This window comes from Ceratotherium simum, chromosome 34 (genome assembly GCF_057802395.1).
Source record: "Ceratotherium simum simum isolate JZ-2026a chromosome 34, ASM5780239v1, whole genome shotgun sequence".
Lineage (NCBI taxonomy): Eukaryota > Metazoa > Chordata > Mammalia > Perissodactyla > Rhinocerotidae > Ceratotherium > Ceratotherium simum.
Genome location: NC_141933.1, coordinates 10,055,304 through 10,127,392, shown reverse-complemented (window position 1 = coordinate 10,127,392; position 72,089 = coordinate 10,055,304). Strand labels below are relative to the sequence as shown.

Sequence of the window (72,089 nt, the reverse complement as noted above, 5' to 3'; positions counted from 1 at the left end):
ATTTCGTCGTTTCTTATGGCTGAGTAGTATTCCATTGTGTATATATACCACAGCTTCTTTATCCATTCGTCCCTTGATGGGCACTTAGGTTGCTTCCAAGTCTTGGCGATCGTGAATAAGGCTGCAATGAACACAGAGGTGCATGTACCATTGCAAATTGGTGTTTTCAAGTTCTTTGGATAAATACCCAACAGTGGAATAGCTGGATCATATGGTAGTTCTATCGTTGATTTTTTGAGGAATCTCCATACTGTTTTCCATAGTGGCTGCACCAGTTTGCACTCCCACCAGCAGTGTATGAGAGTTCCCTTCTCTCCACATCCTCTCCAACACATGTTGTTTCCTGAAGACTTAAGTAATTTCTAACATTTGCTTAGCTGGATTTCAGAATATCCCTGGACTAGTTTGTGTCACACATTTCCCCTATTTTTGAAGAAGGTATACAGTAGTTATCCCATGCTTGTATCATCATTGTATGTGTTGGGGACAGGTGTCTTGTCTCTTTAGTTTCACAGATCTATAAATAAAAGGTGCTATAGTTAAAGAGCTACGTATAAAGAGTCTCCTGCACACTTGGACCACAATTAAATGTTAAAATTCTGGACTTAGAGCATATGCTATAATGCAATAAGACTTTTGGGGACATCAGGCAGGTGTCGATTTATTTTGCATATGAGAAATGGAATCATTTGGAGCCAGAAGGTAGAAACTTTTGGTTTGTCTTTACTAACATTTTCTTCCAAAGGCCACTGTCTCTCCTGCTGGGCTGATATGGGCTTCTGTCAGTTGTACCTCTACCAACCAGTTCATGTGATGCCTGAAAAATGCCTTTCCTCCTTTTTACCAGCTAGCTCCTAATCCTTTCCTGGCCCACTAAAGCTAGAGTAGATACTTTTTCTATCTTCTCTCAACAACACTGTGCATACAACTTTGTCAGAGCACCTATTGTATATTATGATTTCTTAATTTTTGTGTCTCACAGTAAAATGTAAGTTTCGTGAGGGCAGAGTCTCTGATTTATTTCCTTGTTGATACCTAGCACCATGTTGGTACACTGTAGGTACATAAGTATTTTTAAATGAGTAAGAAAGTGCTTGAATGAGCCGTGTCAGAAGCTGGCTTCCAGCATGAGGAGAGAAACTTCAAAAAAATAAAGACTTCTCAGAAGCTTTCCTACTCAGGCACAATCTTGGTACTCTCTAATGAAGAGATTGTAAATACCAAAAGCAAAAGGACTTTTATCTATTTCACTGCCATATCCACACTGTGTAGAACAGTATTTGGCTTATATTTGTTGCTCAATAAATATTTATTGAATTATTGAATAAAGGCATGAAAGTTAAAATATTATGCTTTAATGCTATCTTCTGCATGGTGAATTAACTTCCTTTTATTGACTTTCTTTTTTTTTTTTTTTAGTGTGTATTGATGTGAGTTTTACTTTTTTTATTATTATTTTTTTAATTTTTTGTTTATTGCAGTAACATTGGTTTATAACATTGTATAAATTTCAGGTGTACATCATTATACTTCTATTTCTGCACAGATTACATCATGTTCACCACCCAAATACTAGTTACAACCCATCACCACACACATGTGCCAAATTATCCCTTTTGCCCTTCTCCCTCCCCCATTCTTATTTCCCCTAAAGGAGACCATGAGTTAGTGAAATAGTGAGAAATGAATTATGTTTGATTGCTTTCCCTTACATGAATAGGGTAAGAGCAACTGCCTGTTATTTACCAATAAGTGCACTTCTGCTGCCAGGGACTTGCAATATCTGTGTCCAAATCCATGAGAAAGGTGAGATAAGTTTTTTTTCAATGCCCCTCCCTCTGCAATGGTGAATCCATAGGGAACCAGGAGAGAGTTTAAGACCCATTCACAGCATTCTAGTTCTGGCTTGGTAGTCACCACAGGAACCCAGACTAGCGTGATTGTCAGATCGTATCTTCATTTCACCCCAATAACCAGATCCCTTTCCAGGTTACCTCAATGGTCAGGGCCTCTCCAGCATCCTTTTTTCCATTTATATCTGCAACTCTTCTAAGCTCCTTTAAGCCCTCATCTAGCTGATGGGTAACAATCAGCCACTGTGCAGACTCCACCAGCCACCTGATGAAAAAAGACAACATAAGTGCAGTAATTATTCAATTGCTTATCTTTCACATGACCTTTAACCTGAGATTCCTTTCCCCTTCCATTTAATACAGACCAATGCTTGAGTTTTACTCTTCAATGGAAACTCATGTTTTCATTAGGAAAAGCAAATAATCACAGGACAACATCAGGAGACATCCTCAGGCAGTGTACGGGGCGTGATTAGGAATGTGGCTGTGGAGTCAGGGTCAGAGCAGCTCCACCACTTACCCCATTTAGATTTATCAAAAAGCACATGAAGGTGGATTTGGAACATCTCTCATGTTTGTAGGCCCCTTTCAAGGGGAGAGGAGCCATAGTAAATTTGTATTCATAATTTGTATTATTTTTCTTAAAGAAGGGCCTCCAAGTTATGTAAGTGTCTGTCCTACAAACTTTGAACTTCTGTTTCTGCCGTGTATTTTGGAAACTCCCTACATGAGCAAGTTACTTATCCTGTGTCTGCCTCAGATTTATCAGCTGGAAAACAGAGACAGAAGTGTCATATACCTTTAGAATTCTTATGAGGACAAAATGAGATAATGGATAAACCTGACATGGAATATACTCTCCTCTTTAACTCATCTTACTGTATTAAATCTTTAGCCATTTCCCTGTTGTAGAGTCATGTCTAACCAAATATGCCTCCTCCACTGGGCTGGTCATCCTAAGGAGAAGGATGTATTTGGCCATCAATAAGTGTTTGTTAAAGGAATTATAGAGAACATTGAGTAATGAACAAATGGTATAAATCATCCATTTGCATTCCAGTTTTTGATTATTGATATAAAATTCACATACCATAAATTAATCATTTTAAAGTGCACAATTCAGTAGTTTTTAGTATAATTACAAAGTTCTGCAACCATCAGCAGTGCCTAATTCTAGAACATTTTTATCATCCCCTCAAAAACCCCTCTATACTTGTTAGCATTCACTCCTCATTCCTTCTTTCCCCCAGCCCATGGCAACCATTTATCTACTTTCTTTCTCTATGAATTTTCCTATTATGAATACTTCATAAAAGTGGAATCATTCAATATATGATCTTTTGTAGCTGTATTCTTTCACTGAAAATAATGTTTTCAAGGTTCATCCATGTGGTTGTATGTATTAGTATTTCATTACTTTTTATAGTTGAGTAACATTCCAACATTTTGCTTACCCATTTGTCAGTTGATTGACATTTTTGGGTTGTTTCCACTTTTTGGTAATTATGAATAATGCTGTTATAAACATTCAATAATTTTTTGTGTTTGAACACCGTTTTTAACTCTTTGGCTGTAAGAGTAGAATTGTTGGGTCTTATGGTAACTATGTTTCAGTTTCTGAGGCACTGTGAAACTATTTCCCAATCATTTTGTATTCTTAACAGAAAAGTATGAGGTTCCAATTTCTTCACATCTTCACCAACGCGTGTTATTTTCTAATAGCCAGTCAAGCGGATATGAAGTGATATCTCATTGTAGCTTTGATTTACATTTCCCTAATGACTGTTGATGTTGATCAACTTTTCATGTGATTATTAGCCTTTTATATATCTTCTTTGGAGAAATGTCATTCATATCATTTGCACATTTTTAATCTGGTTATTTGATTTTTAGTGTTGGCTTGTAAGTTTTCATAATGTATTCCAAATACAAGTCCCTTATCTGATATCTGCTGATGGGAATGCAAACCGGTGCAGCCACTATGGAAAACAGTATGGAGAGTTTTCAAAAAAACTAAAAATAGAAATGCTGGGCCGGCACGTGGCCTAGCGGTTAAGTGCGCACGCTCCGCTGCTGGCAGCCTGGGTTCAGATCCCAGGCGCGCACTGACGCACCACTTCTCCGGCCATGCTGAGGCCGTGTCCCACATACAGCAACTAGAAGGATGTGCAGCTATGATGTACAACAATCTACTGGGGCTTTGGGGGGAAAAAATAAAATCTTAAAAAAAAAAGAAATGCTGTATGATCCAGCTATTCCACTACTCGGTATTTATCCAAAGAACATGAAATCAATAATTCAAAAAGATATATGCACCCCTATGTACAATCACAGCATCACTCACAATAGCCAAGATGTGGAAGCAACTCAAGTGCCTATCAATGGATGAATGGATAAAGAAGATGTGGCATATATATATATACACATATATACAGACACACACAATGGAATACTACTCAGCCATAAAAAAGACAAAATTGCACCATTTGTGACAACATGGTTGGACTGTTAGGATATTATGCTAAGAAAAATAAGTCAGATAGAGAAAGAGAAATGCTGTATGATTTCCCTCATGTGTGGAAGATAAACAAACACATAGGTAAGGAGAACAGATTAGTGGTTACCAGAGGAGAAGGGAGAAGGGGAAGGGTGAAAGGGGTAAAGAGGCACATATGTATGGCGACAGACGAAAACTAGACTATTGGTGGTGAACATGATGCAATCTATACAGAAATATAGAAATTAAATATAATAATGCACACCTGAAATTTATACAATGGTATAAGCCAATATGACCTCAACAAAACAATTAAAAAACTGTTTTCAGGGCTTTCAAACTTTAAAACAAACAAACAAAAATTTTCTCTTTTTACTTTTAAATGAAAATTAAATGTAATTTACACACCAAAATTATTGTATTAAAGTTCTGTATTTTTTATTGTATTTACCTTTCCAGTGAGTTTTATACTTTCCAATGCTTCTGTGTTGCTGTTTAGTGCTGTTTTATTTCAAGTAGTAGAAGGTATCTTTAGCCTTTCTTTTAAGGCAGGTGTAGTGGTGATGAACTCCTTCAGCTTTTGCTGGTCTGGGAGAGTTTCTATTTTTCTGATTCTTGAAGGACAGTTTTGCTGGGTATGTTACTTTTGGTTGGCAGTTTTTTTCGCTTCAGCATTTTGATTATATCATTCCACTCCCTTCTGGCCTCCAAGATTTCTGCTGAGATATCTGTGTATAGGCTTATTGAGGCTTCTTTGTATGTGATGAGACACTTTTTTCTTGCTGTTTTCAAAATTGCCTCTTTGTGTTTGACTTTTGATAATTTGATTACAATGTGTCTCTGTGTAGACTTGTTTGGATTTTTAATATTTGGGATCCTTTTGGCCTCATGATCTGGATGTCCATTTCCCTCCCTGATTTGTGAAATTTTCAGTTATTATTTCTTTAAATAAGTTTTCTGTTTTTTTCTCTCTCTTCTCCTTCTGAGGTTCCCACAATCCATATATTGGTTCATTTGATGATGTCCCATAGTCCACTAGGCATTTTTCACTCTTTTTCATTCCTTTTTCTTTTTGATCCTCTCACTGGATAGTTTCAAGTAGCTTGTGTTTGAGTTTGCCAATTTTTTCTTCCAATTTGTCATGTTTGCTCTTGAAGCTCTTCGAATTTTTCATTTCAGTTATTGTACTTTTCAGCACCAGAATTTCTGTTTGGTTCTTTTGTTTTGTTTTGTATTTCTTTGTTGATAGTCTGGTTTTGTTCATGTATTGTTTGCCTGATTTCATTTAGTTGTCTATATGTAACAGGAAATCTTTACTCATTAAGCTCCATTAGGAGGATTATTTTGAACTGTTATATAGGAAATTCATAGATTTAAACTTCTTTAGGTTCAGTTACTGTAGTTTTTTTTTATTCCTTTGATTGTGTCTTATTTCCATTATTCTTTGTATTCCTTGGAGTTTTGCATTGAAGAAAGAGCCGTCTATCTCAGTCTGTATGGACTGACTTTGACAAGGAAATATCTTTACTAATCAGCCTGGCTAGAAATTCTGGGAGACTCTTAAACATTTTCTATGGATGTGCATGCTCCATCTTTTACCTTCCCCCCATGGGAAATGCCTCAGGATTATGCGCCTTCTCTCAATATCTCAGTGCTGTGGCAGCAGCAATAATCCACCACTTTTCTTTGTTCTTATCTGCCCCTAGGTGTCTGAACTATGCTGTTTCTGTCAGTGCCCATGTGAGGTTAGCCAGTTCCCTGAAAGGTGCAGGGTGTTGGATGCACACTCCCATTTCTCTTTCCCCTGAGGGAGAAATCACAGGCTGAGGTGTTCTCTCTCAGTGCTGAGCCATGTTGGCTTTGGGTGAGTGTGGATGCCAGTAAAGTGAAATTGTCCTTCTTACCTGTTTCATTGTGGCTGTTCTCAGTTTTGTGCTCATCTGGGGTACTAAAAACTCTCAACTGGATTCTGGACCTCTCATAAAGGTCTTTTGGCCCATATATTGCTGTTAAATTGGAATTTCTCTTGGGGAGATCAAGGGCTGGGTCTTCCTATCCCGCCACCTTACTGAAATCTCTCAGTCGTTATTTCTTCAAATATATTTCTAACCTTTTCTCTGCCCTCTCCTTCTGGGACTTCCATTATGCATACGTCAGTACACCTGATTGAGTCCCACAGGTATCTGAGGTTCTGTTCATTTTCTTCCTTTTTCTTAGTTCTTTGAACTGGATTATCTCAACTGACCTCTCTTTAAATTTATTGCTTATTTTCTGCTTGCTCATATCTGCTGATGAGACCCTCTAGTGAATTTTATACTTCAGTTATTGTACATCTCAACTCCAGAATTTCAATTGTTCCTTTTTATAATTTCCAACTTCCCTCATATTGTGTTTGATGAGACATACTTCTCATACTTCCCTTTAGTTCTTTAAGTTTTGTTAATATTTTATTTTAAGTCTTCAGATTATTTAATATAGCAGATTTAAGCCTTTGTCTAATAAGCCAACATCTAGGTTTTCTCCTGTACAGTTTATGTTGATTGCTTTTCTTTTTCCTGTGAAAGAATTACACTTTCTTGTTTCTTTGCATGGCTCAGAACTTTTGTTGAAAACTGGATCTTTTAAAGAATATGATGTGGCAACTCTGGAAATCAGATTCTTCCCCCTTTTTCAGTGTTTGTTATTGTTGCCGCTGCTTGTTGTAGTTTGTTTAATGACCTTTTGTGAAAAATTGTGTAAAATCTGTATCCTTTTTCATGTATGGCCACCGAAGTCAGCACTTGGTTAGCTTAGTGGTCAGCTAATGAATTAGTGACCTGCAACCAATAAAGGTCTCAGACTTTCCTGAGAGGCTCTGAACACATGTTGGGGCATGCCTTCAACACTCAGCCAGGCATCTGGTCCCTGACTTTGCCTTCACTTACTGCTTGTACAGAGCCTCCAGGTCATCCAGAGGAGAGAGCTTAGGGCATTCCCTAGACTTTCATGCTCACAGCCCTACACATGCACATGACCTTCTAGACTCCAAGGAATAGTTGGAGTTTTCAAAGCCACTATAGATATTTTGTTCCTCTTCTCATTTTAACTTTTTTGTTAGTTTGTTGTTTCCCTAATTGTATCCATCAACTCAGCTGTCCTGTGACCTCAAAGCACTTGCCAGTACATATTCACAGCAAATGCCCCGTGGAGAGAGGCCTTTCCTGTTGGTCAAATACAGACTGCTTTCCAAATAGGATCTTAGAGAAACCAGCAGGCAGGTCAAATAGTGACAGTTCTTTGTGAATGAAGCTTTGAAATAACTCAAGCTTTGTTCTTCTCTCTCTTTTACTAAGAATGTAAGTCATCATTTTTCAAGGTTGCAGCGTAGCTGGGGAGTAGGAAATGGGACTAGGATATGTTAAAACATTTTAACACTCGCAATTCTTACTGGAATTTATCCACTTTTCTTGAACAAAAGATTCCATGATTTCCTACAAATCTTTAGTTCATTTCCACAGTTCTGACAATGTTTATTCTGACAAATTTTGCCAGTTGTTTTTCCCTATTATGGAGCAACTGATTTTTGGAGGTCCTTATTCTGTCATTTTTGCAGAAATTACCCCCATGCCAATTCTTAGTGCTAGAGAAAATATGCTCTTCTAATTTCAAATATTTATGAAGATAAATTTGTTGTCTTTTACTTTTCTCCAGTATTCCTTACAACGACAAAAGCCCTCAAATCATTTCAATTGCACAATGCTTTCCAAAGTTAAGAAAATAGTATATTTGCTTCATAAATAAGTATGTTATTTTCTATTAATAAAAATGATTTCATGATAATTCTGTGTCTACTATGTAACAATGATGACCAAAAAATGCCAACCGCCTAGGTAGCATGTCATTACATTCCTTTTTTTCCCCCTCAAGTGTCACAGTGGGTACTAATGAAGACCATAGCTCAGGACCGGGCCTGGGAACAAACAGATCCCAAGTGTCAGAATTCTCCTCTCTGTTCTAACCACAGCATCCATTACAGGCAATTAATATGGAGATCGTCCATACCTGGTGAACAAGAAGATGACGAAAAAGGGTATAGACATTGTCAGTTGCAGTGTGCGCCAGTCTCGAATGGCAAAAGCCAGTCCTCCCAGGAGTGTCTGTCCAACACTGCAGAAATTTATTATTATCCCTGCCATCAAAGCTATTGATTTGGGCCCTGTCCACTCTGACACTGGAAGAAAACACGGACAATAATTCTAATTTCAGACAAAGGGCAATTTCAAGGTCAACTAAAGGCATGGAGAGAACAAAAGCTCAAAATTCTGACTTACTGATAATGAAACAGTTTGCCACAATAGTGATGATACACATCCCTCCCAAGAAGCGTAATGAGCAGTAAACGAGGAAGGTGGGAGCAAAGGTTGCACAGGTGTTAACAACGGCGAACTTGAGCAAACACCATCTGAACACCATTTTCCGTCCAAACCTAAGAAATAGTGAACCAGATGGATTATTCAGGAACAAAGATAATATGTGGAAAACTTGACAAAAGTTGACACATCTTGAAATCTAGAGTAAATGTTTAACAAGTGAAACATTGCACTTGAGACCTGGAAGAGTAATTATATTAGTCAACAGCAGAAATCAGATGTAACCCTCCCTATTTGTCAAAATGAACCGTTGTCAAAGCTCTCTCACCAACCTATCACCAGGAGGCCTCTTGGGCCACGTGACACATATAAAAGAAGAAAAATGGAAAGTTGTCACAAATGTTTATCATAAAATACATGCATTGAGGTTAGTGGATTTGTGTGCTGTGTTTAGAGCACTGAGGAGTGAAATCAAGAGATCTCTACTTGGGTCCACATTATCAAGGTAAAGGCTAAATGTATTTGAGAGGAAGAGTGGGATTACAACACATCAAAATTGCAGAGAGATTGCATAAGAGCCACTCTCAGCTGTGTCTGGGTTTAAAGGCCTTGAGAAATATGTTTCAGCTCAAACAGAAGATAACCCAGCAACCATTGCATTCAGTGCAGGAACTGATAGAAAGTTCATAGGGGAGAGGATGAGATGAGACAGAGAATAAGGAATAAAGAAAGGAAAATAAACAAAAGGAAGGGAATTTTATGTGTCAGAGACTGGAAGGAAGGGGCTCCTTCTGGAGTCAGCTTGAACAAAACTATATGTGCTAATGCTAAATTCCTGGTAGTATTAACATATGGACAAATCTTGGTTTTGGACACCTGCTCTGAAGCATTTGTTACTTTAGTAATAGTATATTTAAGTCATAAGTCTTGTAAAAGATGTTACTTTTGGAGTATTTCTACAACATATATTTCATTACTATATTTGTGTCAGAGAACTCATGATAGAATCAATTGTCTTTTTAAAAGGACAATCAGAACATGGGGACATGAGGACATGATGGAAAGGGAACAATTAGGAAACTGAGAAATGAAAATACAATAAGTATAATGAGAGTCTATATATCCTAAATAAATCCTTACGGTACTGGTGCCAGAGGTTCAGAGGGAGAGATGAATAGTTGGAGCACAGGGCACTTTTAGGGAGATACTCTTCTAATGGTGGACACATGATGTTAGCCACTTGCCCTGAAGATGGTACAACACAAAAGGCGTGCCTTAATGCAAACAATGGATTTATTCAATAAAGTATCAATATTGGTCCATCAATTGAAACAAATGTACCACACAAATGGAAGGCATTAATCACATGGAAAACTGTGTGTGTGAGGGGGTATATGAGAACTGTCTGTACTTTCTACTCAATATTTCTGTAAACCTAAAATTGCTCTAAAAATTAAAGGCTACTAGTAAAAAAAATTGTCATGGTAACGGGAAAACCACTCTGTTTTTCATTTTCAGTACAGTATTCAATAGATTACATGAGAGATATACATGAGGCTTTGCGTTAGATGATTTTGTCCTCCTGTAGGCTGATGTAAGTGTTCTGAGCACATTTAAGGTAGGCTAGGCTAAGCTATGATGTTTGGTAGGTTAGGTGTATTAAATGCATTTTTGACTTAACAATATTTTCAACTTAAGATGGGTTCATTAGGAAGTAACCTCACCATAAGTTGAGGAAGATCTGTACCTGCATACCCAATGATAGTCCATGTTTTATAATAGCATATACAAATAAGAGATAAATAGTAAACACATTAGAATGGTCTCTGGTGAAGCATGGGAATGGAGACAAGTGGAAATACATACAAACAGATGTACATATAAGAAAGAAGCCTTGCCCAAACTAGTGAGGTTACTACATCATGAATGATGAGGATGATTAAATGAACTTTTTTGATTCATTAAAAATACAGTTGGTACAGTCTTACCACCCCTTTCCTTCCTTCAGGGCACACAAACACAATGCTTCCTAAAGCTGATTGTAGTTACCACAGGCCCTATACCTGGGTCAATTGGATGTGGCGAAGAGTGTAATGCCAGTTCCAGGCCTGACCATAAGATGTCCATTGTGGTCTTACACACTCTCACAGATTTTAGAGTCCTACAATGGATAGAGCTGGTTCTGTGAGCCACTGCCTGAAAGATGAATACCCAGGGGGTTCAGTCTACCTTATCTGACTGAAACATCAGTGAGCACTATCCTTTTATGATGGCAACTGATTGACATTTGGGGTAGCATATGGCAGTGCTGTGATGAAAATGCTGTTTGATAAATATAAGTAGAAAAGCTTCATGTGCATTTTTGATTGGAGGAGGAGGAAGTATAGGAGGCAAGGAGAACATCTATGATGAAAAGATGTGTCAGTCTTGATATGATTTAATGATGAGACTTTAGGTTAGGGCAAAAGTGGATGCTACTGAAAAAGAAATGAAGGCACAGACCGATACAGAGTGCATAATGAACAGCTTTGGGTGGATTTTCAATCTGACAAAGAAAGAAGTCAAGCCTGGAAAACTTGAGCAACCAGGGAAGAGAAGGACAGCTCCAGTCGTGGTATGTAAAATGGTGATCACCTGGTGAGTTATTGCTTTAGGTGGGGTTGAATCTACTTGATGTGACTGGTATCTAGCTGCATGTCTTTCCTGAGTTACCTTTTCCAACCTCATAACTATAAAAATATTTATACACTAATAAATCCTAAGTTAATATCCAGCCTTGACCTCTTCTGTGACCTTAACATCCATAAGTACACCTGTCTACCTGCATCTCCACATGTACTTTTAGTAGGCAACTCCACGTCAGGAAGTCCAGAGAGATGTGTTGATTTTCTCCCCCAATTTTCTTCCACCCTAGTCCTCTCCCACCTTGTATAATGGTATCAGAATTTACTCATTCATTCAGTCCAAAAGCCTATATTCCCCTTGAAGACATCTATTTCTCTCAGTAGACATCCCCCAATAGTAAAACATAATCTAAACCACCAGCAAGTCTTATTGCCTCTATCTCTAAAACATTTCCCAAATCCAGTTACATCTTATCATCTCTACGGATACCTCTTCAATTTCTACTCCTATCACCTCTCCTCTGGACTATTTCAAAAGCCTCCTAGCTGGACCCTGCTACTCCTCAATGTAGAAGTGTGACCTTTAAAAAGCCATGTTATAAATTTTCCCTTAAAAAATAAAGGCTGGGAGGGCCAGCTCCGTGGCTTAGCGGTCAAGTGTGCGTGCTCCGTTGCTGGCGGCCCTGGTTCGGATCCCGGGCGCGCACCGACGCACTGCTTCTCCAGCCATGCTGAGGCTGCGTCCCACATACAGCAACTAGAAGGATGTGCAGCTATGACATACAACTATCTACTGGGGCTTTGGGGGGGGAAATAAAGGCTTGGAAATGGAATGAGAATAACTTGGGTGAGGTATCACTAGATAGAAAGTCAGGGAAGAGCTCTTTGAGGAGGTGATATTGGAACTTGAGAAACTGAAGGTATAGGCTGAGCCATGTGCAGGGAAAGGACTATTTGGAGTAGAAGGAAGAGCAAGTGTAAGGGCTGTGTGGTGGAACCAGCTTGATGTTTTGAAGACTAGAGGGAATGGCAGACAGTGGTAGGAGAAGAAGTAAGAAGGGATGCAAGGGCCAGATCTCATCTGCGCAGGACTTAGATTTTATTCTAAGTACATACAAATATCATTGGAGTGTCACTTGGGTCCTGGGGTAAGAGAGACAGAAAAAAATTCAAGTTTGAGAGTGCACAGATAAGCTCGGTATGTGGATGAAATGTGTCACATTAACAAGAATCAAATATGAGCAGGTGGTGCCTTTTAAAGGAGTGAGCTACCCTTTCTCAAAAGTTTTCCAACAGAAACTAGGTGGTTGTCAAAATTCCAGAGCTGTCTTCATTTGATAGAGAGAAGAACTTGATAATTTCTAAAGTTCTTTTAATATCTTCTAAAGTATCCTTTACTAGTTAAGATCTGATAGGATCATTTGACAAATCTGAGCCCTGGGCATTGAAATCAATCCTCTTACAACTCATCTTCTGGCTGCCACTATTATCTCCTACGTAACTGTCTTCCCAACCCAACTGTCACATCCCCATCATTCTCACACTTCTTATTAAACTTTTCACTGAAGTTTAAGATACATAAAAAAAGTGCATGTATCCAGTGCATACAAGTTTGTTAATTCTCACAAAATAAATATACCCATTTAGGCAGTTTTAGGTCAAAATAGAACATTGCTATCACACAAGAAGCACATCTTGTGCCTCCTCCTAATCACCACTCCCACCAAAGTTATCCAATATCATGACTTTTAATACCACAGATTAGTTTGCCTCCTTTTGACCTTTGTAAAAATTGGAATCATACAGTACGTGACATACAGTATATGACATGCAGTGTATGACATAATCATACAGCATAAGACATAATCCTTATGTCGTATAATGGTTTTTCCATGTTGTTGCATGAGGCTATTGTTTGTTCTTTCTCATCACTGAATATAAATTTACATGAATCTACCACAATTTACTTTTTCATTCTACTGTGGATATTAACCTGCACCTTTGCTCCAAGAAAGCTTGTTTATACACATTTTTTTCATTAGATTGCTTCATTCATTAATTCGTTATACATTCATTCATTGTGCTATTTGAATTAATGGTATAGAAGCCTGAGTCTGAACACTGAGAGAAACGAACTCTCTGATCCAAAGACCTATATAGATAATATGTAATTGTGACAAACTCAAAGGTCATAATTTTCAGTTGGACTGGGAGTGTCTGGTGACATACAAATCCCCTCAGTACCCTCATGGGAAACCTGCTTGGGTGACAACAACGGTTGACTGCCTCCTTCAGAAGGAGGCCTGCCAGGACACAGGAAGTCCCAAACCTCTCATTCCCCAAGCCAGGTCATCTTAGGTTCTTAGTATGATTTACTTTACATGGTTACAAATGTTACCTATTAAAGCCATTTCGCAAGGATCAGCATCCAGGTTGCAGGTGCAATGTTTTACCATATCATCCTTGCCACATTGCTACGCAAACCACAGATTTGGTAATGATGATTACCCACTGCACATGTGCACGTACATTGCAGGTATGCAATGTTGACCAGTCTAGAAATGTCCATAATCATTTATGTTACAGGGACTAAGTGGTTCTGAGCATTGCCAAGGCCAATAATACTGTTTCCCAAATTTGTACTTTTGAACCTGTAGGTACTTTCTGCCTCAAAACCCCCTCCTTTCCCTGCGTTGAACTAACTCCTAGTTGTAAACCTCAAATCCTGGCATCTGCTCTAAAAATCCCTCCCTGAAATTTCTTTGCATCTGATTTAGATGTTCTTTTCTGCCCTCCTTCAAGCAATACAAGAGCAGGTTTAACACACCAGACTATAACTTCTGTTCATGTATCAAGCACTCTTATTATGTTGTAGCTCCCTAGAGTCAGAGACAGACATCAGCACATAACACAATGCAAAACACACAGTTAGAGCTCAGCAAAGATTTCTAAAATAAAGGATTGAATACAGCAGTTGATAAATAGCCCAGAAGAAAGTGAGACGACACTCACCTGTCTGAAAGATGGCCAAATATCAGAGCTCCCAGCAGCTGGGCAGCCATAAACAGGGATTGAGCCACCGATATTAGTGACTGAGATTCACATACCAGGTCCCACTGGAAGGGAAAGAAAGCAGCACAGCACTTTTAGAAGAGTATAAACCCTTTAGCGGAAACTGACTCCAGACTCCTACACATGATGTGCAGGATCCTCTGCTGTGTGGGTCCTGCCTCCCTCTCCAACCACTCGCCCCTAGCATCTCGCACACTAAAAATACCGAACTTGTGTCAATACTGCAAATGCAGCTGGCTCACTCTCTCTTTGCTTAGATCCTTGGTATCTGTATCTGTACACCTCCGTATCCAAGTGTCTATATATCTTTATTCATTTTCCTCTTAGACCACCAATTGTCTTTATTGCATTAACTTGCACACTTTCTTCAGATATTATCTCAAGCATCATTTTTCCAAGAAATCTTCCTTCATCCGACAGGTAACACAAGGGCTCTGCCTTTGAGTTCACTTAGCAGTCTATATTCAAATTCTACAGTAGCCTTCATGTCTGGTCACACATCAAACCACTCGAAAATCTTCAAAAATACTGATGCCTGGATCCTTTGCTCAGAGGTTCTAATTTTTCAATGAGTGTTGAGAATCACTGACCTAGCATATCAATACTTTTTAAATCATAGGTCTTTCTCACTAGATTAAATGATGTAATAACAGGTTCATGATTAGTTTGTTCAATTCATTAAACTCAATACTAATACTCTTGACTGTCAGAGTATAGACAAGCAATTACTATCTGCTGAAGAAATGAAGAAAAGCCTGATTACAGTATCCACTTGCGAACTAAAAGTATAAAGCAGTTCTATCTGTTGTGTTAGCTCTAAACACTTTGATCATATAAGTAGAAGGCTTAAATGAGACCTCTTACCTCAGTCGCAATGGTGGAGGGAAAGGAGCTTCGGTCATACACCCAGCCATCCACACAGGGCTCCGTGTCTGGCTCACTCATGGTAGGGAAGGTCCCATTCATGTGAAGGAACTCCCACTGGGGATGGAGGAAGCGACGACATTTCTCTGGCTTTGAGTTTGAGTCCAGTGGGATGGAGATCCTCAGGAGGGCATCTTGGCTGAGGATTTCAGTGCCATTAGCTGAGACAGTGTCATTGTCAAGGATGTGGACCCAGCAGCGGTGACCAGGGATGGCTGCAGTGAAGTTCTCCAATAGCATATGAGGGTATACTATAAGGATGCAGACACCAAAGAAAGCAGTCTGAAGGACTTGGAATCTCCCCAGGCTTCCAACTTGATCCAGGAGGTCCTGAAAGGCCATCAAGGCTGCACAAGTGATCCCCAAGAGGAGGCACAATGACTTCACAGAGATAAGTTCAAAGGGAGAAACTATTTCCTTTTACTATGTCAACTAAGTTCATGTTGGTCCAGACATCACTTTCTCCTCAGGGGCCCCACCTCACCACTACAGAAGAGTGGTGGGAAGAGTTTCCCCCAAGTCTTTTGAGGTTAGGAAACTAGATAGTTTCAATAACGTCACAGATATAATTATTTGGCAAAGATACTTTCAGTTGTTGACAACTAAACCTGCTTAAAAGACTACTCAGTGCATGATCCTGACCTTAAAGGCACCTGAGAAGTCAACAGTACTTTAGGCAGAAATATACCCGTTCTCCACACAACCTAAAATACACCTGTTCGATGATCTGCTAGTATTTTCAGAAAAGGAATGTTTGGAGACTCAAAAGTAAACTGCTTTGTTATGTTCTGGTGCAAAGAGCAGAGAACAGGGGTTTATCTTGGTTAGGATTGGTTTTTGATTAAAAGTAAAAGAAAACTATCATTCGTTAAATTAAAGCAAAGTAGAATGCTGTGCATAAACACTAACTTTTGGTAACTGAAGTTCTGCTTCAGTTCAAATCATACCGGTGAGAGTGACATTAAGATTTTTGAAATGAGGAAATTTCGAAGGGAGGAAGGAAATAGTACTTTTCTGTAACGGTTTTTTTTTTCTTTCTTTTTACTATTTTTATTTATTTATTTGTTTATTTATTTAAATTTTTTGTTTATTGCAGGAACATTGGTTTATAACATTGTAAAAATTTCCGGTGTACATCATTATACTTCTATTTCTGCATAGATTACATCATGTTCACCACAAAAATACTAGTTACAACCCATCACCACACACATGTACCGAATTATCCCTTTCACCCTCCTCCCTCCCCCCTTCCCCTCTGGTAACCACCAATCCAATCTCTGTCCCAATGTGTTTGTTTATTGTTATTATCTACTACTTAATGAAGGAAACATACGGTATTTGACCTTCTCCCTCTGACTTGTTTCACATTGCATTATACCCTCAATGTCCATCCATGTTGTCACAAATGCCTGGATTTCATCGTTTCTTATGGCTGAGTAGTATTCCATTGTGTGTATATACCACATCTTCTTTATCCATTTGTCCCTTGATGGGCACTTAGGTTGCTTTCAAGTCTTGGCTATTGTGAATAATGCTGCGATGAACACAGGGGTGCATGTATCTTTATGCATTGATGTTTTCAAGTTCTTTGGATAAATACCCAGCAGTGGAATAGCTGGATCATATGGTAGTTCTATCCTTGACGTTTTGAGGAATCTCCATACTGTTTTCCATAGTGGCTGCACCAGTTTGCACTCCCACCAGCAGTGTATGAGAGTTCTCTTCTCTACACATCCTCTCCAACATATGTTGTTTCCTGTCTTGTTAATTATACCCATTCTGATGGGTGTGAGGTGATATTTCATTGTAGTTTTGATTTGCATTTCCCTGATAGTTAATGATTTTGAACATCTTTTCATGTGTGTGTTGGCCATCTGTATATCTTCTTTGGAGAAATATCTGTTCAGGTCTTTTGCCCATTTTTTAATTGGGTTGGTAGTTTTTTTGTCGTTGAGATGCACGAGTTCTTTATATATTTTGGAGATTAAGCCCTTAGCAGATGTATGGTTTGCAAATATCTTCTCCCAATTGTTAGGTTGTCTTTTTGTTTCGTTGATGGTTTCCTTTGCTGTGAAGAAGCTTTTTAGTTTGATGTAGTCCCATTTGTTTATTTTTTCTATTGTTTCTCTTGCCCGGTCAGACATGAAGCTTGAAAATATGTTGTTAAGACTGATGTCGAAGAGCGAACTGCCTATGTTTTCTTCTAGAAGTTTCATTGTTTCAGGTCTTACATTCAAGTCTTTAATCCATTTGGAGTTAATTTTTGTGTATGGTGTAAGGTAAGGGTCTACTTTCATTTTTTTGCATGTGGCTATCCAGTTTTCCCAACAGCATTTGTTGAAGAGACTTTCTTTTCTCCATTGTAGGTTCTTGGCTCCTTTGTCAAAGATTAGCTGTCCATAGATGTGTGGGTTTATTTCTGGGCTTTCGATTCTATTCCATTGATCTGTGTGTCTGTTTTTGTGCCAGTACCACGCTGTTCTGGTTACTATAGCTTTGTAGCATATTATGAAATCAGGGAGTGTGATACCTCCAGCTTTGTTCTTTTTTCTCAGGATTCCTTTAGCTATTCGGGGTCTTTTGTTGTTCCATATAAATTTTAGGATTCTTTGTTCTATTTCCGTGAAAAATGTTGTTGGAACTTTGATAGGGATTGCATTGAATATATAGATTGCTTTAGGAAGTATGGGTATCCTAAGTATGTTAATTTTTCCAATCCAAGAGCACGGAATATCTTTCCATTTCTTTGTGTCTTCTTCAATTTCTTTCAGCAATGTTTTATAGTTTTCGGTGTACAGCTCTTTCACCTCTTTGGTTAAGTTTATTCCTAGGTATTTTATTCTTTTTGTTGCAATTGTAAATGGGATGGTATTCTTGTCTTTCTGCGACTTCGTTGTTAGTGTATAAAAATGCAACTGATTTTTGTATGTTGATTTTGCATCCTGCAACTTTATCATATTCGTTTATTACTTCTAAAAGTTTTCTGGTGGATTCTTTAGGGTTTTCTATATAAAATCATGTCATCTGCAAATAGTGGGAGTTTCACTTCTTCCTTTCCAATTTGGATCCCTTTTATTTCTTTCTCTTGCCTGATTGCTCTGGCTAGGACTTCCAGTACTATGTTAAATAGGAGTGGTGACAGTGGGCCTCCTTGTCTGGTTCCTGTTCTTAGAGGGATAGCTTTCGGTTTTTCACCATTGAGGATGATATTAGCTGTGGGTTTGCATATATGGCCTTTATTATGTTGAGGTACTTTCCTTCTATCCCCATTTTATTCAGAGTTTTTATCATAAATGGATGCTGTATCTTGTCAAATGCTTTCTCTGCATCTATTGAGATGATCATGTGATTTTTATTCTTCATTTTATTAATGTGGTATATTACCTTGATTGATGTGGGAATGTGGAACCATCCCTGCAACCTGGAATAAATCCCACTTGATCATGGTGTATAATCTTTTTAACGTATTGTTGTATGCGATTTGCTAGTATTTTGTTGAGGAATTTTGCATTGATGTTCATCAGTAATATTGGCCTATAATTTTCTTTTTTTGTGTTGTTCCTGTCTGGTTTTGGTATCAGGGTAATGTCAGCTTCGTAGAATGAGTTAGGGAGCTTCCCCCAACCCTCAATTTTTTGGAAGAGTTTGAGAAGGATAGGTATTAAGTCTTCTTTGAATGTTTGGGAGAATTCACCAGGGAAGCTGTTTGGTCCTGGACTTTTATTTTTGGGGAGGTTTTTGATTACTGTTTCGATCTCCTTACTGGTGATTGGTCTATTCAAATTCTCTACTTCTTCTTGATCCAGTTTTGGAAGGTTGTATGATTCTAAGAATTTATCCATTTCTTCCAGATTGTCGAATTGGTTGGCATATAGCTTTTCCAAGTGTTCTCTTATAATCTTTTGTTTTTCTGAGGTGTCTGTTGTAATTTCTCCTCTTTCATTTCTGATTTTACTTATTTGTGCATTCTCTATTTTTTGCTTGGTGAGTCTAGCTAAAGGTGTGTCAATTTGGTTTATCTTTTCAAAGAATTAGCTCTTGGTTTTATTAATTTTTTCTATTTTTTTTGGTCTCTATTTCATTTATTTCTGCTCTGATTTTTATTATTTCTCTTCTTCTACTGATTTTGGGGTTTGTTTGTTCTTCTTTTTCCAGTTCCTCTGGTGTATTGTTAGTTCTTTATTTGAGGTTTTTCTTGTTTGTTGAGATAGGCCTGTATCGCTATAAACTTCCGTCTTAGAACCGCTTTTGCTGTATCCCATATATGCTGGCATGTCATATTTTCATTTTCATTTGTCTCCAGGTATTTTTGGATTTCTTCTTTGATTTCTTCCTTGACCCAGTCCTTGTTCAGTAGCATTTTGTTTAATCTCCAAGTATTTGTGGCTTATCTGATTTTCTTCCTATAGTTGATTTCTAGTTTCACACCGTTGTGGTCAGAAAAGATGCTTGGTATTATTTCAATCTTCTTAAATTTATGGAGACTTGTTTTGTGGCCTAATATGTGATCATTCCTGGAGAACGTTCCATGTGCATTTGAAAAGAACGCGTATTCTTCGGTTTTTGAATGGAATGCTCTGTATATATCTACCAGGTCCATCTGTTCTAGTGTGTCATTTAAGGCTAATGTTTCCTTATTGATCTTTTGTTTGGATGATCTATCCGTTGGTGTAAGTGGAGAGTTAAAGTACCCTACTAGTATTGTGTTACTGTCTCTTTCTCTTTTTTTGTCTGTTAATAATTGCTTTATATATTTAGTTGCACCTACATTGGGTGCATAGATATTTACAAGTATTATATCCTCTTGTTGGATTGTTCCCTTGATCATTATGTAATGCCCTTCTTGGTCTCTTTTTACAGTTTTTGTTTTAAAGTCTATTTTGTCTGATATGAGTACTGCTACCCCAGCTTTCTTTTCATTGCCATTTGCATGGAGTATCTTTTTGCATCCCTTCACTTTCCGTTTGTGAGTGTCTTTAGGTCTGAAGTGTGTCTCTTGTATGCAGCATATATATGGGTCTTGTTTTTTTTATCCAATCAGCCGCCCTATACCTTGTAATTGGAGCATTTAGTCCATTGACGTTTAAAGTAGCTATTGATAAGTATGTACTTACTGCCATTTTTTAACTTTGTTTTTTTCTCAGTGTTTTAGTAGTCCTTCTCTGTTCCTTTCTTCTTCTATACAGAATTGATGGTCTCTTTAGTTTGACCTCTGTCTGAAAGCTCTACTCTTTAACTCACCTCCTCCCTCCTTTTATGTTTTTGATATCATATCTAACCTGTTTTTTGTGCATTTGTATCCATTACCCTCTTATCATGGAAATAGATAATTTTTCCTATTTGTGGTCTTCTCTTTTCCCCTTAAATCAGTCCCATTAACATTTCTTGTAGCACTGGTTTCTTGGTGACAATGTCCTTTAATTTTTGCTTGTCTGGGAAATTTTTGATCTCTTCTTCCATTTTGAATGATAACCTTGCTGGGTAGAGTATTCTTGGCTGTAAGTTTTTTCCTTTTAGCACTTTATATATACCGTGCCACTCTCTTCTAGCCTGTAAGGTTCTTGCTGAGAAGCCAGCTGATAGTCTTATGGGGTTTCCTTTGTATGTAACTTGACTTTCTCTTGTGGCTTTTAGGATTCTCTCTTTATCTTTAATTCTGGACATTTTGATTATGATGTGTCTTGGTGTGGGCCTCTTTGGGTTTATAGATTCTCTGCCCCTTTGTCTCGCTCTTCTCCTTCCGGGACACCTATAACACGGATGTTAGTGCGCTTGATGTTGTCCCAGAGGTCCCTTAGACTGTCCTCACTCTTTTTAATTCTTTTCTCTTTTACCTGTTCAGCTTGAGTAATTTCCTCTAGGCTTTGTCCACCTCGCAGATCCATTCTTCTGTATCCTCTACTCTGCATTTGAGTCCCTCTAGTGAATTTCTCATTTCCAGTATTGTATTCTTCATTCCTGATTGGTTGTTTTTTATATCTTCCATTTCTTTGTTGACATTCTCACTGAATTCATCTATTCTTCTCCCCAGATCAGTGAGCATCCTTAACACTTTTTTTTGAACTCTCTGTCGGGTAGGTTGCTCATTTCTGTTTTACTTAGTTCCTTTTCAGGGGTTTTGTCCTGTTCCCTTACTTGGAATGTATTCCTTTGCCTCCTCATTTTGCCTCTTTCTCTCTGCTTGTGTCTATGTATTAGGTAGGTAAGCTATGTCTCCTGCTCTTGGATAGGTGACCTTATGTAAGTGATGGCTTAGGGGGCCTGCCGTGTGCTTCCCTCAGTTCTCAATGTTCCAGGGGTGACCCCTATGTGGGCTACATGTGTCCTTCTGTTGTGGCCTGTTTGCTCTCCCTGTACGCGCCCAGGGAGGCCGAGTTATGCTCCTGGCCAGCTGTTGTAACGCTCAGTTGCTTATAGTTGTTGTGTGCCCTTCAATCTCTTTACCAGGTGTGGGGAGCCCCAGCATAATTGGCTGCAAGTTCTAATACCACATTTGTGTTGCAGTATTTCTTTTAAGTGAGTAGGCCCCCAGTGTGGCAGGTTGTTAGGCTCAGGTCCTTACAATTGCTGTAAGCCTCTAGCCTATTAGGTCTCTTGTCAGCTCTCTGAGGATTGCAGCTGTGTGGGGCTGGCCTCAGGTATGGGAGCACCCAATTGTTTCAGGCTTTGGAAGGCAGAGCAAACCCCCTATGTGGGTCTTTGAGAAGCACAAGTCTTCTGCTGCTGACAAGCCCCGCCGCCCACAGGTCCACAGGTACACAGTCAACACAGTCCTACCCCTTGCCCCGACCCCCCGAAGCGGACCCAGTCTCTCCACTGCCGGAGCCCCACACACTCCACCACTGCCCTACACTATCCACCTGCTCCTTGTGCATGCCCTGCCCCACCGAAGTCGGCTCAGTTGCCAGGCTGCAGAGAATCCAGTCACCAATGTATGCAGGCCCACAAGTTGCCTGAGGGCCCTCTGTTGGGTGGGGCCAGTCTCCAGGGTGGGCTGCTGTCCCTGGCCAAGCTGGACCAAATTGGTGCTCTAGTGGGTGGGGCAGACCCCAGGCCAGCAGGCCCCAGGGAGAACTCCAATAGTGTCTGTATCAGCACTCCCTCACCAGGCCACAACAATGGCTGCTGCCAGTGTCCCAGTTCCTGGAGAGGTCTCACCTCTCACCGATATGCACTCAGGGCCCATTAGGTGAGTCTCTTTACACTAAAGCACTCTGCACCTTTCTTTCTGCTGATTTAAGTTGCTTTCTGAAATGGGTGAGTTTGCATGTGGGCCCTTTAAGAGCCGGTTTTAATTTCTTTGTGAACCAGCTTTTCTGGGGGTAGTCCCCATTGTTTTAGTAGCAGGCAAAGTCAGATGTTATGCCACTCATCTCGATTGTTCCGGGACCACAAAATGCCCACAGCGGGGGTGCTCCTCGGCTCATGGCCCTGCGCCTCCAGGGAGGGCTGCGTACCTTTGGGCTGCTCCTGGGCAGCCGTGAGGTGCTGCGGCTTGTGAAGGTGGCATTTTTCCTCTCCAGAAGGGAGTTTCTGCCTCTTTTACCTCAATTAGGATTGTCCTTTGCTGCAGGAGTTCCTCTTATCCAGTTTTCAGTTCTGTCTCAGGGTTAATTTTTCCACGAGTAGTTGTAAATTTGCTGTGTCCGCTCGAGGAGGTGAGTTCAGAGCTGCCTACACCGCCATCTTGACCTCCTCTCTCTTGCTGAGTTATTTTTATCATAAGAGATTGTTGAATTCTGAGAGGTGCTTTTTTCTATGTTTATTGTATTGTCGACAAGCTCTACACCTAGATCTGTCATAATCACTCTTTTAAAAGCCAAAGCCAAAGATAGAAATCTTGGAAGCAGAAAGAGAAAAGTGAATTGTCACATACAAAAAAATTGTTAATAAGATCTACAATCTATTTCTCATCAGAAACCATGAGTTCAGAAAACAGTGGGGTGACATATTTAAAGTGCTGACAGAAAACAACTGTTATCCAAGAATTCTATCTATGGCAAAACTGTCCTTCAAAAATGAGAGAGAAATTAAGATATTCTCTGATAAACAAAAGTTGAGGACATTTGTTACTACCGAATTTGCCCTGCAAAGAATACAACAGAAACTTCTTAAAGTGGACATAAAAGAACACCAGATAGTAACTCAAAGCTATACTAAGAAATAAAGATAATCTGGGGGCTGGCCCGGTGGTGTAGGGGTTAAGCTCATGCACTCCTCTTTGGCAGCCCAAGGTTTGCAGGTTCGGATCCCAGGTGTGGACCAACGCACCACTTGTCAAGCCATGCTGTGGCTGCATCCCATATAAAGTAGAGGAAGATGGGCATGGATATTAGCCCAGGGCTAATCTTCCTCAGCAAAAAACAAGAGGATTGGCAATGGATGTTAGCTCAGGGCTAATCTTCCTCACACACACAAAAAGAAATAAAGATAATCCGTATAGGTAAATATGTGAGCAAACATAAAAGCCAGTATTACTCTGTTTTTGATTTGTAACTCCATTTTTAGTTTCCTACAGGCTTTAAAAGAGACATTCATTAAAAATAATTATAAATGTATATTAGTGGGCACAGAATATATAAAGATGTAATTTTTGACAACAACAACGTAAGGGGGGTAGCTGCTTAGGGGCGGAGTTTCGTATGCTATTTAAGTTGGCATCAATTCAAGCTAGACTGTTGAAAATTTAGGATGTTAAATGTCATCACCATGGTAACCACAAAGAACATATCTCATAATATACAAAAAAGGAAGCAATAAAAGATTCAAAAGGATTCACAACAAAAAAATCAACTAAACATAAAAGAAGGCAGTAATGGAAGAAGTGAATGACAAAAATGTATGACATACAGAAAACAGATAGCAAAATGGCAGAAGTAAGTAATTCCTTATGAAAAACTGATTTAAATATGAATGGATTAAATCCTCCTAACAAAAGCCAGAGATCTGCAGAATGGAAAAATAACGCATGATCCAACCATAACAAAACATGGTTCAAACATATGCTGTCTACAAGAGACTTATTTAGATCAACAGAAAGTAGATTGAAAGTGAAAAGATGCAGAAAGATATTCCATTCAAATAGTAATCAAAAGGGAGTTGGGATGGCTATACTAAAATTAGACAAAATAGACAGTAAGTCAAAAACTGTTACAAGAAATAAGTACATTATATGTTGATAAAAGGGTCAATTCATCAAGAAGATATAACAATTATAAGCATATATGCCTCATAGAATAGAGCCTCCAAATCTATGAAGCTATCATTGACATCATTGAAGGGCAAAATAGTTCTCTAATAATAGGTGAAAACTTCAATACCTCAATTTTTAAAAAAATTTTTTGCTTATTGCAGTAACATTAGTTTATAACATTGTATAAATTTCAGGTGTACATCATTATACTTCTATATCTGCATAGATTACATCATGTTCACCACCCAAATACTAATTACAACCCATCACCACACACATGTGCTGAATTATCCCTTTCGCTCTCCTCTCTCCCCCCTTCCCCTCTGGTAACCACCAATCCAATCTCTGTCTCTGTGTGTTCAATACCTCAATTTTAATAATGGATTTAACATCCAGACAGAAGAACAATAAGGAAATAGAGGACTTGTGGGACACTACAAACTACTAGAACTAACAGATGTGTACAGAACTCTCCACCTGGTGACAGCAGAATATGCATTCTTTTCAAGCGCACATGGAAAATTCTCCAGACTTAGATCATATACAAGACTCTAAAGCAAGAATCAAATTTCAAAACATCAAAATCATATGAAGTATTTTCTCTGGTTACAACAGAATGAAAACAGAAATCAATAGCAGAAGGAAAACTGAAAAGTTTACACATATGTGAAAATAAAACAGAACACTTTTAAACAACCAATGGGTCAAAGAAGAAATCACAAAGGAAATTAGAAAACATTCAGAGATTAATTAAAGCAAACACTCAACATACCAAAACTTATGGGCTGTGGTGAAGACAATGCTCAGTGGGAAATCTATAGCTGTAAACATCTACATTAAAATAGAAGAGGGGCCACCCCTGTGGCCTAGTGGTTAAGTTCGTTATGCTCTGCTTCGGCGGCCCAGGTTCGGTTCCTGGGTGAAGACCTACACAACTCCTCCGTGGGCATGCTGTGGTGGTGATCCACATACAAAATAGAGGAAGATTGGCACAGATGTTAGCTCAGGGCAAATCTTCCTCAGAAAAAGAAAGAAGAAGAAAATGGGGTAGTGACGTCAGCAAGATGGTAGAACAGGAAGACCCCGGCCCTCATCCCCACGTACAAACAATGATTTGGCAGTCATCCATAGACAAAAATGCCTTTGTGGGAGTCTTGGAATTCCAGTTAAAGATTGCAAAAGGTCAGTGGAACCCAAGATCAAGAAAGGCAGAGATGAGGAGGCAGGCTGCAAGTCAGTAGCAGGCCCAATGACCATGGTCCTGGCTGCAGACCCAGAAGCAGCCCATCCCCCAGTAGACTCAGTTCCAGCCTCACTTGTTTGCAATCCTATGACAAGCTCCATCCACCTACGGGCCTGGGAGGTGCCACACCCATTGAAGCCCTGGATAATAGACCCACTGTTCTTAGACCTTACTGTAGACCTTGACATAACCCTGTGACCATGCTCAAACTGTGGTGACCAGGGTTCAAGGCAGTCCTGTCATTCCAAGGACCTGGCAGGAACCACACCCATCCATACCATCACTAAAGGCCCACTGACCAGACCTGACTATGGACTCAGAGGCAGGCATTATGACCCGGCTGCACCCTCCCTCAACTGTGATCCTGGAGGCAGTCCCATCAGTCTGAGGACCCAGAAGCAGGTCTTTACCTGCCAAAACCAATTTGTAAAGACTGAAAGAGTTGTCTGCTCCTTCAAACTTTGTCCATTTGTTTTCATGACTGGGTATATAGATTAGCACATCCTGCTTACTCCAAGTCATCTTCACCAAGGCCCTCTTTTCTTGACATCAAATGAAACACAGAATTCCCTTTCTCTTATTTGTCCTTCATCTTCTTTCCCTTTCATTCTCCATCCTACATAATTCTTTCTTCTGAGAACTTTCTATAATTTGCTCTCTCTGGGTTGTGGCGTTCATATTTTCTGTTCTAGATAAAGCGCACTGCTTGAGGCCTATAAACCCAGACTCAACAAAGAGACACTCTTACGCAACCCTTATGAAACTTTGATGCATTGTTCCATTGATGTTTCTTCTGCCTCAGTTCAGCCTTAGCCTGTATGGCCCTAGAGACTCAAGTACACATTTAGCTTTCTTGTGTTCTACACACTATACAGACTCTCTACTGTACTAAACACATATGTTAGTGCAATGCATGCTTATGGTCTATTACAATTTCCAGCACTGTAGTCTCTTTTATATGGTGTCACTTGGTGTCAGAGACCTCCCGGTGATTGGATAATGAAGTTTTGATATTGTCAGCCTATATTATAAAGAGGGAGCATTACTTTTGAGGAGCAATCTGTTGTTGATTTAGCTCTTGAATTTTCAGACTTTCAGGTACAAAGAATCACTTGTTAAAACATTCTCTAAATTTCAGAATATGCTTTCATTGCCTTAAGTTTTTACAACAAATTATTGTTGCTCCCATAATCTAGCCTGACTCTCTGTTTCTTACGTTTGGCCGAAAGTTGGTTCTCAGATATTGTTTGCTCCAGCTCGCCGTCTCTGGGACCCGCACAGCCTTTGCTCCAACTTTCATCATTTACTGCTTACTACGCTTCTAGTCAGGTTGTTGCTCCATGGCCATCATCACAAATAACAGTATGTTTAGTAAGTCAATAATTTTGATCTCTATTTTCCAAGCCTTAAATTTGACCATAAATTCCACCTTTACCTGACATTAATATCCCAATTGGGTTTTCTTTCAGTTGTACAGTAGACATGGTCTCAGTCTAAAGCCATGGTAATAACACTGGTGTCCTGTGCCTTTAGTATGGGACAGATAATCCTGGGAGGACTGGCTTTTGTCTTTCAAGAGTGGTGCACCCTGCAGCTTGTGGTGTCTGTACCGTTCTTCGTCATCTTTCTCTCCTCAAGGTATGAGCCATCTCTCTCACTGTATATTATGGGAACACAGGATGAAAATGAATATTGAATCTGGACATATTGATTTTGTTATTCCTTGGGTCCTTTCTTATTGTCTGGAGCTAAAACCCATGTCTCTCATCTTTTCACTGTGCAATTTGAGAAGCAAAATATGGAGTAGCACTGACCTTTCTGTCTGGCAGTTCTAGGTATTTTTTACTGTCTTTCTTCTTAAGTCTTACCCAGGATAGTGCTCATAGAGTTATTCCAATATTATTTTCCTTAATATAAAACATAGACTCAAATATTTCAAAAAGAAATGCCTTTAATTCTTTTTTGGCTTTGGAATGAATCAAGTTATGGTGAAGTTTTTGGTAATTTTCATCTTTGTAGATGAAATTGGATAAAAGGAAGAGGCAGTAAATGTATTCATATAGCTATTTGAAAAAGTAGCAGCATATTTTCTCTAGTACTAAAAACTAGCATGCAGATTGGGTGATTTATGTCATGTGTTCAGCATTCCCTCCTCCCTTAAATAATTTTAACAAACATTTATTTTTGGATAACTTCATCCCTACACTTAAAACAAGTCTAGGGGAGAGTCAGCTTTATCGATCATGGAGAAATTACTACAGATTTAATACAACGAGATGAGTTCAGAGAGGAGAGTGTAATCCATGTCAGACTCATCCATTGTGTCACTCTATCCTCAACAACCCTACAAGGAAGATGGCACTATCTCCCCATTTTATTGATGAGAAAACTGAGGCAGATGTAAATAAGTGACTCATTGGTATAGTAAGTCACCAACATAGCTGGTAGTGGCAGGAGTGCTTCCAGTCTTTGTTGGGATTTAAGCTTTCATAATTTGAGGCCTCCTTTTTTTTTTTTTTAAATAATATATATTATGAGGAGAAATTTGCTAGAACTCATGCCTAGCTTTGGAAGGGAATTAGGCATATGAGGGATTCTCAAGTTTAAGCTTCATAAGCTTCTTGGAAACTCTTTTGCTGAGTAAGCAGAGAGGCAATTTGACTCCAAAGTCTGTGTTCCTAACCATGAAGGTCTACTGCATGGGGTGGTCATTCTTGTACTTTCCTAGTACTTCTATAATAGAACATGAGTTTCTATTTCTAACCCAACAAGTGGTGCATATTAGATGGAAAGCAAAAAGCGTCTGTAGTCGATAATCATATGACAAATAAGTAAGAGAGAGTTGGCTGCACTTGTGAGCTCTTCTTTCATCAGGTGGCTGACAGAGTCTGCCCGGTAGCTGATTATCACTCTCAAACCAGATGAGGGTTTAAAGGAACTTAGAAAAGCTGCACACAGAAATGGAGTGAAGAATGCTGAAGAAACCCTGAACATGGAGGTGAGCAAGAAAGGGAAGGCGGTTACTGGGTTGGAGGGAAGACTGACATCTGCCTTCTCCTTACTGAGATAGACAAACCACATCTCTAACAAGGGCGGCTAGCTGAGAATGCAAGCTCAGTTTTCTGTCTCTCATGGGGATCTCAGATAGGAGAAGCTCTGAGCGCTGTGCAATTACCTCTTGCTTTAGTTCACTTCCTGATCTGAATCTATAACCTATGCACTCTCGTGGGTGCCCTGCATCCCCCTATGGCCTCATTTGCAAAAAATCGTTGTTGCTGAATAATTACCTGGAGTCTCCCTTACCTCCCTACATCTTCCTTCATGTCACTTTCACATGTGTGATTGCATGTATACTAAATGCCCGGCACTCTGCTGGTGAATGATACATGTTTGTTGGTGTTGTTGAAGGTTTTGAGATCCACCATGCAGGAGGAGCTGGAGGCAGCACAGGCCGAAACTACTATGTGTGACTTGTTCCGCACACTCAACTTGTGTAAAAGGACCTGTCTCCTGCTCTTTTTGAGGTGGGCTTTACACAGTGCATGACAACATTAAAGGAGTAGAGATATGAATTTATTTATTTCAAAGGTTATAACAATGTTGTGGGGGGAGATGCTGATTTGGACATAAAAGATGAGGAAAATAGGGCTGGCCCCGTGGCTTAGCAGTTAAGTGCATGTGCTCCGCTGCTGGCGGCCCGGGTTCGGATCCCGGGTGCGCACTGATGCACCGCTTCTCCGGCCATGCTGAGGCCGTGTCCCACATACAGCAACTGGAAGGATGTGCAGCTATGACATACAACTATCTACTGGGGCTTTTGGGGGAAAAATAAATAAATAAATAAAATTATTAAAAAAAAGAGGAAAATAATTGCTAGGTTTGGAGATGATCAAAGTGTTATAAAAAGACTAACATGGGACTGATTATACAATGAAGACTTTATTATGTCGTATCACTCTATCAGTCTCTTCACTGGAGATTGATGTTGAGAACTTTCCTCACAGTACACATTTTGGCATTTAATTTTCTTCATATTTTTCTTTCAATTTTAATTGAAGGAAATCATGCAAACGGTAAGGTGAAGAGCTCATAAATATATATAGCTCAATGAATATTTCAATGTGTAAAATGTAACCAATGTCCCCATCAAGATAGAAAAGTCCTAATTCCCCAGAAGGTCCTCTCATGTATCCCCTATGACAACAGCCGGCACCACCACCACTGCCCCACTCTCATTCCCTCCTCACTGCCTACTCTCTGGCCAAATAAAACTTAACAGCTGTTCTGATCACCATCACCAAAGAGGAATGTTGCCTGATCTTGACCTTCACATAAGGTAAAGGATAAAATTGTTCTGTGACAGGCCCCTTTTCCTCAAGTTTATCCATACAAGATTCATCCATTTTGTTCTATGTAGCAGTAGGTTGTTTTTCTCTCTGCTGTTTTAGTATTCCATTAGATGAATACACTACAATTGCCTCATGTACTTCAATGTTGGTGGACATGTATTTGTTTCCAATCTGGAGTGTTAGCACTGGGACTTCTGTAGAAAACCTTGTCCATTATCTCTTGGGGAATATAAGTACTTACTTTGGTAGGGTTAGGAGGGGAAATTTTGAAGACTTAAAAAAAAAACACACAGGACAATATACACCCACTGCCAAGCTTAAGAAAATTACTATCAAATGGCACTGTTTCCCTCTTTGTAGGCATACCCTAGGAGACTGTTCCTCACTTAACTGCATTGTGCTTTTCACCTTTCCCCTATTCGCTAGGTCACAGGCTCAGGTTTCTGAATCATAGACAATCAGAGTAGAAAGAAAAAGAAGAGATAATGGTGAAGAAAGGACTTACTGCCTTGGGATTGCTGTGGTCTATGGTGGTTTCTTCTGCTGTAAATTTGAAATCTAGCTCTCTCTGGGTGATGTAGATTACTCAAATGGACTCCTTTCCTTTAGATGTTTTCTGGGTAAACTGTAAATCCCCAATGGGAACCTTTGATCCATTTCCTATGGTACAGTTGGTGCATGTTTGTCTGCTTGAATTCTTACATTTTCTCTTAACCATAGGATGTCAGATATGAACTTTAAGTCTCCTAGAATTGAGTCATATCCCTGGACACTGTGCTTACGAATCAAGGGGACATAGATAATCTCTTTGAAGCTTCAATCACTAGTTGAGCAAAGGGAAATTTCTTCACAGTATTGGGGTTGAGGGAGAAGAGGGAGGACTCCCAGCATACTGACAACCCTCAGAAAAGAAATTCTTTCCCTAATTTCCAAGTTTTAATCCTTCTATATTCAACTTCTATATCCCATCCAGTTTGGTGATTGGGTCAGGTTATGTTTCCCTGTCACTGGTAACTCTTAGGGACTCAGACTAAAGAACGACAGGAAGAGTATCGTTTTCATATATTGTCATGCAATTATTTACGATAACTTGAAATTATCACCTTAAAATGAAGTATTATACAAATCAGAGTGTGCCTTTATTCTGTACATTGATCATTGGCTGCCTGGGTCAATATGATCATCAGTTGCAGCATGTAGGCTCTAAATCTTATGGCACGTGTCTTTCCTCTTTTGTTCACTACAGATTTACAAACGCAATACCCTTTTATGGAATCTTTATCAATCTACAGCACTTTGGGAGCAATATTTTCCTATTCCAGGTAGTCTTTGAGCTCTCACTGTCTCAGCCCAATGTCTTGAACTTTTAACACTGAATCATAGGGGCTGTCGAATAACCCAGATGCTTTTCATGTTCCTGGAGGGAATTTCCATTTTGGTCAACATTCTTCTAGATCTAGCCTCTCTTCAGCCTGTCCACTAGCAGAGTAGTCCTGTCCTTTGATTACTCTATCATGCCATACCCATCCCATGACAATGTTGTATCTACACTAGGTTGACTGAATCATCCAGTTTTACCTGGGACTTTCCTGTTTTTATCAATGAAAATCCCACATTGCTAAAATCCTCTAATTCCCAGGAAACCAGGGTGGCTGATCACTTTCAATTGCGCACTTTAATTGTAAAGTCCTTGAGTTTAGAGCTGAGTCTTAGACTCCGTAATTGTCCACGTGATGGTGCTACCTTCTACAATAGGGATATAACAAGTGCTGCACAGAATAAGTAAAAGTGCATTTCTGCCAGACTTACCAATTGTTCTCCTCTGGCAAATCCCAGATATGCAAAGAGATCTACTGCAATTAATCTGATAATTTTAAGTGCTTTTTACCACCCAAGTTGAAATTCCAAATTTCTCAGTTTATCAACTACTCCATGCTCTCTGCCACTGTAAAATTTTCTACAATATATTTCAAACATACAAATAACCTGTAGGGTCTTTTTTCTGACTACATTTGGTGGACGCAGATTTCTTCAGCCAGGATTTCTTAGTCTCGTTGTTCTTCCTGTCTCCAGAAATGCAAACCCTGCGTGTGGCTTTGGCAAATGTGGGAATTGGCTCTTCTGCTGCCTCTGCCTCCAGTATTTCTGTCCACTTGGCTGAACTAATCCCCTCCATCCTCAGGTATGAGTTTATGTATGCTCTGCCAGGGCCAAAACAGGACTGCCTCAGCTAATTGACACATTGTGGGTGTAAACACAGTAAGACATGTATATTATAACAGCAATTATTTGTGATAGTAGTGGTAATAATATACTAACAACAATTATAGCCAATGTTTATTGAAAGCTGATTTATGCCATGCACTGTGCCAAGCAGTACTTTAATGCATCATCTCATTAATCTTTTGGACCACTTATCATGGTTCATGCAATATGTAACATTCTGTTTAAAATTATGAAAATGAGTCTCAACACACTTTGAACCTAACAAAAGCAGCTAGAAAATCATAGATCAAATCTCAGAAACAAGTGTTTGTCTCAAAGACCATGTATTTAACAATTGTGTTCTATTGTCTTTCATAATCAAGTAAAAACAACATATCACAAATTACATGTGTAAATTTTTACCAGATTATTATGTAGTGTTGTTTACCCCTCAGGGCAAGAGCTTCAGGATTAGGTATAGTGACCAGTAGGAATGGGGCAGCACTGGCTCCCCTCTTAATGATCCTCATGGTATATCTTCCCACTTTGCCATGGATCATCTATGGAATCCTTCCCATCATTGGTGTCTTGCTGTCCTCTTTCTGCCTGAAACTAGGAATCAGCCTCTGCTTGACACCATCCGGGATGTGGAAAAAGGGTGAGTAAACCTTCTAGACATCCCCTGGAAGGAAGGGTGTAGTTTTAGTGGTGAAGAGATGAAAATTAGCTCTGTTGTGATGGCACATACTACCTGCCCTCATGAGAGACACACATTTGTGATGGTATTTCATGATTCTCAGATCCATAAGAACCTGGGATACAAAGGGGAGGAAAATGAGTTAGCCAGTGAAGGAATAATGTTAGTAAGATTACATAGAGTTAAAGACTTTCTTTGAAAACATAGCAAAGGAAATAAATCTTGTTAAGGTGACTGTGAGTTCAGGTAGCCTTGCTGCCACAAGTAATGGAAAGATCGAGGATAGGGAAAATGAGAAACCAGTAAAAGGTGTTTTTAAGTGATTCAAATGGCATATAAGTTTCCTAGGGCTTCCATAATGAAGTTCCACAAACCAAGTGACTTCAACAACAGAAATTTATTTTCTCACAGCTCTGGAGCCTGGAAGTCTGAGCTCAAGTTGTTGGCAGGCCCACGATCTCTCTGAAGGCTCTACAGAAGTATTGTTCGGGCCTCTCTCCTAGCTTCTGGTAGTTTCTTGGCTTGTGGCAGCAGAACTCCAGTCTTCACATGGCATTCTCCCTGGCATGCCTCTGTGTTCAAATTTCCCCTTTTTATAAGGACACCAGTCATATCGGATTAGAGGCCCACCATACTCCAGTATGACCTCATCTTAACTAATTATATCTGCAACAACCCTATTTCCAAATATAGTAACCTCACATTCTGAGATACTGAGAGTTAAGACTTCAACATATGAATTTAGGGGGGACACAATTCAACCAAAAACAAATGGGCAGTCCCCTTAAGATTTTCAATCTACGTTTTGACTTTCAAAAAGTGTCATTGACGAGAGGTCTAAAGAGACCAGTGAGAGTCGCAACATTCAAAACGCTTTGTTGGGTCTGCACATGCAGTAAGGCCTTTTCCAGCATGAGTGTCAATCCCTCATGGATTTTACTGGATTATAAAAAGCTGATGGTTAGAGGATCAGTTCATACTCATGCGTGGATAAGGATAACCTTATCTTTATCTTTTCTGTTTTTTTAGTGTTTGTTTTTGTTTGTTGATTGGTTGTTTCTGTTTTGTTTTTCCAGCAAAAAATTCTCAAGAAAAGTAAATGAAAAAATATTCCTACATAAAAATGACAAAATTTTAAGGTGCTTTCCTGAGCTAACTAGTGAGGGAAAGAAAAATATGAAAGAAAAAAAAAAACCCAGTAGTTTTCCTTTATATCTACAAACTATCAAGACAATACACTGGAAAAATCAATCTCATTTACATTTATGGCACTAATTTGCAATTAAAAAGATTTCTGGGAACATGCAATTCTATGAACAATCCAAAATTTTGGGAAGTAGTTGAAAAATTTTCAAATTTATCAATAAATATTAATAGACAAGATAATTCAGAAACAAGGAAGACCACGTAATTAGAATGTAGCTGTTTGATGTATGGAGCAGTATGTCATGAACTCTATCATAAATCTGCAAAAATCAGGGCAATATAGCATATGCAACCAGAAATCAAAAGAAATCCAGAAACAGCAATATATATGCAATTAATACATGATACTTTTTGGAGGGGGGGATATGGGGAAGAAACTGATCACCTCTGATATAATCTCATTTTAAACCATTTTAGGGATGAGTTGACAACTTGTGTTTGTCTTGATACCTTTGATGTAAATCACTGGCAAATAGAAAGATTATGAGCTCTATGGATACATTCATTGAAATGATAACAATAGTGACCTTTCAATGATGGAATTTTAAGTGATTATTACGTTTTCTTTGTAATTTTCTTGCTTCATATTTTAAACAATTGACATATGTCATTTAAAATATTATAAAGACGTTATCAAAATTGAAGGACAAATAACAGAATAAGCAGTTTTAAAAATATATATGCGTTTAATAAAATCACTATAAATTAAAAATTATATTCCAAATGACATGGTTAATTAATATATGAAAAGCTGTTCAAATATTAGTAATTTAAGACAAATCCACTTTGAAATATAAGATTTCATTTTCAAAACAGCGTATTTAAAAGTGCTAATAATTCCCATTGTGGATGAGGGCACATGTCAATGGGAAGTCATAAAGATGAAAACATGCTATAATAAAAAACAATAAAGCATGCTGTAGAGCTGCTAAAAACAGCTAGCATTATATTAAGAGTCTTATTCAATTTTTAGTTCAACATACACTTATCGAGCATGTATAACTTACAAAAGAATGCTTGGCTTGTTCTCGTGGATACAGAGATTTAATGAGACAAAAGCATAAAATCAGAAAGATCAGGTTGTCCACAAATGCAATTTGGATATCACATTGTACTCTTCTACAAGTCTATATCATTTTAACTTGGAGCCTCAACTATCTAAGTTGGCAGGATTCCAGAGTTATTTTGGGGGCATATACCTCAAAACTTCTCCATCTGAGGTATCAAGATTCCAGCATCTTCATGCAATTCCAAAATTATGGGCCAGAGAACAAAGAAAGTATGTCAATGGTTTTTACTCTTCTGTTCAAAAAGATTACTAGGTTTATGGAAAAGCATACTTTGTCCATGTCCACTTTGTAGTTCTACAATTTTATGCCTTTCTCAATAGATTTTGTCAATTTAGTGAGAGGAAAATATAGTTTTTTTTGTGTAGTCTCTTTAAGTGGTGAATTACCTTTATATATTTTAAAATGTTAAGCTAACTTTGCACTAGGATAAGCCTACTTGGTCAAGATGTAGCGACCTTTAAAAAAAAACACATTGCTTTATTTGATTTGCTAAAATTTTAGTGAGAAGTTTTGCATCTATGTTATTGAGAGTTATTGGTCTGTAGTTTATTTTTCTTCTAGTTTCATCTGCCTTTAGTATCAGAATAATGCTGGCCACATAAAATGTTTGGAAACATTCTCTCCTCTTCTATCCCTGAAGGAGTTTGTGTACAAATTGGAAGTATGTCTTTCTTCAATATTTGGTAAGAGTTTCTAGTAAAGATATCTGCAGGTTTCTTTGTGGGAGGATGTTTAAGTATAAATTTATTTTATGTAATAGTTATTGGACTATTCACTTAATCTATTTCTTCTTGAGTGATTTTTCTCCTCACATGTATGGGGCATCAGTATTGGCCACCCCAAAATGTGTCCCTTTGGCTTGATTATTTTTAAGAACAAAAGACTCTCAAAGAAACTTTGACCTTCCCCCTAACTGCCTAAAAGAATTTAAGATAGAATTCGTGTTCCAGGAAGGAGCTAATACCAGAAGATAACATTGTCTACAACAGCCCAGCAAACACTTGTTTAACAAACGTTTACATTTCCATCTCCATGTAAATTGCCTTCCTCCCCTTTGAAGCCCCAAACCACTACCCCCAACATCCTCCTCTGACTTTAGCTGAAAATAGCATTTTAGGTGGCAATCCCCACCATTCTGGTGAGTTACTCAGTTTTCCTGGGTTTCTCCTATGTATAAGCACTATAAAGATTTGTTTTATTTTCCCTTGTTATTCTGTCTCATGTCAATTTTATTCTTACACCAGCCAGGAGGACCTAGAGGGTAGAGGAATTGTCTTCCTCCCCTACAGTGTGGCAACTTACACAGGATAAAACTTCACTGACTGGATACTGCTTGCTCCTGGACTACTGCAGCTGAGAGATCCTGGACCCCTGACAAGAGCCAGCAGACGGTAAAAGTTCTTACCATGTCAGTTTCCTGGATCTCTGCCTGCAGGGTCCAATGGAAGTGAGAGTGGTGAGTTTTGTTTCCTTTTCTAAATTTAGATTAGCAGGAGAAAATATTGGTGAAGCTAGCTCCTTAGACTCAGTGACTCTAGGAAATTTGGTTTGAGTACCTATTGGTTAAGATCCTTTTCCACCCAGAGAGGGTCACTATTTTTCCTTATTCTGTCTTTTGTGTCATTTGTCATAAAAAGGAAAAACCATAGGGCAAATTCAGGCATCTCTATAAGCCTGTTGTGTGGGCTGGTCCCAGAGTAAACTTCACTGTGAGTTATGAGGTTTTTTTCTTTTGTCTTGTTCTGTGCCTTGAGAGCTTGGCTTTGTGACCTCTTTGCCATCCAGAGGATGCACGTACCAGTGTACATCTTGGCAGCCAGTCCAATAGACTGGGGTTCTGAGACATACTCTCTTCTTCCAGCTGTGTCAGCTCTCAGGGGAGTTTGTCATAAGGGGTCCCAATTGGTTTCATTAAAGGCCTTTGTTGTTTCAACCTTCCTTGCTTGTTAGTGCACTCTGCCTGTGCAACGAAGGCCTTTGTTTTCTTAGACTATTTTTGGGATGAACTTTCTGGAACTTGTGAGGGCTGCTTCTTTTGCACTCTCATTTGGGGATGCCTCTCACATCCATGGTTAAGCTGTAAAAGGCTTATTGCTTTGAGTAGCTATTAAGATCCTACTCATCAGTGTGGCCAAACAATGAATCATTTAAATTGGAAAAAATTATAAATTGAACAAAACTTTTGAGACCTCTCACCATAATTGTTTTATTGGTACCTATGAAAAGGCCAAATTAAAAAAGTAAATACAAAAAGAAAATAATAACTAGCCTTAAGACTCTGATTCGGGCTACAATTAAATTGAAAAAAAATGTAAAACTATAAATGCTGATAAGATTATAAAGGTTGGAATGTTTGAGCTAATTTTATATAAAGAGGTTATATCAACTTTGCCTGAATGTGTTTTAAAAATAGATGTTGTGTCTGGCTGGGAATGCTTCCTCTATCCAAAATTATAAGACCAAGACCTATTGATAAAGTCCTAATGAAAGCTATGATTAGAGGTATAAAAGTTGACTGAATTCAGATGAAATTTTGCAGGAAAACTGATATATTTATGGGCTTTATGTGAAGTTATTGCATCTCTTTTTGCCTGATTGTATTATAGATTGTATTGTGCGGATAAACATTGTAACTCACTGAGGAACATTTCCCCTGCCTGAATGTAAGACAGCATATAAATCTACCCTTCAGACAATGTTAATTAAACATGCTAACAGGAAGTTAATAGGGCTGCCTGAGCCCACAATATATGAAATAAAGGCTGGAGGCTAATCTCAGGTGCTAATAAAGAAGATAGTAGGGGCCCACCACCCCAAGGTAAATTGGTCTGGGATTGAATTGTACACTTAGAAAGAAGGCCTCTGTTAAATGCTTTGTGCAGACTTTTAAAGGTGTAGTACACTGTCCTAAAGTGTTAAAACAATAGTTGTGGAGTCTTTGTGTATGTGTGTTTATATGTCCATTATACATGTGTGATATTTTACCTCCAGACGGTATGGCCAAAATGAAGATCTCTGTTTAATTGGCTTAAAGTAAGCACTTACATAAATTATTTCTAAATGTAATAGAAATTAACCCAAATGTCTTTCAAGTTAATATGATATAAAATATTCTTTGATAAACAAAAGCTTATTTAGGTTTGTTGGTTTGATTGAAATGGGCACATCCTCAGAGTTATCAGCATTGGATATAATGCAGACAGGCAGCCTGGGTTTACTAGTCAAATGAACTCATGTTATCTGTTACAAATTTGTCAGCAGGAATAGCTTAGATTGATAGCTAGTTTTGTCTAATGTCTCATGAAGTTTTCGCGGGTAATGTAAACATAGTTGTTGGGAACAAATGATTTAGATGTAAGTGAGATAAGTATTTATAGATAAACTTTTAGCAAAATTATAGTTTATGGCATGTGTATTTAAAATGACTTCCAAAATCTCTTTGGTAACTTGAAACTTTGAAGTGTTGTAGGCTAATTTAAATGATAAAAGTTGATGATTTAGATCATTTCCAAATAATATAAAATACTGAAATATTAATTGCTAAACATGTCTAAGTTTACCTACTTTTGTCTTTTTACAGAAAAATAAATGTTTGGGTCTATTAGTAAACATGTCTTGTATTTTATTAAAAGATTGTACTATAAAGTTGCATGTTTCTAGAAATTACAAAAACTATTTATACACTTGACAAGCCACAGAATGCTGATGTAAAAGTTTTTGATTGCTACTTCTTAGTTTTCACTAAAAATTAAGGTTTATGAGTTAAAAATTTTAATTAATATATGTAATTGAAGCTACTAAAAATTAATAAGGAAAACATTTTTGTATTCAAGAAAAGAAAGATATATGTTTTCAGTAAAGAAGGTATAAAAAGGGAAATATTTGTGTTTGGTTGGTTAAGAAAAATAAATTTCTCCTAAAGTACTAGGAGGGGGAAAAAAAAGAAGGCATAGGACAAATTCTGAATGTAAAAAAAGAAAGTTATAAAAAGTTTGTGAAGGAATAACTCTCAGAAAAGAGTTCTGTACATGGTCAAGCTGGCTAAGATTAAAACGAATTTAATTAAGTAAATAAGTTTTAATATCAAAAGTAAGCTGGTACAAGGTTAGAATTAGATTTTTACCCCCTCTTAAACGGATAATTTTCTTGAACATTTAGTCTGTTATTGATAAAGAGATTATGAAAGGTCTCTCTTTGAGTAGTCTACCAGAAGGGTAAGGATTTTATGTTTTATCAAAATAAATTTCCAGTATTGTTTTTATCAAGTCTTTAATCACAGGTGCTAAGGATTTTCTTATGGCTATTTAATCTTCTGGAATTGCCTAGAAATCTCTAATTGTGACCATGGTTAAATGAATAACTAAGCATTGTTTATTGGGATCTATGATATTGTGTGGGTTAATGAATTGATATAATAAGTGTTTTAAAAATTATATAACATTGCTGGGCCGGCCCCGTGGCTTAGCGGTTAAGTGCGCACGCTCCGCTGCTGGCAGCCTGGGTTCGGATCCTGGGTGCACACCGACGCACTGCTTCTCCGGCCATGCTGAGGCTGCGTCCAATATACAGCATCTAGAAGGCTGTGCAACTATGACATACAACTACCTACTGGGGCTTTGGGGGAAAAAAATTTTAAAAAATTATATAACATTGCTAAAATTCTGCTCTGTCCTGGTTATCAGTCATAATTCTAGTTATTATCTTAAAATGTTGTATGTCACAGAAATAACCAAGTTTCTTTGTCAATTGCCATTTTAAAATCTTTTGTCATTTACAGACAGTTATTGTTTTACTCTGCTTTTGCAGATACGTTTCACCTTCAGAGAGATTCATTCAGGTTTCTGATAAACTTTCACATAAAACTGAACTGGGTAAGAAATTACAGAACTCTAATGGAAAAACTGATGACTTAATGAAACTGCTAACAGAAGATCAAGAGTTGTTTACATGGGACTGAATGAACTGATGGGGATGACTGTAATTTTTATGAATTTTCATTTGAAATATTGCTGCATTTTTAAATGTTTTGTTTTTTCAGATTTAAGGAAAACTTTCTCTTTTCTCTTAAGCTAACTATAACTTATAGCAATTTGGTAAATTATACTCTTTTAAACAGAATTGAAACATTTATCTTTTCTCCCTACCTGATCCTTCCAGAATTTGGAAGCTCTTAGTGAGTAAATATTCTCATTTTCATGGCAATACAGTTATTTGCATAAGTTCCATAAGAATCTCTTCTCCTTATAACAGGACATAATTGGAAACATTGGTTATATTGCCAAAGCTTTAACTGGAATGTCATATTTGAGAGAAACATATGTGGACTCAGATATGACCAGACAGCTTTTGGGGAACAAAGATTGGACTTTATGAAATAAAGCCACTTGTAAATATTGGCCTGGTACCTTTTTCACAGGGTACCCAGCAACCTTACCAGATGAGTCAAGAATGTCAAGTCTCTGGCAGGTGCAAGGAACCTTGAAACATTTTGGGGAACCTCAGAAGAAGACAGGAATTCACCCAAATCCAAGGTATTACAGACCTTGTCTGACAACAAGTTCTTGGCTTAGCCTGGCTGCGAGAGCCCTATAAAGTTCAATCTGAGATTCCTTATAAAAAGTTCCAGCAAAGCAGATTTAAAAGAGCCTATATGACCAATTGCTATTATTGCTGTACTTATGTAAATAACTGGGCCAAATTTATTGAAACTAGACTTATTTTGCAAACCAGTTATTCTTAATTTGGCTATCTTTGGTAAAAAGGAGGGTGATTTTAGAGAGAAAAATTATGTCTCAGTAAAAACTATAGCACACATGTGTAAATATTAGATTTGAGTTCTCTTAATTGTCTTTGAGGTTTTTGTTTTCTACCTGTAAACTGGCCTGGATCATGAATTCTTCTAGTCTCCTAAAATATCTGGCTACAAATCTCCAAACTAACATTTTCAATTTTTTCCATCCTTTTCATTTGGAATCATTGAGAACAGAAACCACGCTTGCTCCTGAAGCCCTCAAACTGAAGCTGGACAACTTGATATAAACTTAAGAGAGATCACCACAACAGCATGCTTGTTGCTATATAAGCCACTCAAAAGGATACCTGAACACCAGATGACATCATCAGAGACATTTCAAGCAGCAACAGATGTTTCAACCCTGACATATAGAAATCTTCTTCACAGACTGCCCCCTGGGCTCAGAAACCAGTTTATAATTTGGTCCAACCATTAACCTTGTTTTTCTTTTTATTTCCATAGAAATGCTTCCTACTAAATACCTGATTGCTTGCTTATACAATACAGGCCAAATTTTGGGAGCCCACCTGCATCACCACCTTCTAAAATAAATTTAACTGGATTTATCTGTTATCAGGACTAAGAAATGTGTTCAGTGAGATGGAACAATCCACCAACTCAGCTTCTGGACTGTGAAACTTCTTAAAGTTTCAAAGGTGAGACTGTGGGGGATCAGAATTGGCCACCTCAAAATGTGTCCCTTTGGCTTGATTATTATTTTTTTTTTAAAATTTTTTGTTTATTGGAGTAACATTGGTTTATAACATTGTAAAAATTTCAGGTGTACATCATTGTACTTTTTTTTTTTTAATTTTTTGTTTATTGCAGTAACATTGGTTTATAACAGTGTAAAAATTTCAGGTGTACATCATTGTACTTCTATTTCTGCATAGATTACATCACGTTCACCACCAAAATACTAATTACAACCCATCACCACACACATGTACCGAATTATCCCTTTCACCCTCCTCCCTCCCCCCTTCCCCTCTGGTAACCACCAATCCAATCTCTGTCCCTATGTGTTTGTTTATTGTTGTTATTATCTACTGCTTAATGAAGGAAATCATACGGTATTTGACCTTCTGCATGGACTACATCATGTTCACCACCAAAATACTAATTACAACCCATCACCACACACACGTGCCGAATTATCCCTTTCACCCTCCTCCCTCCCCCCTTCCCCTCTGGTAACCACCAATCCACTCTCTGTCCCTATGTGTTTGTTTATTGTTGTTATTATCTACTACTTAATGAAGGAAATCATACGGTATTTGACCTTCTCCCTCTGACTTATTTCACTTTGCATTATACCCTCAGTGTCCATCCATGTTTTCACAAATGGCTGAGGATGTGGAGAAAAGGGAACTCTCATACACTGCTGGCTTGATTATTTTTAAGAACAAAAGACTCTCAAAGAAACTTTGACCTTCCCCATAACTGCCTAAAGGGATTTAAGGTAGAAAGCCTGTTCCAGGAAGCAGCTAATACTGGAAGATATCATTGTCTACAGAGAGCTCAGCAAACACTTGTTTAACAAACATTTACATTCCCATCTCCATGTAAATTGCCTTCCTCCCCTTTGAAACCCCAGACCACTACCCCCAACATCCTCCTTTGTCTTTAGCTGAAAATGGTATTTAAAGTGGTGACCTTGGCCATTCTGGTGAGTTATTCAGTTTTCCTGGGTTTCTCCCATGTATACATGTTATAAAGCTTTGTTTGATTTTTTCCTGTTATTCTGTCTCATGTCAATTTAATTCTTACACCAGCCAGAAGGACCTGGAGAGTAGAAGAATTATCTTTCTCCCCTACACATGGATCCTATTTTCCTATTTCTTTGCTTGCCTGGTAATTTTTGATTGGAAGCCAAGCATTGTGACTCTTACCTTGTTGGGTGCTTGATATTTTTGTATGCCTAAAAGTACTATCGAGCTCTATGCTCAATTTACTTGGAAATACTGATCTTTTTATGTCTTCCATTTAAGGATCTCTAGGTTACACAAGAGCAGTATTTAGCCTAGGGTTAATTTTTTCTGCTATGGAATCAAATTCTGAGAATTCTACCAAAAACTTCATGTGAATTCTGGAGTTTTCTACTCTAGATGATGGAAATAAGCACTATTGCCACCCTGGTGTGAAATTCAGGGAGTTTTACCTCTAATCATCTAGGATGGGTCTTTCCCCATTCTTACGTGTTTTTCTCTCATGCATAAGTGTGTCTTCCTATTCCTCCATCTTATTGAAATCACTCAGTCATTATTTCTTCAAATATATCTTCCACCTTTTTCTCTGCTCTGCCCTTCTAGGACTTTCATTATGCATATGTCAGTACACTTGATGGAGTCCCACAGGTGTCTGAGGTTCTGTTCCATTTTCTTAATTCTTTTCTTTAGTTCCATAAACTGGAAAATCTCAACTGACATCTCTTTAAAATCATTGCTTATTTTCTGACAGCTCAAATCTGCTGTTGAGGTCCTCTAATAAATTGTTTACTTCGATTATTGTACATTTCAACTCAAGAATTTCTATTTCATTCTCTTAATATTTCCGTCTTCACTCATATTCTCTATTTGGTGAGACATCTTTCTCATACTTTCCTTTAGTTCTTTAATGTTTGTGGATATTTTATTTTTAGTCCTGAGAGTATTTAATATAATATATTTAAGCCTTTGTCTAATAAGCCAATGTCTGGGTTTCCTCAGGTACAGTTTATATTGGTTGCTTTCTTTTCCTGTATAGGAGTCATAGTTTCTTGTTTCTTTGCATGGCTCAGAACTTTTGTTGAAAACTACATCTTTTCAATAATATAATATGGCAACTCTGGAAATCAGATTTTTCCCCCTTTCCCAGTGTTCGCTCTGGTTGCTGCTGCTTTTTGTAGTTTGTTTAGTGATGTTGTGTGAACAAATTTTGTAAAATCTGTATCCTTTTCCACGTGTGGCCGCTGAACTCGGTACTTGGCTAGCTTAGTGGTCAGCTAATGAATTAGTGATCTGCAACCAATAAATGTCTCAGATTTTCCTGAGAGGCTCTGAATGTGTGTTGGACATGCCTCCAACACTCAGCCAGATAGTCTGATCTCTGACTTTGCCTTCACTTAATGCTTGTACAGAGCCTCCAGGTCATGCAGAGGAGAGAGCTTAGGGCATTCCCTAGATTTTCATGAGTAGGCACCCACACCTACACATGAACATGACCTTCTAGACTCCAAAGAATAGTTTGGAGTTTTCTAAAGCCACTATAGATATTTTGTTCCTCATCTTCTCATTTTAGCTTTCTTCGTTTGCCTATTGTTTCCCTAATTGTTATCCATCAACTCAGCCATCCAGTGACCTCAAAACACTTGCCAGTAAATATTTGCAGCAATTGCCCCCAGGGGAGAGGCCTTTTCTGTTGATCAAATACAGACTGCTTTCCAAATAGGATCTCAGGCAAACCACCAGGCAGGTCAAATAGTGACAGTTGTTTGTGAATGAAGCTTTGAAATAACTCAAGCTTTGTTCTCCCTCTTTTGCTAAGAATGTAAGTCATCATTTTTCAAGGCTGCAGCAAAGCTAGGGAGTAGGAAATGGGACTAGGATATGTTAAAACACCTTAACACTCACTATTCTTACTAGAATTTTTCCATTTTTCTTGAACAAAATATTTCTTGAATTGCTGCAAGCTTTAGTTCATTTTCAGAGTTCTGAAAAAGTTTATTCTGACAATCTATGCCAGTTTTTGTTTTCTTTTGCTATTATGGAGCAACTTATTTTTGGAGGTCTTTATTCTGTCATTTTTGCAGGAATCACCTCCATGACAATTCTTAGTGCTAGAATGCTCTTCTAATTTCAGACATTTATTGAGGTAAATTTGCTGGCTTTTACTTTTATCCAATATTACTTAAAATGATGAAAAGCCTTCAAATCATTTTGATCACACAATGCTTTCTGAAGTTAAAATTACTCAAATATTACTCAAAATTACTGAGTATGTTATTTTATTTTAAGAAAAATAATTTCATGATAATTCTCTGTCTACTATGTAACTATGACTAAAAAATGCCATCCTCCTAAGTAGCATGTCATTCTATTCCTTCTTTTCTTTTTTTCCCCTCAAGTGTCACAGTGGGCACTAATGAAGAATGTGGCTCAGGACCAGGCCAGGGAACAAACAGTTCCCAAGTATCAGGATTATACTCTCTCTTCTCACCACAGTCTCCTTTATAGGCAAATAATCTGGAGATTCTCCATACCTGGAGAACAAGGAGAAGATGAATAAGGGTATAGACATTGTCAGTTGCAGTGTGCACCAGTCACAAATGGAAAAAGCCAGTCCTCCCAGGAGTATCTGTCCAATACTGCAGAAAGTTATTATTATCCCTGTTATCATAGCTATTGATTGGAGCTCTGTCCACTCTGACATTGGAAGAAAACATAGATAATATTAATAATTTCAGACAAATGGCAATTTCAAGATCAATTAAAGGCACCAAGACAATAAAAGCTCAAAATACTAACTTACTAATAGTGAAAGAGTTTGTAATAACAGTCATGATACAGAAGCCCAAGAAGCATAATGAGCAGTAAAGGAGGAAGGTGGGAGCAAAGGATGCACAGGTGTTAGCAATGGCGAACTAGAACAAACACCATCTGAACACCATCTTCCTAAGATGGTGAACCTAAGAAATAGTGAACCACATGGATTATTTAGGAACAAAGATAATATGTGGAAAACGTGACAGAAATTTACATCTTTTGAAATTTAGAATAAATGTTTAACAAGTGAAACACTGCACTTGAGACCTGGAAGAATAATTATATTAATCAAATGCAGAAATCACAGATGTCACCCTCCATATTTGTCAAAATGAGACTGTAGGAGAGAGAAGTCAAGACGGCGGCATAAGCAGACTCTGAACTCACATCCTCCCACGGACACAGCCAATTTACAACTACTCGTGGAAAAATTACTCCTGAGAGAGAACTGAAAACTGGATAAGAGGAACTCCTGCAACAAAGGACAATCCTAATAGAGGTGGAAGAGGCAGAAACTCCCTTCTGGAGAGAAAAAATGCCACCTTCACAAGCCGCAGTGCCTCATGGCCACCTGGGAGCAGCACAAAGGTACACAGCCCTCCCTGGAGGAGCGGGGGCCCTGAGCTGGGAGCACTCCTTTTGTGGACCCAGCACAATCGAGACAAGTGGCATAATATCTGACTTTGCCTGCTACTAAAACATTGGGGACTACCCCCAGAAAAGTTGGTTCACAAAGTAATTAAAACTGGCTCTTAAAAGGCCCACACACAAACTCTCCCGTTTAAGAAAGCAACCTAAAATCACTAGAAAGTAAGGTGCACAGTGCTTTGGTGAAAAGAGACTCACCTGATAGGATCTGAGTGCATCTCAGTGAGAGGTGAGACCTCTCCAGGGACTGGGACGTTGGCGGTGGCCATTGTTGTGGCCTGGTGAGGGAGTGCTGATACAGACACCATTGGAGTTCTCCCTGGGGCCTGCTAGCCCAGGGTCTGCCCCACCCACTAGAGCACTGATTTAATCCAGCTCAGCCAGGGCAGACAGCCCACCCTAGAGATTGATCCCACCCAACAACAAGCCCTCAGGCAACTACTGGGCCTGTATAGATTGGTGACGGGATTCTCTGCAGCCTGGCAACTGAGCCGACTTGAGCAGGGCAGGGTGTGCACAAGGAGTGGGTGGAGAGTGTGGGGCTGTGGTGGAGTGTGTGGGGCTCCCGCCATGGAGAGACTGGGTCCACTTCAGGAGGTCGGGGTGCACACATGGGGTAGGATTGTGTTGATTGTGTGTGTGAACCTGTAGGTGGCAGGGCTTGTCAGCTGCAGAAGAGCTGTGCTTCTCAAAGAACCAAAAAGGGGGTTTTCCCCACCTTCCAAAGCCTGAAATAACTGGATGCTCCCATGCCTGAGGCCAGCCCCACCCAGCTGTAATCCTCAGAGAGCTGACAAGAGGCCTAAAGGCTGGAGGCTTATAGCATTTGTAAGCCCCTGAACCTAACAACCTGCCAGGCGGGGGGCCTCTTCACTTAAAAGAAATACTGAAACACAAATGTGGTGTTAGAAATTTCAGCCAACTGTGCTGCGGCTACCCACACCTGATAAAGAGATTGAAGGGCACACAACAACTACAAGCAGATGAGCATTACAACAGCTGGGCAGGATCATAACTCAACCTCCCTGGGCACCTACAGGGAGAGCTAACATGCCACAACAGAAGGACACACGTAGCCCACATAGGGGTCACCCCTGGAACATTGAGCGCTGAGGGAAGCACACTGCAGGCCTCCTAAGTCATCACTTATATAAGGTCACCTATCCAAGAGCAGGAGACGTAGCTGACCTACCTAATACGTAGACACAAGCACAGGGAAAGAAGCAAAATGAGTAGGCAAAGGAATACATTCCAAGTAAGGGACCAGGACAAAACCACAGAAAAGGAACTAAGTGAAACAGAAAGGAGCAACCTACCCGACAGAGAGTACAAACAAAGAGTGTTAAGGATGCTCACTGATCTGGGGAGAAGAATAGATGAATTCAATAAGAATGTCAACAAAGAAATGGAAGATATAAAAAAGAACCAATCAGAAATGAAGAATATAATACTGGAAATGAAAAACTCACTAGAGGGACTCAAAAGCAGAGTAGAGGACACAGAAGAACAGATCTGTGAGCTGGATGAAAGACTAGAAGAAATTACCCAAGCTGGACAGGTAAAAGACAAAAGAATTAAAAAGAGTGAGGACAGTCTAAGGGACCTCTGGGACAACATCAAGCTCACTAACATCCATGTCATAGGTGTCCCAGAAGGAGAAGAGCGAGACAAAGGGGCAGAGAATCTATTTCAAGAAATAATAGATGAAAACTTCCCTAACCTAAGGAAGGAAACAGACATCCAGGTACAGGAAGCACAGAGAGCCCCAAACAAGATAAACCCAAAGAGGCCCACACCAAGACACATCATAATCAAAATGTCCAGAATTAAAGATAAAGACAGAATCCTAAAAGCCGCAAGAGAAAGTCAAGTTACATACAAAGGAAACCACATAAGGCTATCAGCTGACTTCTCAGCAGGAACCTTACACACTAGAAGAGAGTGGCACGGTATATTTAAAGTGCTAAAAGGAAAAACTTACAGCCAAGAATACTCTACCCAGCAAGGTTATCATTTGAAATGGAAGGAGAGATCAAAGTCTCCCAGACAAGCAAAAATTAAAGGACTTTCTCACCAAGAAACCAGTGCTACAAGAAATGTTAAAGGGACTGATTTAAGAGGAAAAGAGAAGACCACAAATAGGAAAAATTTTCTATTTCCATGATAAGAGGGTAATGGATACAAATGCACAAAAAAGATGTTAGACATGATATCAAAAACATAAAAGGAGGGAGGAGGGGAGTTAAAGAGTAGAGCTTTCAGACAGAGGTCAAACTAAAGAGACCATCAATTCTGTATAGAAGGAGAAAGAAACAGAGAAGGACTACTAAAACACGGAGAAAAAAAAAAGTTAAAAAATGGCAGTAAGTACATACTTATCAATAGCTACTTTACCTGTCAATGGACTAAATGCTCCAATGAAAAGGCATAGAGTGGCTGATTGGATTAAAAAAACTAGACCCATATATATGCTGCATACAAGAGACACACTTCAGACCTATAGACACTCACAAACGGAAAGTGAAGGGATGGAAAAAGATACTCCACGCAAATGGCAATGGAAAGAAAGCTGGGGTAGCAGTACTCATATCAGACAAAACAGACTTTAAAACAAAAACTGTTAAAAGAGACAAACAAGGGCATTACATAATGATCAAGGGAACAATCCAAAAGGGGATATAACAATTGTAAATATCTATGCACCCAATGTAGGTGCACCTAAATATATAAAGCAATTATTAACAGACATTAAAACAGAAATCGACAGTAAAACAATAATAGTAGGGGACTTTAACACTCCACTCACACCAACGGATAGATCATCCAAACAGAATTTCAATAAAAAACATTGGCCTTAAGTGACACACTAGAACAGATGGACCTAGTACATATACAGAGCATTCCATCCAAAAACCGAAGAATACACATTCTTTTCAAATGCACATGGAACATTCTCCAGGATTGATCACATATTAGGCCACAAAATGAGTCTCCATACCTTTAAGAGGATTGAAATAATACCAAGCATCTTTTCTGACCACAATGGTATGAAACTAGAAATCAAGTATAGGAAAAAAATCAGAAAAGCCACAAATATGTGGAGATTAAACAAAATGCTACTGAACAATGACTGGGTCAAGGAAGAAATCAAAGAAGAAATCAAAAAATACCTGGAGACAAATGAAAATGAAAATACGACATGCCAGAATTTATGGGATACAGCAAAAGGGGTTCTAAGAGGGAAGTTTATAGCAATACAGTACAGGCCTATCTCAAAAAAACAAAAAAAATCTCAAATAAACAATCTAACAATGCACCTAAAGGAACTGGAAAAAGATGAACAAACAAAGCCCAAAATCAGTAGAAGAAGAGAAATAATAAAAATCAGAGCAGAAATAAATGAAATAGAGACCAAAAAAAAAAAAAAAAAAAAAAGAAAAAATTAATAAAACCAAGAGCTGGTCCTTTGAAAAGATCAACAAAATTTGACAAACCTTTAGCTAGACTCACCAAGAAAAAAAGAGAGAAGGCACAAATAAGTAAAATCAGAAATGAAAGAGGAGAGGTTACAACAGACACCTCAGAAATACAAAAGATTATGAGAGAATACTATGAAAAGCTATATGCCAACCAATTCGACAATCTGGAAGAAATGGATAAATTCTTAGAATCATACAACCTTCCAAAACTGGATCAAGAAGAAGTAGAGAATTTGAATAGACGAATCACCAGTAAGGAGATCGAAACAGTAATCACAAACCTCCCCAAAAATAAAAGTCCAGGACCAGAAGGCTTCCCTGGAGAATTCTACCAAGCACTCAAAGAAGACTTAATACCTGTCCTTCTCAAACTCTTCCAAAAAATTGAGGAGAGGGGGAAGCTCCTTAACTCATTCTACGAAGCTGACATTACCCTGATACCAAAACCAGACAAGGACAAGACAAAAAAAGAAAATTACAGGCCAATATCACTGGTGAACATCGATGCAAAAATCCTCAACAAAGTACTAGCAAATCGCATACAACAATACGTTAAAAAGATTATACACCATGATCAAGTGGGATTTGTTCCAGGTATGCAGGGATGGTTTAACATGCACCAATCAATCAACGTAATTCACCACATTAATAAAATGAAGAATAAAAATCACATGATCATCTCAATAGATGCAGAGAAAGCATTTGACAAGATACAGCATCCATTTATGATAAAAACTCTGAATAAAATGGGTATAGAAGGAAAGTACCTCAACATAATAAAGACCATATATGAGAAACCCACAGCTAATATCATCCTCAATGGTGAAAAACTGAAAGCTATCCCTCTAAGAACAGGAACCAGACAAGGATGCCCACTGTCACCACTCCTATTTAACATAGTACTGGAAGTCCTAGCCAGAGCAATCAGGCAAGAGAAAGAAATAAAAGCGATCCAAATTGGAAAGCAAGAAGTGAAACTCTCACTATTTGCAGATGACATGATTTTATATATAGAAAACCCTAAAAATCCACCAGAAAACTTTTAGAAGTAATAAACGAATATGGTAAAGTTGCAGGATACAAAATCAACATACAAAAATCAGTTCCATTTCTGTACACTAACAACGAAGTAGCAGAAAGAGAAATTAAGAATACCATCCCATTTACAATTGCAACAAAAAGAATAAAATACCTAGGAATAAACTTAACCAAAGAGGTGAAAGATCTGTACACTGAAATCTATAAAACATTTCTGAAAGAAATTGAAGAAGACACAAAGAAATTTAAAGATATTCTGTGCCCTGGGATTGGAAAAATTAACATAATTAAGATGTCCATACTTCCTAAAGCCATCTATAGATTCAATGCAATCCCTATCAAAGTTCCAACAACATTTTTCACAGAAATAGAACAAAGAATCCTAAAATTTATATGGAACAACAAAAGACCCTGAATAGCTAAAGGAATCCTGAGAAAAAAGAACAAAGCTGGAGGTATCACACTCCCTGATTTCAAAATATACTACAAAGCTATAGTAACCAAAACAGTATGGTACTGGCACAATAACAGACACACAGATCAATGGAATAGAATCGAAAGCCCGGAAATAAACCCACACATCTATGGACAGGTAATCTTTGACAAAGAAGCCAAGAACATACAATGGAGAAAAGGAAGTCTCTTCAACAAATGGTGTTGGGAAAACTGGATAGCCACATGCAAAAAAATGAAAGTAGACCCTTACCTTACACCATACACAAAAATTAACTCCAAATGGATTAAAGACTTGAATGTAAGACCTGAAACTATGAAACTTCTAGAAGAAAAGATAGGCAGTACGCTCTTTGACATTGGTCTTAGCAACATCTTTTCAAGGACCATGTCTGACCAGGCAAGAGAAACAATAGAAAAAATAAACAAATGAGACTACATCAAACTAAAAAGCTTCTGCACCGCAAAGGAAACCATCAAGAAAATGAAAAGACAACCTAACACTTGGGAGAAGATAATTGCAAACCATACTTCTGATAAGGGCTTAATCTCCAAAATATATAAAGAACTCATGCATCTCAACAACAACAAAACTACCAACCCCATTAAAAAATGGGCAAAAGACCTGAACAAACATTTATCCAAAGAAAATATACAGATGGCCAACAGACACATGAAAAGATGTTCAAAATCATTAACTATCAAGGAAATGCAAATCAAAACTACAATAAGATATCATCTCACGCCCGTCAGAATGGGGATAATTAACAAGACAGGAAACAACATATATTGGAGAGGATGTGGAGAGAAGGGAACTCTCATACACTGCTGGTGTGAGTGCAAACTGGTGCAGCCACTATGGAAAACAATATGGAGATTCCTCAAAAAATCAAGGATAGAACTGCCATAGGATCCAGCTTTTCCACTGCTGGGTATTTATCCAAACAACATGAAAACAGCAATGCGTAAAGATACATGCACCCCTGTGTTCATTGCAGCTTTATTCACAATAGCCAAGACTTGGAAGCAACCTAAGTGCCCATCAAGGGACGAATGGATAAAGAAGATGTGGTATATATACACAATGGAATGCTACTCAGCCATAAGAAACGATGAAATCCAGCCATTTGTGACAACATGGATGGACATTGAGGGTATAATGTAAAGTGAAATAAGTCGGAGGGAGAAGGTCAAATACCATATGATTTCCTTCATTAAGTAGTAGATAATAACAACAATAAACAAACCCGTAGAGACAGAGATTGGATTGGTGGTTACCAGAGGGGAAGGGGGGAGGGAGGATGGCGAAAGGGATAATTCGGCACATGTGTGTGGTGATGCGTTGTAATTAGTATTTGCATGTTGAACATGATGTATTCTATGCAGAAATAGAAGTATAATGATGTACAGCTGAAATTTATACAATGTTATAAACCAATGTTACTGCAATAAACAAAAATTAAAAAAAAATAAAAGATATTCTGGAAAGAAAGTAGTGAGCTTTTCTCTTTTAATTGATATTTTTGGCTTTATGTAGAAGCGGCTTCCGTCTCTCCTTAAAATAAAATCCACCTAAACTACAGCAGGAATCACAAGGAAGGCGCTAGTGATGAGAATTGTTATGCACAGAGTGTTTTACGACAGAAATTTGTGTAATCTCCTTCAGAGTATGATAAAATTAGGACTAAGTAGTTGTTCACCTCTGTGGGACAATATAATTATAGCTCTGCTGGAAGCCATGGACATTAACACGTTGCAAAGTTCATTATATCTCTTTGACATTGTGATTGGAGATTGAGTAAAAGAAATATGATAATGTTCTTTATTGAAAAGAAAAGAGAACACTGCTGCTTTTGCCCAGAAGGAATTAAAAGTTTGTTGTTCTTTACGTTGAGAACTATGACTAGCCTAGTCATAGATCACTCTATTTTTACTGTTATCCACAGAATAAAAATATAAATGTTACATCAAAGATATAAATATTAATGTTCCCATATCAAGAAGTGTCCCTGGTTCTATCTAGTTTCTCCCAAAATGCTATTTAGCCCATTTTATCATCACATACTGTATTTCATTATCAGATAAAGTTTTGTTAGCATTGTTATTGTTTCAATCAAATAAAAGACCATGAGAAAGAGAGTGGAAGGAGCTTGATAGCAAAAATAAAATGCAAATAAATGAATATTTTACTTGTTTTTTGCCTAAGTTATTGATACATATTTATTTATCTTTTTTTGATTCAATAAATGTTAATTGAACATAAAAAAAAATGAGACTGTAGTAAAGCTCTCTCACCAACCTATCACCAGGAAGCCTCAGGCCATGTGACACCATATAAAAGAAGATAAAATATGGAAAGTTGTCACAAATGTTTATTATAAAATATATGAGTTTAGGATAGGAGATATGTACGCTGTGTTTAGAGCACTGAGGAGTGAAATCAAGAGATCTCTACGTGGGTCTGCATTATCAAGGTAAAGGCTAAAAGTATTTGAGAGGAAGAGTGGGATTACAATACATCAAATTTGCAGAGAGATTGCATAAGAGCCACTCTCAGCTGCGTCTGGGTTTAAAGGCCTTGAGAAACATATTTCAGCTCAAACAGACGATAACCCAGAAACCATTCCATTCACTGCAGGAATTGATCGGAAGTTCACAGAGGAAGGGATGACGTGAGGCACAGAATAAGGAACATAGAAGAGAAAATAAACAGAAGGGAATTCACTATGTCAGGGAGTGGCAGGAAGGGGCCCATTCTGGAGTCAACTTGAACAAAACTACATGCGCTGATACTAAATTCCTAGTGGTATTAACATATGGACAAATCTTGATTTTGGACTGAAACATTTGTTGCTTTAGTAGTAGTATATTTAAATCATTGTAAGTTTTGTAAAAGGTGTTACTTTTGGGGTATTTTTACAATATATATTTTATTGCTATATATGTATCTGAGAACTCATGATAGAATTGTGTTATCTTTTTTAAAAGAGCTATACTTGAGGACATATGGAAAACTGAGAAATGAAAACACAGTGAGTATAGTAACAGTCTGCATATCCTAAATAAATCCTCATGGTACTGGTGCCAGAGGTTCAGAGGGAGAGATGAATAGTTGGAGCACAGGACATTTTTAGGAGATGCACTTCTAATGGTGGATACACGACATTATCCATTTGCCCCTAAAACTGTACAACACAAAGAGTGTGCCCAAATGTAAACAATGGATTTATTCAATAATGTATCAATATTGTTCCATCAATTGTAACAAATGTAACACACTAATGAAAGACATTAATAACATGGGAAACTGTGTATGAGAGGGTATATGAGAACTTTCTGTACTTTCTACTCAATATTTCCATAAACCTTAAATTTCTCTAAAAATTTAAGCCTTCAGTAAAAAAATTGTCACGATAAAGGGACATATATCAAGACGTGAATATAGTGTAGGTGTGGTGTTAAGGATGTTGTGGGAATCAGGGAAACTATTGCTGGGAAAGAAAATAGGTCAAGTGTTGAGGGCTCACCATTGAGAGCTACAGAGTAGTTTGAAGCCACAGACTACATATACACACAGAAATGTAAGTAGATTTCAAAAACTTCATAATGAATGATAAAAAGCAAGAAAGAGATTGGATAAATACCATAATGCCATTTACGTAAATTAAAATACAGGCAGTCCCAAACTTGCGACGGTTCAGTTTACAATTTTCTGACATTAGGATGGTGTAAAAATGATATGCATTCTGTAAAAACTGTACCTTTCATTACAAAATTTGATCTTTCCCTGGGCTAGCAATATGTGGTACAATACTCTCTTGTAATGCTGGACAGTGACAGCAAGCCACAGCTCCCAGTCACCCTGCTATCACAAGAGTAAACAACCAATACACTTACAACCATTCTATACCCATGCAAACATTCTGTTTTCCATTTTCGGTACAATATTCAATAAACTACATGAGATAGTCAACATTTTATTATAAAATAGGCTTTGTGTTAGATGATTTTGCCCAACTGGAGGCTAATGTAAGTGTTCTGAGCACGTTTAAGGTAGGCTAGACTAAGCTATGATGTTCAGTAGGTTAGGTGTATTAAATGCATTTTTGACTTAAATGATATTTTCAACTTAAGATGGGTTCATCAGGAAGTAACCTCATCATAAATTGAGGAAGATCTGTACCTATCTACATACCCAATGATATTATACAGTTTATAATAACATATACAAATAAAGAGATAAATAGTAAACACATTAGAAAGATCTCTGGTGAAGGATGGGAATGGAGACAAATGGAAATACATGGAAACAGATGTCCATATAAGAAAAAAGTCTTGCCCAAACCAATGAGGATACTACATCATGAATGAGGAAAATGATTAACTGAACTTTTTTGATTTGTTAAAAATACAATTGAGGAGCCAGCTCTGTGGCCTAGTGGAAAATTTGGCAGGGTCTGCTTCAGCGGCCTGGGGTTCAGTTCCTGGATGGAGGCCTACACCACTCATCATTGGCCATGCTGTGGCAGCAACCCACATATGAAACAGAGGAAGGTGGGCACAGATGTTAGATCAGGCCAAATCTTCCTCAAGCAAAAAAAAACAAGATTGGCAACAGAAGTTCAGGGAGAATCTTCCTCAGCAAAAAAAATTATATATACTTGTATATATAGTTGATGCACAGTCTTGCTAGAGTCTTACCATCCCTTTCCTTCTTTCAGGGCATGCAGGAAGACAAAATTCCCCAAAACTACTGAAGTTACCAGGGGGGCCTAAAGCTAGGTCAATTGGATGTGGCAAAGAGTGGAATGCCAATTCCAGGGGTGATCATAATATGTCCTTTGTGGGCTTACATACTCTCTCACAGATGTTAGAGTCCTACAATGGATAGAGCTGGTTCCGTGAGCCACTGCCTGAAAGATGAATACCCAGGGTGTTCAGTCTGCCATATCTGACTGAAACATCAGTGAGCACTATCCTTTTATGATGGTAACTGATTGAGATTTGGGGTAGCTAACTACCATGACTAATATGACACTGCTATGATGAAAATGCTGTTTGATGAAGATAAGTAGAAAAGTTTAATGACCATTTTTGATTGGAGAAGGAGGAAGGAGAGGAAGAAAGGAGAACATCTAGGATGAAAAAGTGTGTCAGTCTTGATACGATTTAATGATGAGACCTTAGGTTAGGGCAAAAGTGGATGCTAGTGAAAAAGAAATGAAGGCACAGATGGATACAGAGTGCATAATGAACAACTTTGGGTGGATTTGCAATCTGACAAAGAAAGAAGTCAAGCCTGGAAAACCAGGCAAGAGAAGGACAGCTCCAGTGGTGGTGATGTAAAATGGTGATCACATGGTGAGTTATTGCCTTAGGCAGGGTTGAATCTACTTGATATCACTGGTATCTAGCTGCATTTCTTTCCTGAGTTATCTCTACAACCCTCATAACTATGAAAATATTTATATGGTGATAAAGACTAATATCCAGCCTTGACCTGTGACCTTAATACCTGAATCTCCACATGTATGTCTACTATGCAACTCCATCTCAGGAAGTCCAGCGAGATGTCTTGATTTTCTCCCCAAATTTGCTTCCACCTTAGTACTCTCCCATCTTGTATAGTGGCATCAGAATTTACTCATTTGTTCAGGCCAAAAGCCTATATCCCCTTGAAGATATCTATTTCTCCACTAGAAATCCCCCAATAGTAGAAAGTAATCTAAACCACCAGCAGGTCTTATTGTTCTATCTCTAAAATATTTCCCAAATCCAGTTACATGTTACCAGCTCCATGGATAACTCTTCAATTTACATCCCTATCATCTCTCTTCTGGACTGTTTCGATAGCCTTCTAGCTGGTCCCTGCTACCCCTCAGTGAAGAATTGTGACCTTTAAAAGTCCACGTTAAAAAATTTCCCTTAAAAAATAGAGGCTGGGTAATGTAATGAGAATAACTCGGGCGGAGGCATCACTAGGTAGAAACTCAGGGAAGAGCTCTTTGAGGAGTTGATATCGGAGCTTGAAAAATTAGAGGGTATAGGCTGAGCCATGTGCAGGGAACAGAGTATTTGGAGTAGAAGGAAGAGCAAGTGTAAGGGCTGTGTGGTGGAACCAGCATGATGTTTAGAAGACTAGAGGGAATGGGAGACAGTGGTAGGAGAAGAGGTGAGAAGGGATGCAGGGGGAGATATTGTCCTGGAAGGACTTGGATTTTGTTATAAGTATATCAGAATACCATTGGAGTGTCACTTGGGTCCTGTGGTAGGAAGACAGGAAAAAGTCCAAGCTTGAGAATGCACAGATAAGCTCAGTGTGTGGATGAAATATGTCACATTAACAAGAGGCACATACGAGCAGGTGGTGCCTTTTAAAGAAGTGAGCTACACAGTCTCAAAAGGTATCTAACAGAAATTAGGTGATTGTTAGGCAGAAATGCAGAGCTGTCTTCATTTTGCAGAGTGTTGAACTTGATACTTCTAAGGCTCCTTTATATCTTTTAAAGTATCCTTTACTAGTTAAGATCTGATAGGATCATTTGACAAATCTGAACAATGGGTATTGAAATGAATCCTCTTACAACTGGTCTTCTGGCTGCCACTACTAGTTCCTACCCAACTGTCTTCACAACCCAGCTGTCACATCCCCATCATTCTTATACTCTTATTAAACATTACCTTGAAGTTTGTTACACACAAAGAAGTGCACAAATATGTACAAGTTTGTTAATTCTCACAAAATAAATATACCTATTTAGGCAGTTAGTAGGTGAAAAAAGAATATTGCTATCACACAAGAAGCCCATCTTGTGCCTCTTCCTAATCACTGCTCCCACCAAAGTTATCCACCATCATGCCTTCAATACCATAGATTAGTTTGCCTGCTTTTGACCTTTATAAAGATTGGAATCATATGGTATGCAATCCTTAGTCATATAATGATTTTTCCATGTTGTTTCATGTGGCTATTGTTTGTTCTTTCTTATTGCTGAATACAAATTTATAAGAGTCTTCCATAATTTACTTTTTCATTCTACTGTTGATAGCTATTAACCTGTACCTATGCTCCAAGAAGACTTATTTATCCACTTTTCTTTATTAGATTGCTTCATTCATTAATTCACTATACATTCATTCATTCATTATGTTATTTGAGTTAATGGTATAGAAGCCTGAGTCTGAACACTCAGGGAAATGAATGCTCTGATCCAAAGATCCGTGTAGGTAATATTTAATTGTGAAAAATTCAAAGGTCATGATTTTTAGTTGCACTGGGAGTGTCCAGTGACATATAAATTACCCTCAGTGCCCTCATGCGAGACATGCTTGGGTGACAGCAATGGTTGACTGCCTCCTTCAGAAGGAACTCTGTCAGGACACAGGACCTCCCAAAGTGACGTGACACTCACCTGTCTGAAAGATGGCCAAATACCAGACCTCCCAGCAGCTGGGCAGCCATAAATAGGAATTGAGCCACTGATCTTAGTGATTGAGATCCACATACCAGGTCTCATTGGAAGAGAAGGAAAGCAGCACAGCACTTTTAGGAGAGCTTAAACGCTTTCGTGGAAACTGAGTCCAAACTCCTACATATGATGTACAGGATCCTCTACTGTGTGGGTCCTGCCTTCCTCTCCAACCACTCTCCACTAGCTTCCCACACACTAATAATACTGAACTATTTCAATACTTCAAATACAGCTGGCTCACTCTCTCTTCCCTCAGATCCTTTATATAGTCTCTATCCACATGTCTATATATATTTCTTCACTTTCCTCTTCGACCACAAGTTCCCTTTATTGTATTTACTTACACACATTCTTCAGATACTGTCTCAAACATCGTTTCTCCAAGAAACCTTCTGTCATCCGACAGGTAACATAAGAGCTCTGCCTTTTAGTTCACTTAGAAGTCTATATTCAACTTGTACAGTAACCTTCATCTCTGGCCACACATCCAATTACTTGAAAATCTTAAAAAATACTGATGCCTGAGTCCTTTGCCAAGAGGTTCTAATTTACTTAATCTGGGCATCAGTTTTCAGTGAGGATTAAGAACCACTGACCTAGCATAACATTACTTTTTAAATTATAGGTCTCACCCACTAGATTAAATGATGTAATCACAGGTTCATATATACTTTGTTCAGTTCATTAATCTCAATACTAATACTCTTGACTGTCATAGTATAGATAAGCAATTACTATCTGCTGAAGAAATAAAAAAGGGCTGATTGCAGTATCCATCTGGGGACTAAATGTATAAAGCAAGTCAGTTTTTTGTGTTAGTTCTAAACCCTTTGCTCATATAGCAGAAGATATATATGGGACCTCTTACCTCAGTCACAATGGTGGAGGAGAAGGAGCTTTGGTCATACACCCAGCCATCTACACAAGGCTCCGTATCCAGCTCAGTTGTTTCGGAGAAGGTCCCATTCATGTGAAGGAACTGCCACTGGGGATGGAGGAAGCGACGACATTTCTCTGGCCTAAAGTTTGAGTCCAGTGGGATGGAGATTCTCGGGCGGGCATTTTGGCTGAGGATTTCAGTGCCATTAGCTGAGACAGTGTCAATGTCAAGGATGTGGACCCAGAAGCGGTGACCAGGGACGGCTGCAGTGAAGTTCTCCAATGGAATATGAGGGTATACTATAAGGATGCAGACACAAAAGAAAGCAGTCTGAAGGACATGGAATCTCCCCAGGCTTCCAACTTGATCCAGGAGGTCCTGAAAGGCCATCAAGGCTGAACAAGTGATCCCAAAGAGGAGGCACAATGACTTCACAGAGATAAGGTCAAAGAGAGAAAGTATTTCCTTTTACTATGTCAACTAGGTTCATGTTGATCCTGACATCACTTTCTCCTCAGGGGCCCCACCTCCCACTACAGAAGAGCAGTGGGAGGAGATGACTCCAAGTCTTTTGAGTTTAGGCAGCTAGATAGTACCAATAAAGTCACAGATATAATTATTTGGCAAAGAGACTTTTAGTTGTTGACAACTAAACCTGCTTAAAAGCCTACTCAGCTGAAATCCTTGCTCCACATCGTCAAAATCTCACACAAAACAGAAAAATTAAAGGAGAGGAAATTCAGTGCCATGGACTTAAGTAAGTACTATGGTAACCAAATGTAGACACAAAAGAATGATGAAATTGAATGTTCCATGGATCAGCCTGTAATTCATCCTTAGAGTAATGGGGAAATGAGGAGGATTCAGAGCAATAAGTATTAACAGTGGCAATAATGATCACTAAAAATATATTCATATATGGGCCGGCCCGGTCGCATAGCAGTTAAGTGCACGCCCTCCGCTTCGGCGGCCCAAGGGTTCACAGGTTTGGATCCCGGGCGCGCACTGACGCACCACTTATCAAGGCATACTGTGGCTGCATCCCATATAAAGTGGAGGAAGATGGGCACGGATGTTAGCCCAGGGCCAATCTTCCTCAGCAAAAAAGAGGAGGATTGGCTTTGGATGTTAGCTTAGGGCTGATCTTCCTCACAAATAATTATATATATTTATATTTATATTTGTTTATTTATTTATATCTTCCTACAAAGCACTGGGCAAGGTCCTTTCCACGCACCTGCTATTTATCCTTCACAACCACCCTATGAGATGGGTATTATTCCCCTCGGTTTGCAGGAAAAATATAACATGGAGAAGTCTGTAATATGCCCAACCAAGTTGACTGTTCTAGTAAAATGTGAACAGTGTATAAACCCTAACGAAATCTGGCAGGAACTCCAAAGTTGGATTTGGATATGTAGTGGGGGATGAACTAGCTGGCCAAGGATGGACAAGGAAATCAGGGAACTATGCATAATTATGCAAACACCTACCTGTAAATTCCCACTCCATCATCTTAGTACACAGGCTTCTTTTATGTCACAGACTCCATAATTATTTGTAGGACAAAAGAAGCCCAAGCACTGTGACATTGCTGTGAGAAGTTTATGTCTTATTGAAATGGAGGAGAGGTGGGAGCTGCTCATTTTATGCTGAATTCCCATTGGGCACCACCGCTGCTATAACTCTGGGTTTTGTTGTGCATGAGCTCTTATCCTGATACATTGGTTTATTTATTTCTCCTTTCCTTCCAGCATCACTGGTTGTTTTGCTGGCTTGATTTAAGTTTCTGTAATTAGACATCTGCAGTGATTTGCTACTGTGCTCAGCTTTCCTTTGATCCCATTGAAACCCTTCAATATTACAAGAGGGCAAAACTAGAATTCACATCCATGTTTGCTTATTGGGGACAGACGTGCACTAGACCACACGAGAAACTTCCATAAGGTAAGGCTGCCTTGAAAACTGAGGCTTCCTCAAGGAGCCTCCTTAGAAAGATGCCCCAGGAAGATGCTGCCCTCATCCTTGAATATGCCTCCTGGTAAATCAATGGAACCAGAACCTGCCCCACCTTTTGGGGAGGGAAGGAAATACAGACACAGGCAAAAAAATTCTATAGCATAAAATAAGCTTCATCCAAGAATCACCAAACCCCTGACATACAAATGGGCTGTGATGTCTCCCAACTCAAACAAAAACAAAATAAACTTCTGACGAACCCACTTTCTCCTTCAGCTACTGCCCCATTATCTGATCTCATTGACAGAAAAAAAATTTCCATCTCTATTACTTCCGTCTCACTTATATTTTTACCCAATCCTATCAGGCATTAATATCTACCAAATTTCTTCTGAAAGTCCTACTGTTTTCCATATTTTCAGATCCAAATGTTTATGTTGTAGTTGATAAATTCCTCTTTCTAGAAACAGTTTCTTTATTTGCCTATCAAGACCTTACTTTAATTTGGGTTACTCATTCATTGCCGGCTGCTCTTTCTCATTCTTCTGTGTTGGCTCTTCAAACATTGGAGTGTTGGAGGGCTCAGTTCCTGAATATTTTCTCTTCTCTATGTATACTCACTTTCCTCATCTCTTTACTAGCGGCTCCTGAATTCACATATCCAGCACAACCTCTCCCATAAACCTTAAGTTTTAAAACTTGCTCCAACTCAAAAGATATCCAGAATCTGACTGCCTCTAACTACCTGCTATATTACCCACCAAGTCTAAGTCACTCTTTTTTCTCACCTAGACTATTGTCCACTCCCATATTCATTGACATATATCTTCAAGTAAGTCTTTTATTGTTTTTTTTATTGAAGTAACATTGGTTTATAACAGTATATAAATTTCAGTTGTAAATCATTATACTTCTATTTCCCAATAGATTACATCATGTTCCCACCCAAAGACTAATTACAATCCATTACCACACACATGTGCCTAATCATCCCTTTTGCCCTCCTCTCTCTCCCTATGCCCTCTGGTAACCACCAATCCAATCCATGTGTCTAAGTGTCTATTTGTTCTTGTTTTTATCTTCTACTCATGAGTGAGAGCATATGGAATTTGGCCTTCTCCCTCTAACTTATTTCACTTATCATAACACCCTCAATGTCCATCCATGTTGTCACAAATGGCTGGATTTCATCATTTCTTATGGCTGAGTAGTATACCATTGTGAATACATACCATATCTTCTTTATTCATTCATTCCTCGATAGGTACTTAGGTTGCTTCCAAGTCTTGGCTATTGTGAATAATGCTGCAATGAACACACGTGTGTGTGTATCTTTACACATATGTGTTTTCCTGATCTTTGGATAAATACCCAGGAGTGGAAAAGCTGGATCGTATGGTAGTTCTATTATTAATTTTTTGAGGATTCTCTGTACTGTTTCCCATTGTGGCTGCACCAGTTTTCACTTGAACCAGCAGTGTATGAGTATTCCCTTCCCTCCACATCCTCTCCAACAATTGTTTCCTTTCTTGTTAGTTATAGCCATTTTGACGAACATGAGGTGATATCTCATTGTAGTTTTGATTTGCATTTACCTGATAGTTAATGATGTTGAACATCTTTTCATGTGCCTGTTGTCCATCTGTATATCTTCTTTAGAGAAATATCTGTTCAGATCTTTCGCCCATTTTTTAATTGGATTGTTAGATCTTTTGTTGTTGAGATGCATGAGTTCTTTATATATTTTGGATATTAATCCTTTATAAGATAGATGTTTTGCTAATATCTTCTCCCAATTGTTAGGTTATCTTTTCATTTTATTGATGCTTTCCTCTTCTGTACATAAGCTTTTTAGTTTGATGTAGTCCCATTTGTTTATTTTTTCTATTGTTTCCTTTGCCTGGTCAGACATGATATTTGAAAATATGCTGCTAAGACCGATGTCGAAGAGTATACTGCCTATGTTTTCTTCTAGAAGTCTCATGGTTTCAGGTCTTACATTCAAGTCTTTAATCCATTTTGAGTTAATTTTTGTGTGCAGTGTAAGATAATGGTCAACTTTCATTTTTTTTGTATGTGGCTGTCCAGTTTTCCCAACACCATTTATTGAAGAGACTTTCCTTTCTCCATTGTATATTCTTGGCTTCCTTGTTGAAAATTAGCTGTCCATAAGAAATTACAACAGACACCTCAGAAATACAAAAGATTATAAGAGAATACTACAAAAAGGTATATGCCAACAAATTGGATAATCTAGAAGAAATGAATAAATTCTTAGAATCATACAACCTGTCAAAACTGAATCAAGAATAAATAGAGAATTTGAATAGACCAATCACCAGCAAGGAGATTGAAACAGGAATCAAAAACCTCCAAAAAAATAAAATTCCAGGATAAGACGGCTTCCCTGGTGAATTATACAAAACATTTGAAGAAGATTTAGTACCTATCCTTCTCAAACTATTCCAAAGAATTGAAGAGGACAGGAAGCTTCCTAACTCATTCTATGAAGCCAACATTACCCTGATACCAAAACCAGACAACGACAACGCAAAAAAAGAAAATTACAGGCCAATATCACTGATCAACATTGATGCAAAAGTCCTCAACAAAATACTAGCAAATAGAATACAACAAAACAATCATCTCAGTAGATGCAGAGGAAGCATATGATAAGATACAGCATCCATTTATGATAAAAATTCTTAATTAAATGGGTAGAGAAGGAAAGTACTTCAACATAATAAAGACCGTATATGACAGCTAATATCATCCCTGATGGTGAAAAACCGAAAAATATCCCTCTAAGAACATGAACCACACAAGGATGCCCACTTTCACCACTCCTATTTAACATAGCATTGGAAGTCCTAGCCAGAGCAATCAGGCAAAAAAAAAAGAAATAAAAGGAATACAAACTGGAAAGGAAGTGAAACCATCACTATTTGCAAATGACATGATTTTATATATAGAAAACCCTAAAGAATCCATCAAAAACCTTTTAGAAATTATAAATGAGTATAGTAAAGTTGCAGGATACAAAATCAACATACAAAAATCAGTTGCATTTCTATAAACTAACAATGAAGTCATAGAAAGAGAAATTAAGAATACAATCCCATTTGTGATTGCAACAAAAAGAATAAAATACCTAGGAATAAACTTAATCAAAGAGGTGAAAGATCTGTACATTGAAAACTATATAACATTGTTGAAAGAAATTGAAGAAGACACCAAGAAATGGAAAGATAGTCCATGCTCTTGGATTGGAAGAATTAGCATAGTTAAGATGTCCATACTTCCTAAAGCAATCTATAGATTCAATGCAATTCCTATCAAAGTTCCAACAACATTTTTCACATAAATGGGACAAAGAATCCTAAAATTGTGTGGAACAAGAAAAGACCCTGAGGAGGCAAAAGAATCCTGATAAAAAAGAACAAAGCTGGAGGTATCACACTCCCTGATTTGAAAATATACTACAAAGCTATAGTAACCAAAACAGCATGGTACTGGCACAAAAACAGACACACAGATAAATGGAACAGAATTCAGAGCCCAGAAATAAATCCACACATCTATGGACAACTAATTTTTGACAAGGGAGCCAAGAATATACAGTGGAGAAAGGAAATTCTCTTCAATAAATCGTGTTGGGAAAACTGGACAGCCACATACAAAAAAATGAGAGCAGACCATTATCTTACACCATACACAAAAATTAACTCAAAATAGATTAAAGACTTGAATGTAAGACCTGAAACCGTGAGACTTCTAGAAGAAAACATAGGCAGTATACTCTTTGACGTTGGTCTTAGCAGCATATTTTCAAATACCATGTCTGACCAGGCAAAGGAAACAATAGAAAAAATAAACAAATGGGACTACATCAAACTAAAATCTTCTGCACAGCAAAGAAAACCATCAACAAAATGTAAGTATAGTCTGACAATTGGGAGAAGATATTTGCTAACCAAATATCTGAAAAGGGGTTAATATCTAAAATATATATAGAACTCATACACCTCAACACAATAAAACTAACAACCCAATTAAAAAATGGGCAAAAGATCTGAACAGAATTCTCCAAAGAAGGTATACAGAAGGCCAACAGGCACATGAAAAGATGTTCAACATCACTAATTATTAGGGAAATGCAAATCAAAACTACAATGAAATATCACTTCATGCCCTTCAGAATGGCTATAATTAACAAGAAAGGAAATAACAAGTGTTGGAGAGGATGTGGAGAGAAGGGAACTCTCATACACTGCTGATGGGAGTGAAAACTGGTGCAGCCACTGTAGAAAACAGCATGAAGATTCCTCAAAAAATTAAGAATAGAACTACCATATGATTCAGCTATTCCACTGCTAGATATTTATCCCAAGAACACGAAAACATGAATGCATAAAGAGGTATGAACCCTTCTGTTCAATGTAGTATCATTTACAATAGCCAAGATTTGGAAGCAACCTAGGTGACCATCAAAGGATGAATGGATAAAGAAGATGTGATATATATACACAATGGAATACTACTGAGCCATTAAAAAGGATGGAATCTGGCCATTTGTGACAACACGGGTGGAGCTTGAGGGTATTATGCTAAGCAAAATAAGTCAGAGGGAGAAAGTCAAATACCATAAATTCTCACTCACAAATAGAAGATGAAACCAACAACAAACACACACATAGAAACAGAGACTGAATTGGTGGTTACCAGAGGGAAAGGGGGGAGCGAGGAGGGCGAAAGGGGTGATTAGGCACATGTGTATGGTGATGGATTGTAATTAGACTTTGGGTGGTGAACATGATGTAATCTATACAGAAATCAAAATATATGATGGACAATTGAAATTTATATAATGTTATAAACCAATATACTTCAATAAAAAAAAAGATAGCAGGCACTCTCTCACTACAGAATTTCTGCATTTTCTTTTTCCACAAAAGACTTACCTCAAAAACTCCTTCACTTCTTTCAGTTCTCTGGTCAAATGTTATTACCATATTTGAGAGCCCTTCCCTATGCATTCTCCTTAAATGTTAATATAGACCCCATCTCTCACTCCCTATCTCCTTGCTTTGTTTCATTTTCTTCATACCATATTAGCACTACCAGCAATATATTTGCATATTGTCTATTTCCTCACTACTCAAATAAAAGTCCAGTGAAACAAAACAGTGCTTTGTTCTCTGCTGCATCCTCATCACCTTGAAGAGTTTTTGGAACATACCAGGAGTTCTTGAAACATATTAATTAATGGTGGAATATTGAATAAAAGGGACATGTGAAAGTCCAAGGCATCGGGATCTTATCACAAAACCACAAAAGATCATTTATTTCAATAGAAAGAATTTAATATGGTGAACTAAGTTGCAAATGTTCAAACAAGCCATGGCATGACAACTTAGATCGCAATAATGGGAAAGAAGCTGCTACCACAAGGACTAGAGAACAAATAGACGAGTTCGTGCTACCAGAGTTCAGGTTCCAGGGTCACCTAGAGGAGCCTAGAAGAAATGGGCTAGATGGTGGGGGCTGGGACAACAGAAGAGATATTGCCACTGATGGAGGAACTGTCTAAAACAATAGGAGTGTCGCTCCATTTGCTCTCCAGTCTTCCCCCATAGCCTCCTACTGCCTAAAGCAACCATAATCCCATTGGCAGGACAACCTGGAAATGTCGTTTGCAAGGACATTTACCTGGTTATTATCTCTAATTCTATTGGGGTTCCGCTCTAGCAAATGCTATCCACCTTTATTTGTTTTCAGAATGGATTATATCTCCATCACAATATTTTAAAAAATGATGATCCACCCCCTTTATATGTTATGCTTCCTAAATTATATAACAGCTTCTTTATGCTCAAAAGTACCTATTCTGTTTTATTGGTCAGCCTACCTTCTCCTGTTTCAATAACTCAGTGTTTTTATAGCTCCAATAACTCACTTGTTTTGTATATGATAAGTCTTAGAGGGAAAGTCACTTACCTTTGTTTTTCTTTTTCAAAAATTAGCATAGATATCAGCAAAAATTTATTATTCCATATAAAATTTTAACCTTAAATGAGCATTGAAATTTACATAGAAAAGAGTAGATAAAATATATATGTACATTTTAAAGAGTTATTATAAAGATAACTGTTTAACCACCATGCAAGTTACAAAATGTAGCACTCTAGTAACTAAGAAGATACACGTGTCCCTCCAGAAAAATATTTCTTCCTGCCATTTTACGAGTAACCACCATCTAGATGTTTGTAATAATCATTTCCATACATATCATTTTTTTGTGTTTATGGTTCTTTTATTTTAGGTAAAATTTGCACATGGTCAAATATACAAATCCTAAGTTCAGATTTCAATGTATTTGGATAAATTCAAATACCAGTGTAAACCACAGTCCTATTAACAGGCGTATTAATTCCATCACCCCAGAGAGATCTTTATGCTCATTCCTCGGTCATTGTTGTCCCCTAGCCGTCACTTCTTCTCATTATATATTTCATTAGGTATTAATTTTGTTTGTTCTAGAACATCACATAAATGCAATAGACTAAGTATGCTTTTTACTTGCCTTCTTTTGCTCAGTATAGTGTATGTGAAATTCGTGCATATTTTTATTTCTATCAGTATTTTGCTCCTTTTTATTGTTGAGTAGTACTGCATAGTATGAATGGGAAAGTATTTTCTAACCATAGATCTGATAAGGGGTTAATGTCCAAAATACATAAGGAACTCAAACAACTCAATAGCAAAAAAACAAATAAACCAATTTAAAAATAGGCAAAGGACTTGAATAGACATTTCTCCAAAGAAGACACACAAAGGGCCAGCCGGTATTTGAAAAGTTGCCCTACATCACTAACCATCAGGGAAATGCAAGTCAAAGCTACAATGAGATATCACCTTATACCTGTTAGAATGGCTATCATAAAGCAGACAAGAGATAAGTGTTGATGAGGATTTGGAGAAAGGAATCCATTATACACCATTGGTGGCAATGTAAATTGGTTCAGCCACAATGGAAAACAGTATGGAGGTTCCTGAAAACATTAAAAATACAGCTACCAACAATCTGACTTCTGGTGATTTATCCAAAGGAAATGAAAACAGTTTATTGAAAAGATATCTGTACTCCTATATTTATTGCAGCATTAATCACAATAGCCAAGATATGGAAAAAATCTGCGTTTCCATCAATGAGTGAATGGATAAAGAAGTAGTATGTATATACAATGGAATATTATTGAGCCATGAGAAAGAAGGAAATCCTACCATTTGCAACAACATGGGTGGACCTTGAGAGTATTATGCCACGTAAGATAAATCAGACAGAGAATGACAGATACTATACATAAATTACATGCCAAATCTAAAAAAGTCAAACTCATGGACACAGAGCGTAGAATGGTCGTTATTAGGTAGTTATCAGGTTATCAGGAGAATGGGGGATGAGGGAATTGGGAAGATGATGTTTAAGGGTACAAACTTGCAACTAGTAGATAAGATCTGGAGATGGAAAGCACAGTTAACTATTATAGTCAACAATACTGTATTATAAACTTCAAACTTGGTAAGAGACTAGATCTTAATTGTTCTTACCACAAAAAAGAAATGATAATTTTGTGACATGAACGAGGTTTTAGCTAACATTATGGTGGTAATCACATTGCAATATTCAAATGTTTCAAATCAACATGTTGTACACCTCAAACTTATACAATTTTATGTGTCAATTATACCTCAATAAAAAACAAACAAAAACTATAAACAATCCAGATGGCCTTCCCCAGGTGAATGGTTAAACTAACTTTTGTATATTCATTCTATGTATTCAGCAATAAAAAGAAACAAGCTATTAATACACTTAGCAACTTGGATGAATATCTGTGTAATTTGGCTTAGTGAAAAAAGGCAATCCCAACATGTTACATATGATATTATTATTTTTAATTAAATTTTTTCACCTTTGTTGAGACATCTGCATAAGCATTGTGTAAGTTTAAAATGTACAACATGTATACATTGTGAAATTATTACCACAAGAAGGTTAGTTAACACATCCGTTACCTCACATTGGTACAGTTTTTTTTGTGGTGAACCTTAAAATTCTAATCTCTTAGCAACTTTCAAATGTATAACACAATATTGCTAACTATAGTCACCACGCTGTACATTACATTCCCAGAATTTGTTAACCTTATAACTGGAAACTTGTACCCTTTGAACACATCACTCATTTCCACCACCCCTACACCCCTACCCCTGGCAACCACGGATCCATTCTCTGTTTCTATGAGTTCAATTTTTTAACATTCCGCATATAAGTAAGATTATACAGTTTTTGTCTTTCTCTGTATGATTTATTTCATTTAGCATAACGCCCTCAAGGTATCATCCATGTTGTTGCAAATGGCAGGATTTCCCTTTTTCTCATTATGCCATTTTATACATGTATATAAAATGGATTGGAAGAATTAATTTATATATAATTTATACATATATAAATAAAAACTCACATATTCTTTATCTATTCATGTGTTGGTGGACACTTAGGTTGTTTCTGTGTCTTGGGTATTGTGAATAATGCTGCAATGAACATGGGAATGCAGAGATCTCTTTAAGATAGTGATTTCATTTTTTTAGTTACGTACCCAGAAATGGGATTGCTAGATCATATGTTAGTTATATTTTTTAATATTTTGAGGATCCTCCATACTGTTTTCTGTAGGGACTGTTCCAATTTCCATTGCCACCAACAGTGTACATGGGCTCCCTTTTCTCTGCATCCTCACCAGCACTTGTTAGCGCTTGTCTTTTATACCATAACTGTTCTAACAGGTGTGATTATTAGTGATGTTGAAATCCTCTTCATGTATCTGTTGGCTTTTTGAATACCTTCTCTGGAGAAATGACCATTCAGGTCCTTTGCCCATGTTTTAATCTTATTGCTAGGTATTTGCTATTGAATTGTATGTATTCCTTGTATATGTTGGGTATTAATCTCTTATTAGAGATATAGATTGAAAGTATTTTCCACTATACCATAGTTTGTCTTTTCATTTGTTGATCATTTCTTTGATGTGCAGAAGGTTTTTAATTTGATGTAGTCCCACTTGTGTAGTTTTGCTTATGTTGCTTGTGTTTTTGGTGTCACATCCATAAAATCATTGCCAAGACAAATGTCAAGATGTTTTTCTCCTACGTTTTATTCTAGGGGTTTTACATTTTCAGGGCTTACATTTAAGTCTTTAATCCATTTTGAGTTTTAGTTTTCTGAGTTTTATTTTTCATTTTTATTTTTATTTTTGTGACTATCTTTTCCCAATTGAGTATTCTCGGCTTCCTTGTCAAATATTAGTTGACTATATATGTGAAGAGTTTATTTCTGGGCTCTTGATTCTATTCTGCTGGTCTGTGTATCTGTTTTTATGCCAATACCCTACTGTTTAATTACTATATCTTTTTAATATAATTTGAATGAAGATGTGTGATGCTTCCCGTTTGTACTTTCTGGGGATTACTTTTGCTATTTGAAATCTTTTGTGGTTTCATACAAGTTTTAGGATTTCCATATCTGTGAAAAATACCATTGGAATTTTAATAGGGATAGCATTGATTCCATAGATAGCTTTGCATAGCATGGACATTTAACAATATTAATTCTTCCAATCCATAAACATGGGATATCCTTCCATTTATGTGTGTCTTCTTCATTTTCTTTCATCGTTGCCTGAGAGTTTTCAGTATACAGATCTTTCATCTCCTTGGTTAAGTTTATTCCTAAGTATTTCATTGAGTTTGATGTTATTGTTAATGGGATTGTTTTCTTTATTTCATTTTCAGATAATTCATTGTTAATGTATAGAAACACATCTGAGGTCTGCATCTTGATTTTGTATCCTGTAGCTTTACTGAATTTGTTGATTAGTTCCATCCATTTTTTGTTGAGTCTTTAGGAATTTCTCTGTATCATATCCTCTGCAGATAACGACACTTTAACTTCTTCCTTTCTGATTTGGACGCCTTTTATTTCTTTTTCTTTCCTGATTGATCTGGCTATGACTTTCAGTACTTTGTTGAATAGGTATGGTGAGAGCGAGCACATTTTTCTTCTTCTTGATCTTGGAGGAAAATCTTTCAACCTTTCACCACTGAGTGTAATGTTAGTTGTGGGCTTGTTGTATATGGTCTTCATTATGTTGAGATATGTTCCTTCTATATGTAATTTGTTGAGAGTCTTTATCATCAAAAAGTGTTGAATTTTGTCAAAGCTTTTTCTGCATCTTTTGTGAGGATTATGTGATATTTATCTTTCATTCTATTAATGTGATGTGTCGTATCTATTGATTTGCCTATGTTGGGCCATTTTTGTGACCCAAGGATGAATTCCACTTGGTTATGGTATATTTTCATATTCTGTATCATTTGTTTCTGCTCAAATCTTCATTACTCCTTTATTTCTTCTAACTTTATGCCTACTTTCTTTATCTTTTTCTAGTTCCTTATGGTGTAAAGTTAAGTTGTTGTTGGGTTTTTTTTTTGAGAT

General features: G+C 37.9%; 2 protein-coding genes and 1 pseudogene across 2 annotated transcripts in view; 1 reads left to right on the top strand and 2 right to left on the bottom strand.

Moving 5' to 3' along the window:
- Nucleotides 1-15,661, bottom strand: part of LOC106803033 (steroid transmembrane transporter SLC22A24-like) — a 20,377-nt gene extending 4,716 nt beyond the window's left edge. Inside the window, exons 1-5 of the mRNA XM_014793148.2 lie at nt 15,260-15,661; nt 14,336-14,439; nt 8,661-8,815; nt 8,392-8,560; nt 1,995-2,118 (exon numbers count right to left, since the gene is read on the bottom strand). Of these exons, the coding sequence (XP_014648634.2) occupies nt 1,995-2,118; nt 8,392-8,560; nt 8,661-8,815; nt 14,336-14,439; nt 15,260-15,661 (954 nt within the window). The remainder of the gene's footprint in view (nt 1-1,994; nt 2,119-8,391; nt 8,561-8,660; nt 8,816-14,335; nt 14,440-15,259) is intronic.
- Nucleotides 15,662-24,189: 8,528 nt separating this feature from the next.
- On the top strand, nt 24,190-34,147 carry LOC101399510 (solute carrier family 22 member 10-like; annotated as a pseudogene).
- Nucleotides 34,148-45,509: 11,362 nt separating this feature from the next.
- LOC101399762 (steroid transmembrane transporter SLC22A24) lies at nt 45,510-59,962 on the bottom strand. The gene is given in 3 exon segments (XM_014793149.2): nt 45,510-45,731; nt 58,609-58,732; nt 59,554-59,962. Coding segments are annotated over 3 exon segments (693 nt in total). The 3' UTR covers nt 45,510-45,571.
- Between the last annotated feature and the right edge of the window lie 12,127 nt (nt 59,963-72,089).